The sequence below is a fragment of the Abrus precatorius genome, unplaced genomic scaffold, assembly GCF_003935025.1.
Source record: "Abrus precatorius isolate BTA unplaced genomic scaffold, Abrus_2018 Scaffold3, whole genome shotgun sequence".
NCBI classification, from domain to species: Eukaryota; Viridiplantae; Streptophyta; class Magnoliopsida; order Fabales; family Fabaceae; genus Abrus; species Abrus precatorius.
Genome location: NW_020874373.1, coordinates 19342319 through 19414407, shown reverse-complemented (window position 1 = coordinate 19414407; position 72089 = coordinate 19342319). Strand labels below are relative to the sequence as shown.

At 30.8% G+C, this 72089-nt stretch overlaps 2 protein-coding genes and 1 non-coding gene across 5 annotated transcripts; 2 read left to right on the top strand and 1 right to left on the bottom strand.

Moving 5' to 3' along the window:
- The first annotated feature begins 14909 nt into the window (after positions 1–14909).
- Positions 14910–29617, top strand: LOC113862808 (protoporphyrinogen oxidase 2). Of its 3 annotated transcripts, none has more exons than XM_027496020.1 (18): positions 14910–15037; positions 15300–15339; positions 15951–16086; positions 19854–19919; positions 20182–20232; positions 20380–20436; positions 21281–21357; positions 21473–21509; positions 21672–21737; positions 25409–25449; positions 26421–26550; positions 26689–26856; positions 27781–27855; positions 28153–28276; positions 28363–28471; positions 28760–28834; positions 28902–29008; positions 29348–29617. In XM_027496020.1, the coding sequence occupies exons 1-18, from the start codon at positions 15007–15009 to the stop codon at positions 29461–29463; spliced, it is 1506 nt and encodes a 501-aa protein (XP_027351821.1). In that variant the 5' UTR covers positions 14910–15006; the 3' UTR covers positions 29464–29617. The 3 variants fall into 3 exon arrangements, with proteins under 3 accessions (XP_027351821.1, XP_027351822.1, XP_027351823.1); XM_027496021.1 differs by having other exon boundaries at positions 29372–29560; XM_027496022.1 differs by lacking the exon at positions 15300–15339 and having other exon boundaries at positions 14957–15037.
- A 16745-nt stretch (positions 29618–46362) lies between these two features.
- LOC113863552 (ribosomal RNA-processing protein 7 homolog A-like) lies at positions 46363–50843 on the top strand. The gene is made up of 7 exons (XM_027497181.1): positions 46363–46510; positions 47307–47435; positions 47836–47928; positions 48032–48181; positions 48450–48547; positions 49740–49950; positions 50723–50843. The coding sequence occupies exons 2-7, from the start codon at positions 47324–47326 to the stop codon at positions 50806–50808; spliced, it is 750 nt and encodes a 249-aa protein (XP_027352982.1). The 5' UTR covers positions 46363–46510; positions 47307–47323; the 3' UTR covers positions 50809–50843.
- Positions 50844–65137: 14294 nt separating this feature from the next.
- Positions 65138–65244, bottom strand: LOC113864012. Its single transcript, XR_003504621.1, has one exon. It is a non-coding gene; the product is annotated as a small nucleolar RNA R71 (small nucleolar RNA).
- Positions 65245–72089: the final 6845 nt, after the last annotated feature.

Genomic DNA, 72089 nt, shown 5'->3' with positions numbered 1-72089 from the left:
GGAGTGGATAGTCTTTGTTCCATGTGGCTTGATGATCAACATATGAATCATAGAGGAATAAGATGAGAAAGAATCAATGTCTCTTTCACTATTTGTCATGCTCGTGCTTTATTTCTTGATAAGTTGCTTTCTAACAAGGTTTTCATTCAAATATGTTTCAGGATGAATATGTAAGGGAAGAACGAGGAAGAAGGAAATAGAAAATAGAACTAAAGGAAATGAAAATTATTGGGTGCAAACCCATGGTGATAAAAAAGTGACATTAAACAGAGAGGAAATGGAAGTAAAATAAGAAAGAGTTATTGAGTATCCAATAATGAAGCTTGTATGTGCATTTATACAAGGCATAAAGGGTTAAGAGATTACTTGTTGTGAGCAATGGATTGTAAAGCTATTATGATAAATTGCTTTCGTTCTATTTTTTATAAAACCAATTGTTTATCGTAAAAGTTGCAAATTGTAAACAAATAAATTCAAGAGTAATTTATGACTGAATTTTAGGTTCTCTTTGAATTCTTTTAAGTGTGTTTTAACATGATAATGGAAAAAACAATGTGAGACAGAAAATTAAACAGAAGTAGAAGGATGATAGAGTAATGTTGAATTGAATTAAATGTAAAAGGATTACAAAAGCAAATAGTGCATGAATTAAATTGCTGAAAGTAAATTGTAGAAAGTAAATGGCTAAAATGTAATGTACGACTCTTCACAATGAACAACAAGAACTATGAATCTTCTTATCGCCGGTGTCTGACTAGGTGCAGAGCTTTCAGCGTGCATAGAATTTTAGGTGTTAGTGTTTAAGTGCAAAAATTTGTCCCCTTGGAACTGTGAAGCTTCGTATTATTTATAGATAGGTGGACTACAACTGCTCTCCTCTTTTTATGGGCACTTCTTGGTAACTGACTTTTGTGCATGTTTCTTCTCAATCGTTGTCGTCCATTATCTATAACCGCTCATGATCATGCCTTCTCCATAACTATTGTTGCCCACGATCATTTCTTCCTGTCTTTGACCTTCAACTGATGTTAGGCACTGGTAACCGTTCCTTTGATAGTTGCTTTAAACCTTATGATTTTTTTGTCATGCTTCCTCATCTTCCGAACTTCATCTTGCATCTAGGACTTAGAATAAATTTCTTGTCATTTTCTGTTTTAACAAATTTTGAGAAAATCTATCAAAGACTCTCGTAGACTTAGAATAATTTTCCTTGTCAATTCCTTTTTCGTCAAGTTTTAGGAAAAATCAATGAGCTCCATCTTGTCTCGTGGACTTGGAATAATTTATCTTATCAAGTTCCTTTTTTAACAAGTTTTAGGAAAAATTAATGAGCTCCACATTGTCTCGTGGATTTAGAATAATTTTCTTGTTAATTCCTATTTCAATGAGTTCTGGCTCTCCATCGTGGGTCTTGAAAATCTCCAAAACTCCTTGAAAGACTCTCTTTTTTTCGACAAAGAATGAGCCTATTCTTGACCCTTTAAAATTGCTCAGAATGTGGCCTTCCTTTTGACAAAGAATGAGGTGTTCTTCCTGTTGCTCCAAAACTCCTCGAACTGTAGCCTTCTTTTTGCAATGAATGAGACTCTTCTGCTAATCTTCAGAGAAACGTGTTGAAATGTGCTTCCTTCGACAAGTTTTGAACTTAGATTTTTCACAAGTCCTTGGCGCGTTAGGATGGAGGGACTGATGATTTATATTTTGTACTCACATTTATAGCCTTCTTGCATCTTATAAAATATCTTTCCTTCTTTATTTATTTCATTTAGCATGTTTTTGCATTTCATGCATTAAATCGGAGTTTTCATGCATACTTGTTATCTTTACTTTATATTTCATATTTTTGATATTTTGATCTTTGTCCATTACTTCGGCCATAACTTTTCTGTAGATCTCCTTTTTGGCTGATTCTTTTTGTAATGGATTCTTCACTTCTTGGACTTTAATTTGGACATATGGATCGTGCTATTTGGCGTTCAGAGCTATTTTCTATTAATTTTTGAAGTTGAAACTTAAAACATACCTTTTATATTTAGAGTTTTTATTATAATTACTTGCAGAGGCCTTAGTCCATTTATTTCCGTTTTCATTTAAGACTAGTATATATAGGGGTCAAAAGGTTGATGTTGGACATATCTCCTTTTTACCCTCTCTTCTTTCCCTTTGATAATTTCATTTTCTTATAGACTTTTTTTCCTGCTTTGAGAGAAAACCTTATTCGTTTCATTCACTTGCTTTAGATTCTGCTACGTTCTCAATTATTATTTTCTCGCAAATCATCTCGTCACAAGCATGAGTTGCAAGATCGATTGATCACTCCGAGTTTGTCTTTTTACTTTTTCATAATTCTTGATTAAGATTGGTGCATGCATTATTCGATTGAATTTGGTTTTATCCTTAAGTGTAATATTGATCAATTAAATGCTTTTACATTTGAGATTTAGGCAAATTCGGTATAGTAATCCTAGTTTGTGTCTGTAATTCGTGATTTTAATTTGTGGTTTTAATTCTCATTTTTGTTTTTCAATTTGTTTTGCATTTTGTTTTTGTTTTCATTTTCATTTTCGTTTTTATTTTCCAATTCATTTTTTTTTCATTTTATGTTTGTTTTTGTTTTTCTGGGTTAAACTAAATTTGGTTTTATTTTTAGATTCATTTTCAATTTGTAGATTCGTTTTCAAATTTTATATTCGTTTTTCAGTTTTAGATCCGTTTTCAAATTTCAAATTCATTTTTCAGCTTTAGATTCATTTTCATTTAAATTCATCTAAATTGCTTTCATTTTAAATTACTTTCATTTTAAATTCATCTTTAAATAAAAAAACTCCCAAATTAACCACCGTTGCATGTTTAAAATTGAAAACAGAATGAATTTGTGTCCGTGTGAGATGACTTAGGTTTGCTCTCTATATTACAAACTTAATTGAAAAATCTAGTTTTATTTGACACCATTACGACGTGGTTGTTAGGGACCTAGGATTCTCTTTGATTTTAGTCAAAAAATGTGTCTATGCAACTTATCTTTAAGGTGTGTTTCTCTTTGGAAAGACATAGTCTATTTCCTACCACGAAAGTTTGATAAGGGCATTTGTAACTTAAATTTTTTTTCTTTTTTCAAACACTAATAGTTTTAAATCATCAAAAAGCAAAGATCAATTTTGTACAAGCCATAAAAGAGATGAAATAATTGGGCACCTCTAGTTATGAAGGTGACAAGTTGTTTTTAGCTATATTAGGTGAGACAATAGATATGGCAGTTTGTTGTAGCTCGAATTCTTGTAATCAAGGACGTTTTTAGTTCTTGAGCACCATTGATCGTATATTTTATTCTTCGTTCTATAAATACTATGATGTCTCCTATTTCAAGACTTAATATGTCTCATGTCTTAGAAGTGTTTCCTATCCAAAGTCACTAAACTACTTATCAAGTTAGAGTTCTTAGGCTTGGACAATATTTATCAATCATGGACAAAGGTCATCCCAGTTCCTCAACTTAGTTGATTTAAGACAACCATAATTATTTTGTTACTTTTAGCTGTATAAATATTTAATTAAATTTTAAAATAATAAAATCTTAAATTAAATACTCTAATTCTTTTCGTTAGAGTTGAAGAAGGTCTACATAACCTCTAAGAGAGAAAACCTTACTTGCTGAAGTCTTTTACATATTCTATACACATAACATTGATTTACATTGCATTGTTTCGATTACGTCTATGTGATTTGAAAATGATAAATAGGAATATGTAATTTTATCATACATATTCAAGGTGTTGAATAATTTTTTTTAATAGTTTATTTAGATATAAACCTTATGACTTTTAAAAAGATATACTTATTTAGATGGTTTACTAGCCTATTTACAAGGAAGCTTAAATGACCTGTTGAATGTCTCAATACAAAGTAGGCCGTTAAAAAGGCTAATAGGCTAAATCATACTTTTAAAAACGTTAGACTTGACTTAATAAAAAGCCCATGACAGGTAATAGGATGGGCTCAGGCTTCGAAATTATTAAACAGGTCAGGCCTATTTATGCAAAGCCTAGCCTAACCTAGCCTATTTCCATCCTTAGTAAGGAGTTCAAAAATTGTGAAAGAAGGAAATAAGATATTTTTAAGAGAGTTTTTAACTATTTTTTACAAGGATGTAAGCAACTCCCTTTCATCCAATGATGATAAAAACAACAATTCATGGACTAATGAGGAAAATACTAATAGCGAGGGAGAAGATGAGAATGAGAAAAGTATGTTTTTAATGATTAAGAACTTGTTGGGACAATATGAATGTCCCTTCTAGAGAAAGTATCAATAAAGTAGCAGTATGGGTTAAATTCTCAAACTTCTTGATTGAGTACCATAATCTAGATGTGCTACATTCTAGTGGTAATAAGATTAGCAAAACTATTAGAGTTGATAAACAAACTACTCATAAGAATCATGCAAATATACAAAGCTTTGCATAGAAGATTTGAGTGGTACAAGGAAGGATAAAGTTGAGGTCCAAAAAATAAAATGAAGTGGAATAGAAGTAGTTGATGATGAGTTATTAGGTTTTGGGCCTTGTGTTCATCTATATCCGGTAATGCAATATTTGAATTATGATAATTTCCTTTGCAACATTAAAATTTGTTGGCTTGCTGTTTGAATTTTTATTTTTAGAAATCTATCAAGCTATTTTGAATCTTTGGTACTGCTTAGTAGCAAAACCCCTTTGCTACTTGACCCAAGTACCGAATTTTCATAGAAGAAATAAAAATGACAACTTGTAAGTATAACATCATACTTTCTAAATTTTGGAAAATAAATAATAATTTATAACAAATCAACTCATTTTGTTTATTTATTAGTTAAAACTAATAAATTAAATCTTTTCTAATTTCAAATCAAATTAATAAATTAGTTCTTGTTTAAATCGAGTATTCTCAAATATGAGAAATCCAAAATTTTCTCTTTCAAATATATTTAGATTAATTTAAGTAATAAATGAGTCAAAATCTAATTGTAATTGGATAATATTACCAAATTAAAATAACATAAAGTGTATAGATACTAAATTTAAATTATATATTTATATATATGAAAACATCCTCTTCACAAATTATTAACCAATATATATATATATAATGTAAAATACTTAATTACAAAATCATCATGAACATTTTCTAGGAGCAATTCCGATCTATACCCAAACGCTAAGAGTTTGTTCCTAACCGTCATTCCTGTTACCTGAAACATTTTATAAGGATGAGTTCATTTCTTATCATTAAAACATAACAACAAGTATGATTTATATATTAGAAAATATATTTTGCAATCCATATGCAAAATGAACACATTAATTCCTATAAAATTGTCATATCATATTTACATAAAATTAATAAAATACCCTATTATTAATCATATTCTAATCACCTTATCACTCTTACATATACCAATAACATATTCAATCCATTTCATTTTCAACTCAACAATTTGTCATACAAAGTGATCACATCCCATAGTTGCCTCCAGCTTTTCATGACCTGTTGGTTAACCCATGCATACGAATACAACCTATACACTTATAGAGCCCTTAGTAAAAGTACAGTCAGGAGTGTTAGTCAGGAAATGCGTGTGTGGCCATATGATGCACTTGCAACTTTATAAATTGTGCACATTTAGCGAATGTCATCCATCACCTGCATTTTCCCTAGACTTCCATAATCGGCTTCCTATTCCATACTGCAAGTGTATTGCTGTGACTATTTACATTAATTCCTTCTCATCAGTTCATATATTATTTGGAGATCAACATGTTATAATACACGTATTGTGGCCATATAATTCAATGTATTACAATACATATATTGTGAATACACCTGTCAATGTGTCACAATACCTGTATCATAATCACATCAATTCACAGGCTACAATTCTTGCATTATAAACACATCTCATAACTCCACAATGTCATCAAATTTCATATTTTTCAAATTTAGTTCCATTCAAATATTTTCACAACAGTACATATACTTTCCATGCAAATTTTTCATCATTTGACTCATTTTCACATATACTCAACTTTCAATCAAATTCAACAACCACATCATCAAACGATTTGCACATATAATCCGACCATCAATCAACAATTTTGCCAAAGATCAGATATCTCTGGACTTAACCCAAATCGAATAACATAATCGATTATATTTCATAGTATCTCAAAATAATTAGTTATCATTCATTGAACCTCCTAAATTCAGAGAAATATACATAATCAACCTATTATAATACTTAAAATTTTCATCTATATCTATATAATTTCAAAATAGAAACAAACATTACTGGGGTTTCAAGAGTATAAATATTTCTATATTCTAATGATAGAACTAAACTCTCCTTACCTCGATATGAAGATTTAGAAGGAGTTTGATGAAATGAATCACTTAGAATAAAGGTTCTTCCTACACAACATGAGATAACCTTTAAGAATAGAATTTGGACAGAAACGTTCGGTAACTCGAGATATAAACTCAAGAAAACTTACTAGGGATTACTTAGATTATGCGTCCAAGCTTGGATTCAGCTAATAATCACAGTTTTGAGGGGATTTTTAGAAGAAAAGGGAGTGAGAACTCAGAGAGAATGAAAGGAACCGAGACAGAGATTGAGAGAAATGAAAATTTTATGTTTAAGATTCCTTACATAATCTTGACCTCGTGTGCTCTCGCTTAAGCGAGAGATTCTCACTTGAGTGATGAATACCTTGCTTGGGCGAGACACATCTCACATGGGCGAGTTATACAGACAATGGTTCCTTGCGCATTTTCTGATATTCTCATTTGAGTGAGCTGGGTGTCCAGAGAGTTCTAGATTCTCCAGCAATTCCTCGCTTGGGCGAGCTCTATCTTACCTGAGCGAGGTTGCAATTGGGGCGACCTAATCTAGTCTCCTTTGAGCGAGAATGCTCCAGAAAGGGATAATCCTAGGCGTGCAATCTCGCTTGAGCGAGGCATATCTTGCTTGAGTGAGATTCTCTTGCACCAAAACTCTAGTAAACACTTAAAATTCTCCTTAATACTTTCCAACATCATCTAGCATCAATTAATAATCCATTTCTAATACCATTTTGAAATGAGGAAGTTACAGTGAGATCTAATGTGTATATCTTTTTTTATAACACATACTAACTAATAGTAGGATATGATATTATTTGAAAAATTAAAAGTGAAAATTTTAAAAATATTATTAATATAATTTTTCTGTGTTATTTATTGTATTTTTATATTTTCTTTATTGAATTTGTTTTAGTATATTCATCACCTAAAGAGTGTGTGTAATATTATTTGAAAAATTAAAAATAAAAATTTTAATTCAAAAACATTATTAAGAAAGTGAAAATTTTGATTTAAAAGTATTATTAATATGTGTGTGAAAAATAAGACAGTTAATTGTAATAACGAAGGACTGAGATTAGATAAGTGGAGCTTGATAATCAAGTCTCAAAACATTTTTATCATATTGTTATATTATTTAAAAATATTCAATCTTTTCTCCTAAGAAACAATGCATATTACATTTGAATTTATTTCAATACAAATGAAGTTTTTTTAAAATAAATTCTCAAGACAATTCTCAATATATAGTCAATATTTTTCCTTATACATATATTGTTAAATAACCTTTCTAATAAAAATTAAAAAAATATTTTTAATCATTTTAAAAATTAAATATTTTAATTATTAAAAATTCATATTATATTATATTAAACAAAACTGAATAAAGAAGATAGAATTTTTAAAATAAAAAATAGGTTAAAAAATTAGAATATAAAATTTAAATTGAGATTAAATAAAAAATAGATGTTCAATGAATAAAAGATCATATAATATAAGAAAAAAAGCTAATATACTTTTATTTAAAATATAATATGTTAAAATAGATTATGTTTAAAACTAAAACTAAAACTCTTATTGAAGACTTTTACAGTCTTTTCTAAACTTTCATAAGTAAGGAATTTTTTTTAAAAAAGTTGTATTATATTAAGATGCATTGTGAATCATTTGATTGAAAAATTATTTAATCAAATGGTTAATAATGCTTTGAATAAAATAGTAATACAAAAGGATAGTTTTGTAATTTTACTATTTTATTGTCATTTTTTTTATTGTTCTACTCCACTCGCTCAACTACACCCTTGCATATGTCTTTTTATTTTTTCATTATTCTGCAAATTCAAGTTACCAAAAGACTAAAGATAAATCAAAACGAACAAAGATCAAATAAGTGTCTTGTTGAATCTACTCATGTGCGTTATTAGCTATCATTCTCTAAAGAAACAAGAAAATGTTTGAATCTACTCATGTGAAAGGGGCGATCTCGTAGTTCTTGGTCTGTGAAGATAAGTTGTTACGTGTTCCGTTTTTCTTTTTCCATTGAGGCCGAACCTAAACTTGTGCTTTATTAACAATCATTCTCTAAAGAAACAAGAAAATATTCTTTTCTAATCCGAATCAATTTTTTTTAAGCTTTGTTTTCATTCAATCACTTCAACACCTTCATAAAGATTCATCACCTCCGTCAGGTTTTGTGCATTTTTATACATATAAAAAAAAATTCCTCTTTTTTTTTTTATCTTGATTTTAATTTTTCTTACAACATCATTGATCTTTTGTTTTTCTTTAATTTGAGAAGGTTTCTGGAATCCTGGTTCAAAGAAAGTTCTATTTTGGGTTATTGGTATTTTGGTTTTTATTAGAAGGTAAATATGAACAAGAAGAAGAGAAATTTTTTTGATAGAAGAGTTCCTCAAGTTTGTGAACATGGTCCTAGATACTGGAGAAGGCAGAGTAGGGAAATAACAGAAGGTTCACCAAGATTTTCCTGTGAGTTTTGCAGCCATGGAGCTGGGTGGTGGAGACATATTGATTGGGGGTAAGAACAATGGAAGATCTATAGTGAGAATTTGAGGTACTACTTTACATTTTTATCTTTTATTTATTGTGAAGTTCTTATTATTTATGAAAGTTTAGGAAGGACCGTAGAATCACCCACTTTAGACATCCCTTTAACTTTGAAAAGTAATAAGAGCTTTACAATAGTAAAGAGTAAAAAGTAAACATGCAATCAAATTTTCACAATCTTAGGGGGATCTCTACGCTCTTGAAGAAGATGTGCAACACTTTTGGAATTTTACGTTTGTTCATTGCACTTTGTTCACAACAAATTTTCATATAAGCAAAACAAAACTCTTAGAAGTGCCCTTTGTTTTTTTATCTCAAGCAAGACACAAAATTTTCTCAAGGTCACAAACTTTAAATTTGTAGCCTTCCATTGTGGCATCAAGCTCTAACTTGGTGCTAGAAGGATCGTCCTAGTTTGAAGGCTATCCTTTTTATGATTCATAATAACAAATGAAAAGGGATTGTTTATAATTATCTTGATGCTTTTGGTGAAATACTTAGCCTCTAAATGACCCAAATCACTTGTATCTATAAGATACAATTCGAAAAGTATATTCTGTGCAAGACAAAAGATTGGATATCAAAATCCTCCTTTGAAATTTGGGAAACACAAAAATAAGATCTTTTGTGGATGATTCACCCTGAGTCTTGTCATACCAAAGATTGTATCCCTTAATGGCTTTCAAACATCTATTTAACATTTTAATTAAAATGATTTTCATTGAGGAAGTTAGTACCTCTTAAAAAACAAACTTTCAAGCAGCAAGAAGTGAATCCTCTGTGAGATTGAGTTGAAAAGAAGGAAGGAATTAATTGCTCTCTCCACACCCCATGCCCCTACACACACTTAAAAATTACCAAGAAGATTGAGTAGTAGGTAAAGCTGAGCAAAAGAGGATAATGTAATAAGAAAATTACAAAACTATTTTTTGGCATTGTTATTTTCTTTGTAGCATTATTGACCATTTGATTAAAAAACTCCTCAATCAAATAGTCTACAATGCATGTCAATATTATGCAACTTTTTCAGAAGATAAAATTCCCTTATTTATCAAAGTTTGTGGGAGGATGGAAAAATCACTTATTTTGAAAACTTTTCATCGATGAATTTTAACATCCTTCTTATCACTTCAATAAGCAATTGGAAAATGTCTTTTCTAAAAGCTTACATCCCTTCTCCAAATTCTAGAGTGAATTATGAATAATTGATTGAGGGAGTTTTTTTAATTGGTTGGTTAATAATGAATGATGGAAAATCAACAATATAGGTTGTATAAGTTATTCTTGTAAATGAAAAGTAATACAATGACATCCAGACTAACATGGTGAAAGAGTCGCTTAAAGTTTCACATTGATGACAACACTGCCGCCACACTTTGGCTTCTACCTCTTTCTTTCTCTGCCTATAGTCCAATAGTCATAGGTGGCAAATAGCATCCATCATCGACATTGTGCTTACACTACCACATAAAGTCAAACATTTTTCTTATTATTACGTTACAAAATATAAAACTACTCATTCTTTAACTCTTGGAAGGCCTTAAAAGCACAATTTTGGCATCTACCTGAAGCTTTTTGTTCAAAACTTTTTGGCCAAAATCTTTTGTTTTTTTAAGAACTCATTGATTTTATGCTATTAGCTCACTTCCTCTTCCTTTACAACACCATGCTTAGGTGTGATCTTCTCCTGCGGCATGTGGAAGATAATATCTCTTCCACTAGAGGCTGACGATATGTAAAAGGCCTTACTATGAATAAATAAGTGATGGAAGTTTAGTGATTTTGGGGGAGAAATTGGGATGATATAGCCTGTACGTGACATTTGTTCCTAAAATATCGTCTCTCAAAGATTGCTTTCAATTATGAAGAATATTGTGATTTAATTGTTTGAACTTAAATAGTGCGTAATTAACTAAAATAAAAGTATGAAATAGTTTAAACGAGAAGATAACTAAAAGATCAAGAAAATAGCACAACTTTTAATATGAAAACTATTCAAGATGAATCTAGGGCTTTTAGTTTTACCTTCACACATCTTTATATTCAATTTTAGTTTAATTTTAATCCTAATTTTTTTATGATCGCCAATCACTCATACTAAAACTACTAACACCCAATAATCAAACAATATTAGTATTCTTTTTCCTAAATTATAACCCTAATTGTCATGTAAGACAAAAAGATAGAGAAAACATAAAGAACATGAGTTTGTTAATTTAATAACTGAGTGAAAGAGAAAAATTAAGTTTGATCCACTTAATTTTTAATCTCGTTTTACTTTATAGTTTCATTAATTACATGTAGTATAACTGCTTATAATACAATTAATTATGATATGTTAAGAGTGATCAATTCTAAACATATAGATATAAACACATTAGAGCAAAACTAATCTAGAAAAAAAACTACAATTGTCATTAAACAAAAAAATCACATAAAGTGTGCAAAGGATCTATCATAATCTTAACTATAAATTTTGCTACACATAATGAAATAAACAAAGAAAATAATTATAAAAAAATTCATATTCATTTGAAATAGAAATGCAAACTAGAGAAATTCCACTGAAAAAAAGATAAAAGGAGTTATTGTCTCCAAAAAGCGTTCTTGATCACTTGTTCAGATTCAAGAAAGATACCTTACGTCTTCACCAATGATTTTCACTCTCAAACGACTCCAAAATTTGTTAAAAGTCAATTAGACAAAAGTTGTTGTCGCAGGCTTCATAAGTTCCTTTAAATAAGGTTTTAAAACTCTAAAATATTTCTAAATTCAAATCATCAGGAGACAATCACGGTTGTGCACCGTGCACTATCAAGTTGACTATTAAGTAAGGTTATGTTTCTTGCTGCGCATGACCTTGCTTTCCATACCCAATTATAACTAAAATGCTTCTTTAATTCATTGGTGATCTTTTGATACTAAATTATAACAAATAATATAAAAAACATAGTAAAATCCTCATCAAGTAAGAGACTAAGTATATAAAAATAAATTATAAAAATATTATACAATGTAGACTTCTTTCTTATTTGTGACTATTGATGTAATAAAATACATGAATGACTAGGATTTAACCTCTAGAAAGTAGATGTGTATAAGTAATTGATATTAGGTGTTAGTAATAAAGGGTGAACGTGTAAATACACATCTTTTTTCCTTCTTAACACCACTTGCAAGAGAATGAACTACCACTCCCATCAATCATCACTGCAAGATAATCACAAGGATAACACGTCTCTTCCCGGAGTATAGCAAGCCTTGCCATTATTGTAATTGTGTCTTCGACTTCTTGATTAAAAATCCAGCAACAATATCTATAAAATGGTTTGCATGTACGGATAAATTGAGTTGAATATAATTATATGAATTTAAAATATCAATTGTGAAGCAGTGGTAAAGTCACTTGTTATAGATATTGTGAATTGTATCGTAAACGATGTAAGTGAAGTGAAAATCCTTTTATAAGTGAAAAACCAAGATCTTCTTTTACCTAATCACACTCTCTTAATCCTAAGTTCTCAATGGAACAAATTTAGAGAACAGTGAAATGTGTTTTTGTGATGGTAAAGAGAACTTAGCCATCATATTTATTAAACTTAGGCACTTTCCATTATGGATTTAGAAGTTAGACTTATACTATATCCCACATAGATCAGTATTAAGTGTGCAAAGCCCATGAGTAATTGATCATATTATTAATAGACTTAAACATCATCAAATGGATCATAATATTAGTCTTTTTTTAACAAAATAAAAATAACCAAAATTGATTGTAACCCATAATAAATTTTATAGAAAATTCTAACATCCCAACCCATCGTCTTGTTGCATCGTGATATAAATTGTATAAAAAATGCAGAACCATGCTCAATTTTCTGTTCATCATTCACTTGAAAGTAAAAAACAACACAAGTTTTGTCGGTGAGTGTGTTCAATTTTTGTGTTAAACAAATCAGAGAACTGACCTTAATAAATTTAACATGTAATGCTCGTTTTCCTGTGCTGCATTATTAACTATCAGATTAAAAAACTTTTCAATCAACGACGAAGAATGCATGACAACATTTAGAAAAGACATGAACAAGATATGCAAGCTTTTTAAAAAGACATTTTTCATTGCTTATTAAAACGATAGGGAATGCTTGAATCTGCCTTGGATCATACTACTTTTAAATTAGTGATTCTAACGTGCTTCTATTTGTTTTTATGAGTAGGTGAAAGATCCAAATTTGAAAAAAATATTGAGAGCCGATGATTTTTTTACTAAAAATATAAGATGAATGAGATTGAAACTTTGCGAAAGATAAATAGTATTTTGAAAATCAGATAGAAATAATAGGCTTCCGAATAAAAAATAGTTAATAATAAATTTAAAAAATAAAAGGGATAATACAAGTTTTGGGATTTTGGGCATGAATCAGGTTTATGTTAAACGAGATAACACAAAAAATTATATATGGAAGGTGTGAAGTTAGGACAATGAATGTGTGTCTTTATTGTGGCTACATTGTATGATTTTAGGTGATTGAGTTATTAGAAGATTGGATGAAGTCATTTTTGTAGATAAAAGATTGAGAAAATAGTTACTGAATTTGCTAAAATTTTCTGACGAAGATGGATGATCATGAAAACGTAACCCAATACGGGCCTGGTAACGTTGATCTTCAGTTTTCATGCATCAAAAAATAAACATAAAAAGAATGCAAAACTTGCATGTTAAACCAGCACCCTCTGCCACACCTATTCCACTTTCATTGTTCAATCTCATGTACTACAATACTGCATATGTTATGATTTTCCTTTAAGTTTACCAAATTGTCCTTTTCATTTTAGATAATCTTTTACCTTCAATTTCGGTTAACCAATAAATTATCCTAATTAGTAAAATAAAATATCATTAAATCAACGATCGAAAGTAAGATAGCGCCGTCCTCCACCTATCTCAAAAAATAAAAGGGAGATGCTAGAATTTCCCCATGTTAACATCAATTTTTCTATACTATTTTTAAAATATCAATAAATAAAGTTTTCAACGAATTAAAATTCTTATAAGTGTTGCTTAGCAAAATTTTAGCTGAATACATATTTTCATATAGTAATTAAGCAACATTAAATATGTTTTTTTTTTTTTTTATCATTATCTAATCTATGAGTGCTAGTTTTAAAATTAGAATTAAAGAAATATAATAAAATTAGAATTAAAGAAAAAATATTTTAATGTTAAAATACAGTGCCCATTTAATTTTTATATATGATATATATATATATATATATTTTAAAATTTTACCTATAAAATTAATTTTTTAAATTTTATATTTATATATTTAATTACTCTTTATTTAGTGTTCACCGTCTGATAATATTGCAAAACCGTCAACAAGAATTATATTAGAATAAAAATAAAAATAAAAATATTTATTTTTATTTTTATCTTTATATCTAAACCTAGATGATGATTAGACATGCATACAACGAAATTAAAAGTGCATTGCATGATTAATTTTGAATTTAACAGATTTAAGAAAATAAATACTTTTATTATTAATAGTATAAATTTTATTTTAAATAAGATTAAATTAATGATAAAAAAATTTAACTAATAAATAAATTATAAAATATTTAAATTTAAACCAAATATTCAATGTAGAAGAAGTTATGTAAAATAAGGAAGGAGAGAATCACATTGAATATATAAAAATAGATTGAGGTAGAATTTACATTAATGAACTAAGTTAATTTCCTGCTTAAATGAAAATAAAAAAAGAAAAAGAAAAATGTTTATTTAAGCCAAATGTGAACTTATTTATATATGCATAAGCTATAAAAGAAAATATTCTTGAATTTGAATTTTTTTATTTGAAAAAAAGATTGTGTTAAGTGTGAGTGAACTAAATTTACTATTTTACTAATGTTAACCCATAGTTTTTAAAAAAATGGAAACGAGTAAAAACGGGGGCGAGGGGCACGACATCGTTTTGAAGACATTTTTTTCTCAGCTCTCCTTAATTAGTGTCCCCGCATCCAACAACCCCTGCGCGAGGAACCTGAAGCTAAGTCAGAGATGGCTTCCTCTGCAGCAGATGATAAACCAAGTAAGCTATCTCCTTCTCTAAAACACTCACATTTTTGTAATTTATTTATCACCATTATCATAATAATCATTACTTTAAATATAAATTTAAAATAATTGTCTTTAGGTTCATATTCAGTTGAGTAGTATGTCAATTCTCAAACTAGGCAGTACACAACTTAGAGAATGTGTGATAGTTTTGTACAAAATTCATGCTTACTAATATGTGTGTCTAAAATTTCATAATTTTTCAAACCTTTGGCTTGGTGCTTTTGGGTCTGCAGGATCTGTGAAAAGAGTGGCTGTGGTTGGTGCTGGGGTAAGGTAAGGTGGCTGTGGCTTACTTCTTGATTAGTATCAATTTTTAGAAATGCTAACAACACCCTCTTTTTTAACGTACTGTTTATTACTGTGTAAAATTCATGTGCAACATAGGCAGTGAGACCCAAACGAATTGTTGCCAGCAATTTTCTATGTCTCTATATATATAGTTTGCTGCTGATTCTTGAGTATATTTGCTGTTGATATAGTCTGACTGACAGTATGGATTGTTATTGCTGGCTTGGCTGGATTTCCAATTGATGTCATTGAAAGCATGAAAACCTTGTGCTTCATGTTCTGGGAATTTTGGCAATGTCACTGACATTGGTTATAATGAATTACAACATTACATGAGTGAGGGAACTGATAGTGTTTTGCTGCAGATTGTGCATGGAAATGAATTTAAAAGAAGCAGTGAAATTTCATTTAATGTTGTTTCATTATTGCTATTCTGCTGAAACATGATAATTGGTTGTATGATCTGTTATATTTCACAAAGGGCATTGGGTGTCTGCATCCTTTTGTAAAATTTCTGAACCATTTATATATCTGAGATTTTCAATATTCATGAATCATGACCATTTTTCTGCCTAAATTTGTATGGTGTTGTCAAGTGGGCTTGCTGCAGCCTACAAATTGAAATCACATGGTCTGGATGTCACTGTATTTGAATCTGAAGGAAGAGCTGGAGGGAGGTTAAGAAGTGTTTCTCAGGATGGACTCGTTTGGGATGAGGGAGCTAATACAATGGTAAGATTCTAAGTGATTAGTATTCAATTAGATTCCAAAGTCTAAACCATTGATTTTTTCATCAATAAAGTATTCACATGTTCAATGAGAAGTTAACAACAACAACAACTAAGTCTTATCTCACTAGGTGAGGTTGACTACATAAATCACATGACACTATTGAGCTTGGTCAAAAACCAAACTTTCAGAAATTTGTTTAATCAAAAGGTCTCTTTTCATAACTTCGTCAAAAGGTTTTTTGGGTCTCCTTCGACCCTTCTTTACTGGACCAAGAGTCATGCAATTTATTCTTCTTACTAACACCTCCAAAGGTCTTCTCAACATATGACCAAACCACCTTAGATTTTCAGTCATCTTTTCCACTATAGGTACTACTCCAATATTCTTTCGTTTACTATCATTTTATATTATGTTCTTTTTCGTGTGTCCACTCATCTACCATATAGGATAGTTGGTCATATTGCAGTATAGTAGAATTTTTTGTTTCCCGCCTGATAGGTATTTCACGGTCACATATAACTCTTGATATCTTTCTCTACTTTAACCATCCATCTTGTATTCTGTGAGTAATATCTTCGTTAATTTCCCTATCATCCTGTATAATCAATCTCAAGTACTTGGAACTAGAAACTTGTGGTATAATATCATCTCTGTAGAGATTAAGAGAGAAAGAGCATAGAGAGAGAGAGACAAATTAGTGTACTGGAATTGGATACTCTACAATGTGTAGAGACCCTTATATTTATAAGGATACATATGTAACCCTACTGGGCCAAGCCCCGTTATTATAATATTAAAATAAACCCTAATCCTAATACGTCTATTCTAGCTATTTATAATACTCTCCCTCAAGCTGAAGCATAGATATTAATTATGCCCAGCTTGTTACAAATATAATTGCTACGTGTCCCATTTAGAGCTTTTGTAAACACATCTGCTAGTTGGTCGCCTGTCCTAACATGAGAGATGGATATAAGCTTTTGCTGAACTTTTTTTCGAATAAAGTGATAGTCTATCTTAATATGTTTCGTTCGTTCATGAAAAACTAGATTTGAGGCAATGTGTATCGCTGCTTGGTTGTCACACCAATGTTGCATAGGCCTAGTGCTACAAAATCCTATCTCTTCCAGCATATATTTCAACCACATTAACTTACAAATAGTCTGAGCCATCGCCTTATATTATGATTCCGCACTTGATCTTGAAACAATGTTCTGCTTCTTACTTTTTCACGAAATTAAATTACCTCCTAAAAACACACAGTATCCGGTAGTAGATTTTCTGTCCATAGATCCTGCCTAATCGGCATCAGAAAATGCTTCTATCTGTGCATGTCCATGATCTTTGTATACAATTCCTTTTCCTGGTGCTTTCTTCAAATACTTCACAATGCGAATTAATGCTTCCCAATGAGTATTCGTCGGAGATGACATAAATTGGCTAACAACACTCACTGGAAAAACAATATCCGGCCTTGTGACAGTCAAGTAATTTAGCTTACCTACTAATCTTCTGTACTTCTGTGGATCTGCAAAAGGAACTCCATCTGCTGTCAGTTTCACTTTTGGCTCCATAGGTGTCTCACATGGTTTAGCTCTTTTTAGTCCGGTCTCAATTAGTAAGTCTAAGACATATTTTCTTTGTGAAAGGAAGATTCTTTGCTTGGAGTACATGACTTCAATACCGAAGAAGTATTTTAGAATTCCTAAGTTTTTTGTCTGAAACTTGGTTTGAAGAAATTTCCTTAGGTTGCTGATTCCTTCTTTGTTGTTACCTATAATAACAATATCATCAACATAAACAAGAAGTAAAATACAACTGTGGTTAGTCTGTTTGTAAGACACTGTATGATCACTCTCACTCCTCACTAATCCAAATTTCAGAATCACGTCACTGAATCTCTCAAACCATGCTCTAGATGATTGTTTCAAGCCATATAATGACTTTTTTAAATGATATACTCTTCCACACTCTCCCTGAGCAACAAAGCCAGGTGGTTGCTCGATGTACACCTCCTCCTGTAAGTCTCCATGTAAGAATGCATTCTTGACATCTAGCTGGAATAATGGCCAATGATGTATAGCCACAAGAGAGATGAAGATGCGAACAGATGATCGTTTAGTAACTGGAGAGAACGTATCAATGTAGTCAACGCCGTAAGTTTGGGCATACCCTTTTGCAACAAGGTGTGCCTTTAAACGAGCCACAGAACCATTTGGATTAACTTTCACAGTGTAAACCCACTCACAACCAATAGCCTGTTTGTTCTTGGGAAGAGGAACCAAATCCCAAGTATCATTCGTCTCAAGAGCTAACATTTCTTCCTCCATAGCATGTCTCCAACCATCATGACTGAGGGCATCTGCAAGGGTCTTAGGAACAGAGAGAGAGTCTACACCAGCCATGAAGGATTTAGATGTAAAGGATAAATGAGCAGACGTCACATAAGATGAAATAGGATATATGAAAGATCTCTTACCTTTTCGGATAATAATAGAAAGGTCAAGGTCAGACATAGGATCTGTTGACACGTGAAGAGATTGTATCTCCTCAGTATGCTTCTTAAACTCAAAAAAATAGTCCATTAGCTTCTGTTTATTTTGTTTGGGTTGATAAACTTCCTGCAAGAGAGCATATAACCGATTCAAATTATCAGATTTTCTAAAAATATATTGCAAAAAATCCCCCAACTCCTTCACTGTTTTGCAATGGGTAATAATCACTTGTATTCACCTATCAACAGAGTTTACTAGCAACGCAAGGATCTTTTTGTCGCGTATCTTCCATATGTCAACATCTTTAGAATTGATAGGTGTTGTTTCAGTCAAATAATTATCCTTTCCCATTTCACCTAAGTTAATCTCAACCAAATACTTCTACTCCATATAGTTCATACCATCTCCATCCAGCTTAACTTTGGTAAGTTTGGATAGAGATACAATCTCCGTAATAGCTCCCTTGTGCTGTGCATCCTGCACATCCTGGCTATCATGTTCAGACATTGTAACGCCGCACTCAAATTGTAAACGATGAATTACTGCATATTCTGGTCACCGAAAAATTTTTTCATCCCCATAGTAGCCATGGTTGGCCTTTTTTGAAGCTGTTGTTTTTTTTTTTTTTTTTTCTTTTCTTTTCTTTCTTCCGGCAGCGGCAGCGGCAGCAGCAGTGCGGGGGTGGTAGTGGCGGCAGCAGCGGTGGCGACCAAGGAGAGAACCTAGAAGGCTCTGATACCATGTAGAGATTCAGAGAGAAAGAGCATAGAGAGAGAGAAAGATTAGTGTGCTGGAATTGGATACTCTACAATGTGTAGAGACCTTTATATTTATAAGGATACATATGTAACTCTACTGGGCCAAGCCCGTTATTATAATATTAAAATAAACCCTAATCCTAATACGTCTATTCTAGCTATTCATGACAATCTCCAATTTTAACTTTAATGCATGATCCTTATCTTGTTTTTTGCTAAACCTACAATGCATAGACTTTGTCTTATTATTACTTAAGGGAAAACCCTCAGATTCTAAAGTCTCCCTCCATAACTTCTATGAAAATTTAAAACTAGTAAAATTAATTCTTTTCAATCTAACCGACTAACACATTATTCCGTAGGTTATGTGTTACAAAATAAACTTCATATATGAAATTGAAAATGATTAAATTAGTTAAATATTGGGGCAGTTATTTGTAATTTACCCCTTATTTTATATATGCTTATTACAGAAGTTCTTACTTTGACGAAAAGTTTTGTTCACATTCTGCAGACTGAAAGTGAAGTGGAGGTTAAAGGTTTGATTGATGCTCTTGGACTTCAAGACAAGCAACAATATGTAAGGATTTTTTAGCTTAGAAAAAATCATGTTAAAAGACAAAGACTATGTTTTTCCAATCATAGAAAACAAATTTTCTTTCATTTATCTTCCAATGCTGACCTCTCTATTATTTTAAGCTGCTAGAACCTTAGTTCTTTAAATTATAATTTGGATTTTATTGTTGGTATTGGAAGTTGAAGATTATCGGTGATTGATATATTCAGGGATTAAATATTTGTTTTAGTTATGAGTAAGATTGAGATTTTGTTTACTGTTGCAGCCAATTTCACAGCATAAGCGCTATATTGTGAAAAATGGGACACCACTTCTGGTATAGCTTACTTATAACTTTTGTCTTTTTCTAAAATGTTGATTCTCTTTTTCTTCTTTGAATTATTTGGACATTTTAAATGAGTTATCAGGTTTGCAACTATCTTTGTCTCATAATAATGTAAAATGTGGTAACTTTTTAAACCAGGTACCCACAAATCCTGCTGCACTCCTGAAGAGCAAACTCCTTTCTGCACGATCAAAGGTTTCTATCTTACAACATATCTAAGGATTTTTCAACGTTTTTAGCTTTCGAAAATTTTCATTTCATTATCGCTCAATGTTATCTATTTGATTAATGTTACTTACAAATGCTTACACTCACACACTCCTCAAATACTCCTCTGCAATCCATTAATAACATTTTAAGCCTTACTATAACTTTTTCTGAAGGTCTCAGATTCTAGACAAATGCTCACATAGCTTGTGTCAACATCTTTTTTCTCTTTAGATTTCTTTGGTGATTATAAGAAACACATTTCTTTGGGTAAATCTAATTTGAAGTCTGAAAACTCTGAACTAAACTAAAAATCATGCATTTGCTAAAATGAAATCTATTTTCAAGTATTAAATTCTGAATTTTCCATGGTGCCTAAAATGACATATAGTCTGTAACCATTTTCTGACATATTAGTAACATATAATGTAAATGTCCTAATATCATTGCTTTATTAAGAGGTTGATCACTCTGATTTGCACAAATTTGTATGTCTTTTTTTATTCATGTCAAGGTTTGAAATATTAAAGGCTACTTGCGCATGAAATAAATCTTCTACTAAGTATAACAAACATGGGAATCTGGCATGAGATGCACTCAAGGAAGTTGATGCCAAACTTCAAAATCAGTAAAAGTTTTGGATATAATTTAGATTAGTGAATGATTTACATGGAAGGCAAATGAGAGCATGTTTTTTCATGCTGTTTGTTCCTGTTCTTTATTCTTTTTTAGTTCTGTTAGTGCTATTTTTTTTCTCTTCTAAAAATATAAACCTATTCATTTATCCAGCTTAAAGAAGATAGCTTGCTCACATAACTTTCTAAATTTGCAGATCCAGATCATTTTTGAACCATTTATGTGGAAAAGAAGGGACCCCTCAAATTTGTGTGATGAAAATTCTGAGGAAAGGTTCAAAAAACCTCAATTAATTTCATCAAGTTCTACAGCACCTTGCTCTCTGTCTATTTTATATTTTACTACAAAAAAAAGTGATATTCTTCGCATTCCATTTTCTTTCTTGCAGTGTTGGTGGGTTCTTTGAACGTCATTTTGGGAAAGAGGTACAAGTCATGCTACAATTCCATCACTCATTTGATATTTTTCTTGTTGTGACTAACATGTTGCATGCTTGCAGTGTACATACAGTACATATGTCTTTGAGCATAGTATTTATTATTTGGATTGGAGTGCTTTATGCCATCTTCTAACTAAATTATTTGAAGGTTGTGGACTATCTGATTAATCCTTTTGTTGGAGGCACTAGTGCATCAGATCCTGAATCTCTTTCAGTGAGTTGATTCTCAAATTTTGATTTATTTCTACAATATTTTGTATTTTATGCTTTTAAATATGAGTTTTGGTTTTATTTGGATTGCTTAATAATATAAGATGTTAATCATGATCTAAATCAATACACTATATTGATGTAATAGGTTAAAGAGAGAAAGGCTTTTTCAGATTTGATTGATTTTGGATAGTTAACTTTGATTTTAGAGTACTGTAACTTGTCATCATAGTAGCTTATCTATCAAGCTTTTAGTTTCTACAATTTAGGACAATAAAATTAATGATTTGTTTGGATGAGAGGAAAAAAATTAAAGACAAAAAAAAAAACTGCATATGACAATACATTTTCTTTTGTTTGGTTGAAGAAAATGAAAAGAAAAAGGAGAGAGAAGTTGAGTTTTAGAAACATAATTTCAGTTTATTACTCTTTGATTTTCTTTTCAATTCAAATTTCAATATTTTCTCTTCTTTAATTTTCTTTCCTCTGAACCAAACAGAGGGTAAAAGTTCATTACATCTTAGCCCATGCTTTCCAAACTTCAAAAACGACATAAGTAGATTTGATACATACATGTGTGTGTGTGTTTGTGTCAGCACTAGTGATGTAGTTGCTTTATGGATGTTTCTTTTTTCGAATGGTTATGAACATAATTTTTATTTGAGTCAAGAATGGTTCCAAAAATGTTATGCTCTAACCCAAATTTACATATTTAGTTTTCAAAGCATTCTAATTAAAAAGTCTTGATAAATAGATTTCCAGTTATGGAAAAATCCATTGTTTAAGGTCAATCTAAGTAGTTTATGGCTAGCCATTATCCATTCATTGAACACAGGTTCATGATTAGTTCCAACTTTTTTTTTTTTAATTAGCAATAAGATTTCTCTAATCATTCATGTCGTTTAGTTTTTAAATCTTTACTTCTTGTTTCTTTGCCCCCTTTAAACCTTTTTGTCACATCATTCTAGTCATGTACTTGATTTTCATCTTTTAAGTGGTCCTCATTATGTTGTCTCTGTTCCTTTAGCAATGTTTGGGATATTCCACTTTTGTTGGTTGTCTTTCTTGTAGGGTTCTATTATTAAGGGTGGATTTTACCATTTTACACTATATGGTGTATGGCATATTATGTAGAGGTCTTTTCTTTTGTTTACTTTTAGTATGGTTCAGATTAAGGGAGACCTTTAAAATTTTAGAACTCTTACTGTTTTAAGAGTCTCATTCAGAGTAGTCAATAGTAACATATAGCATTTTTGCATTTGGGCAAGCGAATCTGTTGACAAATAATATAGGAGTACAAAGGACCCCAAAATATCGTCCCATATGATTTTGGCAAGTATTAGGCCTAATCAAATTGTTGATTACTATGGCAAATGATTAGAATGTGATTGGTGAAAAAATGAATCAAGGAAGAATGAATAACAACCAAGCCTTATTCTACTAGGTGAGGTCGGCTATATGGATCACATGACACCGTAACCTTGGTCAAAAAATCAAATTTTCAGAAATCAGGTTAATCAAAAAGTCTTTTTTAATAACTTTGCCTAAGGTTCTTTTTGGTTTCCCTTAACCTCGTTTTACCAGATTAAGAGTCATGCAATCTACTCTCCTTACTGGTGTTTCCAAAGGTCTTCTATTCTTATAAGGAATATTATGACTCTAGTTTTAGCATATGTAGGACATCTTAAGACACACTTCACTTTTAAGGCTGGATATTTGGTGCATGAAATTTGTAGATTTAGATATCTGTAGGCGGCCCAACAAGATAAGCTCTGATACCATATTAGAAAATCATGCTTAACTTACTCTCAAAAGTTAGTTTATAAGAAGAGGTTTGCTCAAGACATATGAGGAGTATTTTGTTTTTATTTCTAGTAGATGTAGGACATCTTAACAATAAGAAGGTCATGAATCTAAATTGCTTAGGCTGTTTGGATTTCATGTTTAGGAGAGGAGGGAAAGAGAAGGGAGGAGTTAGTGGGGTTTAACCCTTGGAAGTTAATTAATTATAAGGGGAAGGGTTAGGGAGTTTTTGCTAAACCTCTCAAAACCCTCTTGATGTTAGTTTTTTGAGTTCTCCCATTCTAAAGTTCTTTAAAATAAAATTTTAAAATGACTAATTTATCCCTTCTTTTTCTTAAAAAAGTGTGATGTTAATTCTAAAAGAAGAATAATAAGAATTTTTTTTTCAAAATATGTTAGCTTTTAAAGTGAGAAATTTTTTTAAAAATTTATAAATATAAAAATATTAATTTTTAGAGAGAGAAAAATATTTAATTTTTTGTATTTTTTGAAAAAAATAAAAAAGATAAAAAAATATGAATAAAAGATACGAAGAACAATAATGTCATTTACATGATTAAATTCCTCGTCACCCTCCTATCTCAATATTAAATATCTAAACAAGGGAGGGGTTTAACCTTCCTTCTCACTTCAAACCCTTTCCTTCCCTCCTCCTCCAAATATCCAAACAAAGCATTAAGGAATTTTAGACAAATAAGTAACTCAAGCTTAAAGCCAATTAACACTTTCTCTCTTAATCTTATATTGGGCTCACATTCAAAATTCTTATATGTTATTAGAGGAGCCAATATCTAAAAAAAGTTAAAGGCCCAAAATAAATAAATAAAGGGTCAAGCTAAAATAAAAAAAACAAAAAATTAAACCTGTGGCATTAAAATCAAAATTCAAGGGGAAAAAAAAAAAGTTCAAGCAATAGAAAGAAAAAACAAGACTTGAGGTAGAGGCCTAAACTTGAAGTACAAGCCCAGACAACAAAAAAATGGTGAAAAGGCAAGTCACAATCAGCTCAAAGCTAATTGGACTTGAGGGGAAGTGTTAAGATAATAAAGTGCTATATTGATGGATTAAAAACAAATCAAAGGATATATAAGCAAGAGGGTCATAATTCTAAATAGCCTAAGGCATTTTAGATAAATAGGTCACTCAAGGTTAAACTCCACTTACTCTCTCCCCTAATCTTGGATCGGGTACCTATTCAAAATCTTAAAAGTTTCCCTTACATAATACTGGGAATATAACCAAGAAATTAAAGACAGAAAAGAAAAGTAACTAGGTTAATTCACTATGAATAACCAACTCCAATCCTATACCTAATTCTTCTTTCAATTTACCAGCATACTTTAATGTTCTACCCAGTTCTCTCCATTCCCTCCCCTTGCTTTCCTCCTACCCACTTGCCACTTGTGCAAGATGGTTTTAGCCTAAATCCCCATTCTGACTGTTATTAGCATCATCCTTGACATGTTGTACCTCCAATCATCTACTTTCCTCTCTGTTTCTCTTAATATGCACTCAGTTTCAAATGAGATCTAGCAATATGACCTGGGAAGAGGATATGGGGAATACAGGTCTCTTGAATACAGAGATAGAGAGAGAGAGAGAGAGAGGGAGAGAGAAATCACAAGGTTGGTTGGTCCTGGTGGCAATCAAACACATGAGCTGCATAATCACAAGCATTGCAGCATGCACTACTGGGGGAAAGACTCTATTTATACCAATATTTTAATTGTTTTTATCTTGATGTTTTAAACCAGTTTTGGAGTGAGTTGAATTCCTCAAAATTTTCAATTTTGACTTTGACCAGATACAGCCAACAAATATTTTTAGTTGTCCAAACTTCTGTCTTTAACTTCTTTCATATATTTCAAACAGATGTGCCATTTTTTTCCAGAGCTATGGGATTTGGAGAAAAGGTATTGCTAGTAACTTTCCTGTGGTACTCTTATATTATTTGATGTCTATTTCAAACTGATGTGCCATTTTTTCTGATGTTGTGTATTTTTTTTAAATCGTAATTTCTCTCCAGTTGATACTTTTACTTGATATATGTATATAATATGAACTACGGATATTCATCTACTGTTCACTGTTAGTGAATTTATTGGTGTATTGTCTGTTCTTAAAGAACAGAATAAGTAGTTATTGCAATTTGTTAGACATGAAAAATTGTATGATTATTTCCCACAGGATCTGGCGAACATGGCATATCTATGCCAAAATTGACCCTGTTCCCATGTAGCTATTTCTAGTGGATATTATTCTTTTCACGTATTGTGTAACATTAACTGTGGCACTTGGCCATATGCTGTAGAAATAATTTTGTCCTACTAATAGCTACAACTTTTATCCAAGTGGTAAGCATTTGATCCAAATTGTAATAACAGTACTATCCCATTGCAAGTTTAGACAGAAAGAATCGCCATTTAAACAATTGAGCATTCTGCTCAACTTAGCTTTACGATTAAAATGAGGGTGGGAGTTTGTTAGGAGTTAAGAGTGAGAGAAGAGAAAGTTGGTTAGGATAGTTATTGTAGCTAGTTAATGAAAGTAGTTAGTTAGTGAAAGAGTTTAGTTAGAAGGTGTCTGTGAGCTAAATAAATAGAACAAAGATGTAAAGGAAAGGGGATTCAGATTTGCTATCATTTGTAATTGAGCTTTTGCTCTTTGTGAAAGGAGAAATCCTTTGTGAAGGGGAAACCCTTGGAGGAGAGATCTCTCTCCTATTTTATGTTCTTTCCATTCTATTCAATAAATCTTTCTTTTCTTTTCCATTTCGATTCTTGGGTTTGTAACAGAGTTGTGGGGTAGTCTCCTTATAAGTGTAAGATATTGTTTCTTTTCATAGATTTTTGGTTAATATGTGGTGGATACTTGTATTTTTCAGGTTTGGCTCCATTATAGCTGGGGCTTTGCAATCCAAGTTTGCCAAAAAGGACAAAACTGGAGTGAATAGGAGTGCGCCAAGAAAAAACAAAAACAAGGGTGGTTCATTTTCTTTCAATGGTGGGATGCAGGTACTGAATCATTATGCAAATATGACTTGCAAGAAAAACCCTGTGCTGCCTTGATTAGAGCCTTTGACCATATGAGTTTTGTATTTGTCTCCTTGATACATATCTTTCATCTCATTTATATGATTTTATCCAGCGCAGACACTAACTGATACATTGTGCAAAGAGATTGGCAAAGATGACCTTAAACTAAGTGCAAAGGTTTTGACATTAGCTTACAGTCATGATGGAAGTTCCTCATCGCAAACCTGGTCTATAACTTGTACTTCTAACCAAAACACACAAGATATTGATGCAATAATTATGACGGTTAGTATGGTTTTCCTTCTTTGTCCCTTTTTGTTCTTTCCCGAAATCTTTAGACACAGGCACTATGCAAATTATGAACAAACATGTTAATATTATTAAAAGTGAACAGAAGTCAGGGAAAGACTTGGCTATGGTGTGTGATGATGCTGATGTGAAGGAAAGTTTGAATTTCAGATCAAAATAATTTAGAAGAAAAAGTAGGATACTAGGATAAACAAAATAGAAGAAAATTTTGTGCAGCAAAAAATAATTAAAATAAAAAAGCATTATCATTGCAATTGCACTTCTTCTGTTGAGGGTAATTAAAAAACCAATTCTGGCCGTTTCCTTGCCAGATAACCCTGAAAAGAATACACAAGTAGTAACTACTACCATCATCGTCCTGAGGATAGATTGCTTCAAGACACTCGAAAAAATAGAGAATTGTGTTCAATGGGAACCTTCAAGTTCTTGTATATTATTAATTGATGTTGCTATATATCTGAATGCATCTTTGTCTGTTACATACTCATTGATGAAGGCCAATGTTAACGTGACATGGTATTTCACATTGCTCAAAATAAATTATAATTGGTGTTCCTGGGAACTTCGGCTTAAATTGTGGTAGATCTTTTCTAGAACCTCTATTGATGGAGACCAGGGTCAAAGATTTATTCTTACAATTTGTAATCTACATAGGCTCTTAATGATATTCTCCCAACTTTTTAGCAGCACTATGCGAGAAAACAAACAGAGGTTGGATTGTTCTGCAACATTTATCTTTATTTTCTAAAGTTGTGTTGTGAACCTTTTGTCAAGTTAGTTTGTGAAGTTTTATTCCATGTTGACACTTTTTTTTTCAATGAAACATTATCGTCATTGTTAGTTACTACTGCTGATGACTTCCATTTCTGATGATTTTTTTTTTTACACTTTATAATATAGGCTCCCATGTGTAATGTCAAGGACATCAAGATCACAAAAAAAGGAACCCCATTTCCTCTTAATTTTCTTCCTGAGGTATACAACATTTCAGCTTGACTTAGAGTTTGATTAATATCCTCTGAAATTTATTTGTTTGCAAATATATAAGGCGGCATGTTATCTTCTTGCACCATTACTGCTTGGTCAGGGTCATCAAACAAAGCTATAGCCTTGTAAAATCAGTTTGTTTGGGAATGTGAAAGGTTATCATGCTTAAAATTTGAGATTGAGCAGCATCTATCTTTTAGAGGACATGTCTAATATATCCAACTAATTAAACGTGCTTCTATTAGTTCTTGTTTTTAAAACAGCACCTGGCAACCCCAATTGCAGGTGACCTATGTGCCACTCTCTGTCATGATTACTACCTTTAAAAAGGAGAATGTGAAGAGACCTCTGGAGGGATTTGGAGTTCTTGTTCCTTCAAAAGAGCGACAAAATGGTTTAAAAACCCTTGGTAATATTTCCACAAGTCTTTCTCATGATATCTAAAATAGGTTAAAATGTTTTCTGATGTAACTGCTGAATTGTCTTCCTCAACAGGTACCCTTTTTTCCTCTATGATGTTTCCAGATCGTGCACCTAGTGATTTATATCTCTATACCACCTTCATTGGGGGAACTCAAAACAGGGAATTGGCTCAAGCTTCAACGTAATTTTACTGTAGTTGTAATGTATTTTGCAAATCCATACGAATATATATTGTCACTCCCATATGCTTATTGCTGCTCTTATTCAACTAATTTTTATCTAACATCATTTTCTTTGTTAATCAAAATAATAATGTAGATAAATTATGTAAAAGTTAATTAAGTAGGAGTAACAATAGATACATTGGAATGACAGGTCACTCAAAAATCAAATATAATCTCCAGCTGACTTACCTTTTTCCTTTTTTTCTTTATATCCTTTTCATTACTAGATTGCTTGTTTACTGCAGTGAGGAGCTTAAGAAAATTGTTACTTCTGACCTGAGAAAGTTGTTGGGAGCAGAGGGGGAGCCTACATTTGTCAAGTATGTCATCAATTTGTTTTCAATGCTCACTCTAATTTTCTATTCTTCTAATCATACTCCATGGCAGCCATTTCTTTTGGAGTAAAGGCTTTCCTTTGTACGGACGTAACTATGGGTCAGTTCTTGAAGCAATTGATAAGATGGAAAGAGATCTTCCCGGGTTTTTCTATGCAGGTAACGTCTTGGTCCAATTTTTTTTAATTTCATTCTATTCTGTTATAAAATTTCCAAACCTAGAATGACAACTTTATTCTATTCCACTGCATTCCATTTCATCCTGTCTTATTCCGGTCTACTCAGCGTTAGATATCCAAACATCTAAAATTAAACATATTGTTTCCATTCACAAATCACAAGTATAAGGTGGCTCTATTTAAGTTAAATATGAAAAGTTCAAGTGAAGCTAAGTGCAGACCTCACCTAATTTTGGCAGAGAAAAGATTATACAGAATATGTGGCATGTACATTACATTAAATTCTAAACTCTTATGCTACTAATGATGAACTTGGAAGGTAACCACAAAGGTGGACTCTCAGTTGGCAAAGCAATTGCCTCAGGTTGCAAAGCAGCTGATCTTGTAATTTCTTACCTCAACTCTGCTTCAGACAACACAGTGCCTGGTAAGTGATATCATCGTATATGCTGGAAATGTATGTTTTCTATTTACCAAAATTGATGTTTATAAACAACTTATTTTAGTATCTCTAAACAATGTAATAATTGTTATCTTTATACAATGCAATAGTTCTGTAGAATAATAATGAGTTTTTAAATTGAGTTCTCGAAATATCATAAATTAATGCTTTATTAATAACTTATTTTAGTATTTATAAACAATGTAATAATTTTATCTTTATATGATGCAATAGTTCTATTGAATAATAATAAAAAGAGTTATTAAATTGAGTTATCGAAATATCGTTCCGCATAAATTATTTTTAATTATCAAGATTATCGTGATTTAAATCTTTAAACTTAAATAATGCGTAATAGAAATAAAGAGAAAGTAATCAAAAGGTAAAGAAATTAGTACAACTTCTAACAAGAAATTATTTGAGATAAACCTAGAGTTTGTGATTTTACTTTTACATTTCTTTATGTTTACTTTTAATTTAATTCAAATCTTGATTTTTCTAAGATCGCTAACCACTCATACTTATACTACTAACACCTAATGATTATGCAATGTTAATAATATTTTTCTTAAGTTATTAAACCCAATAGTTATGTACAGCAAAAAAATAGAAAAAACATAAAGAGTTTATGAATTTATTAATTTAATAACGATTAAAAGAGAAAAGACAAGTTTAGTCTACTTAATTTTTTATCTCATTTTATTTTATAGTTTCATTAATTAGATGTGGTATTATAGCCTACGATTTAATTAATCATAAGATGTTAAGAGTCATCAATTTCTAACATGCAAATATAATCAGGCTAGAGTAAACTAGTGTATAAACATGGTCATGCATGGTAACGAAGCACTATCAGATTGACTATTCAGTAAGGTTATTTTGCTTTACGTGGTTCTACTTTTTATCAAATTTCTTCCATTGCAGTCAAAATACTTCTATACTTCACTAGTGATTGGTTCATGTTAAACTACTATAATTAACAAATACATTAGTGTAAAATTCTCATCAAATAAATGTTAAACATATAAAATATTCTAAAATATAAACTTCTCATACATCAATGCCTGATAAGTGATATCTTTGTTTATGTTAAAAATGTTTGTTTTCTATTAACTAGAATTACCAAATCACAAACTACTAATACTTATATTACTAACACTTAATAATCATACAATATTAATGATATTTTTTTTAATTTATTATTCTCAATAGTTATGCAATAATAGTAATATTTTTCTTAAGTTATTATTTCTAATAGTTATGTAAGGTAAAAAAAATAAAGAAAATATAAAGAGTCTGGGAATTAGTTAATTTAATAACGATTAAAAGAAAAAAAAAAGTTTAGTCTCCATTTTGAATTGAGTAATGAAAGTTCATTAAAAATTTAAAATGTAGTCGTTAAAACTGAAATAATTGTTCTTTCGAAATACCAATCATACGAATGGATGGATGTGACAATAGGAGCCATTACAAGGGAACGGCAAATAAAAAACGGAAGGGAAGGAAAAGAGACAAAGGGGTTGAAACAAAAAAATTTAAATGAAAATAGTATGCTTAATTAGATCGATGTTCAGGAATCTAATCATGCATACTAAATATGTTAGTATTCCACAACATTTGTAAAAATGGATATAATTAATTGTGAAAAAAAAGTATTTTTTTTCTTAAAAGAATATAATTTTTGTTTTACGTAAAATGATATGGTTTATTTGCAATAGAAAATAATTGTAATATATTTTTGTATTTTTAGTATATTTTAAATTAAAAAGAAACGGAGGAAATTGAAAATATTTAGGCTAAACATTTTTATTCTCACTCTTATGTGTATTCCTTGATACAATGAGAAAATCAAAGTCACAAGAGAAAACCTTTCGAAAGGTGTAGGTTTGTTAGAAATATTTTGTTAATGGTGTTGAAGATAATTTAAAAGAAAAAAGATATTAAGTTTTTTTTAAGATAAAATTCACATATACAGAGCATGAGACTGTAATTAAATACACACTTTTACAATTTTATAATTTGAGTGATATATAAATTGCAATTACGAATCATTATATGAATTTTTTAAAAATATTTTATTTCTGAAATAAGAAAATGTAATGAAATATTTAGTTATTAATAATTTTGAAAATAAAATTAAAAATAGAAAAAAAATCACATGTATAAAGTACAAAATAGTGTAATTAAACAAGTACCCTTATAATTTCATAACATAACATTAAAATAATTTACACATTGTTATTATAAATTATTATGAGTTTAAAAAATATTTATTTATTTTCTTGATGCAATTTTAATAAAAGAAGCAACACATACTTGAGGAAACACACATCTACTAATAAATCACAATTTTGAAAAATATTATGTACAAGAAACGGATTGATTTTGTCATTCACCATAAAAATGAAAACATAAACGACTTTCATTTTTAATAATAATATTATTAATGCTTTTGTTTCTAGTTTTAGTTTTATTCTTTAACAAAAAGGGATCGATTGTATGACATATATAAATAAAATTAAAAATAAAGTTAACATCTAATAAGTTAATGTTTGAAAATGAAGGGAACTCATCGTAATAAAATGAAAATAATAAGGCCTATTTAATAGACATGATAGGATGAAATATCATAAAATAAAATTGTTGAATAAAAATAGATAAAATAACAGTATATAAGCTTTTGTCTTAGTAATCAAACTATGGATACTACCATTATTGTTACTGTTACTAATACCTCTTTTTGCAGCTAGTGCCGCTATTACTATTGCTATTGTTGTTGATGCGTTTCTATTATTACTATTGTATACCCCTAAACATGACCTAGTATAGTTAAATTTATAATATAAACTTAAAGGCAAGTATTGCTATTGCACTTTACTTTTTTGTACTAGTTGTTTTTGTTATTTACTAGGGATGACAATGGGTAGGGTACTATAGTACCCATTCCCATACCCGCATTTTAAAAAAAATACCCGTACCCAGCCCCATACCCGCGTGGATAGTACTTTTAGTCCCCGTCTCGGTACCTTCTGGGTACCCACATACCCATACCCGCCCCTATTACCTGCGCATGTCTAAGAAAAAAAAAGCAGTTATAAAAAAAAATATACTTATATAATATTACCGAACAAAGTTCAAGTATAAGTAAAAAATAAATATTCAAAGATCATAAGTGTTAAGTGTATCTTAATACATCAACTTTCTAAACTAAAGTACTTAAAAATCAAAAATAAAATTGCACACATAATCTGCAAGATCTTGTAAAACAACCAACTCCTAAACTTTATATTCTTGTACTGTCACTCTGCAAGACCTAAAAAAATAACATTAGTTAATTATTTATTGTAAAGTCAAAATGGTATAGTTAGGCTATTTTACCTCTTCATCAGAATCAGATTCTCCAAATGACTGTAAACGTTTATCTTTCAAGTTTACATATTGCTTTGGTCCAGTAATACCAATAGAAACTAAAACATACAAGTACATAATAAGAAAATCAATAATTAAGCTATCAAATTAAAATTAAAAAAAATATTTAATTAAATAAATATATTAATAGAGTATTCAATACCTTCATTTTCATGTTTCAGCCAACTTTGTGTGCACATGAGTGCTTCCAAAGTATCCTCATGAAGTCGAGAACTATGAGGACTCAATAATCTACCTCCTGTGCTAAAAGCAGACTCTGAAGCAACGGTTGAAATTGGGATGGCCAAAATATCCTTGGCAATTTTTTGCAATATTGGATATTTGATCCCATTTGATTTCCACCACCCAAGGATATCAAAACTAGCATTTCTAGGCAATACCTTCTCTTCCAAGTAGATATCCAACTCAGACTTTGAGTGCATATCATTTGTATCTTTAACAAATGAATCATAATCACTTAAAAAATTATTAACATTAAGTATATCCAAATTCATCTCCATCTCATTAGACTTTTCAGCTGAACTTTCTACTATTCCCATGGCTTTAGCTTGATAATCTTCAAACAACAAGTAGCATAATTTTTTGACATTGTTAATTTGAAAAGAAGATGAACTTCCATAGAGCTTGGGAAAGAAGTACTCTAACAACTTTAATTTATATCTTGGATCCAAAAAAATGGCAATTCCCATGATTCCATGTATAACAGACCAATATTTCTCAAATTTGGTTACCATTTTTGTAGCCATATTTCTAATAGCCTCAATTGAACAAATTTGCCATTGTTGCAGAGATAACTTTATTTCACAAACCAATGGGAATAAAATATTTGTTGTAGGATATTGTGTCCTAGAAAACATCTCAGTCACACGATTAAAGACTTCCAACCTACTACAAATTTCTTTAGCAATTTTCCAATCATTTGTTGTAGGGATACATGTATACATATGCTTTCTTGTTTTCAAATGAATAAAAACATCTTTATAAGCCAATGCAACAACAAGCATGTGATAAGTAGAATTCCATCTTGTTTTGCAATCAAGTACAAGTTTCTTTGTAATGGAAACTTTGATTTGACGTGCTGCTTCCTTAAAGGTTTGTTCTCTTTTAGGTGTAGCTGTCCAAAAAGCAACACTACTTCTAACCTTCTCTATGTCATCTCCAAGAATATTTAAACCATCTTGAGCAATTAAATTGAGAATATGTGCACAACACCTCATATGAAATAATTGACCATCAAGCATAAGAGAAGAACAATCAAGTTTGTTTAGTAACAAACCAACAAGAGAATCATTTGTACTACAATTATCCAAAGTGATGGTAGATAACTTTCTATCAATATTCCAATCTAGCATGCATTCAACTAACACTTTAGACAGAGCTTCTGCTGTATGTGGACATTCCACATATACAAACCTATTAATGTAAAAATAAATTATATACATATATAAAAAAATATTGAAATAATGCAAATAATTACTAAATGAATATATCATATAATGATCACAAAAATTATACCTTAATATGCGACTTTGCATATCCCAATCATCAGTAATGTAGTGAGCTATGATAGCCATAAACCCTTTCTTTTGATTGCTAGCTGTCCAATCATCTCTAAGAGTCCCATAGTCTTCAACTTTTCATTCTGATATATTTTGATAATGTCACCTTTTATTGTGTTTCGACTAGGAACCTTGAATAAAGGTTAGAGGCCTTCAGAATATGCTCTAAACCCCAAATGGTCTACTATAGAAAGCGAATACTCATGAATTATTATCATAGAAGCAAGATCTCTTCTAGATTGTTCTGGATCAAAGTGATAATTACTTAAATAAGTGGATGATCTGTCTACTTTCTTTTGTTCTCTCAATAAGATTGATTGTCTTATATCCTTATATGGCCTCCTCTTACAAGTTTGAAAGTGTTTATGCAAATGATTTGTTCCATCTGATCTTCTACCTGTCAGTTGCTTGTTACAATAATTGCATATAGCTTTTTCTTCCCCATTAATAATTTTTTTCTTAAAGTGATTCCATACAATCGACATCTTTCTTTTTTTTTCATCATGAGTTGCATCACAATCATCTCCATCCACCGAAATAGGAAGTGTATCAGACTGGGATTGAGATTGACCTCTAATATCAGAACTATCACTCGGTCCAGAATCATTAAGTATACTTTTAGGAACATTTTCAGGTTGTGTGGGAGTAATGGAAATAATTGGAGAAGAGTTACTTTCAGATTCCTTTGAAGGAGTTACTCCACATACATTTTTCATTTGTTATTACCTATATAAAAGCAAGAACTTAAATAAAAAATCTTATTTAACCCAAGTCAATATAATATCACATAATTTTAATCACTAAATTTCTAAACATTTTGTATGTGTCATATATAAATAATTTAAAAAAAAAAAAATCAATCTCATATCAACTATATAATAATTAAATTATATTAGTCTAGTTAAAAGATATAAAATAGCAAATAAATTTTTCTATTAAAAATATGAAAAAAAAAACTATTTTTATGGTTTACTTTATTGATAAATATATTTTTATGTTAATCTTATAAAATAAATTCGATTAGATAGATTTTTATATATTTAAATATGCATTCTTTTATTTGAGTAACATAAATATTTATATTAAATTTCTCAACCTTTTATTTTGCATAAATTTTTTTTAAAAAATATAGTAGTATAAAATAAAATAAATGACCTATAAAAGAAGTCTGAACTGAGTAAAAAATATAAGACATGAAATTACATAAAATAAATAGTAAAATCTTTATCTTGACCAAAATTTTACAAAAGCATCCACAAAAACTTTCTAAAAAATAAAAGTAAGTTAGATTCTTGTTTTTTTAAATTATTAGTTCCTCAATTATAAGTAAAAAATTATTCAAACTAGAATATATGAAATTAGAACAATAAAAATAATTAAAAATATCAATAATAATTATAATAGAGTTTTAGGCTTACTTGTTGAAGACTTGTATTTGTATAAAATTTGTTGTACTTGATCTCTGAATTCTATGAGAAGTGATAGGTTTGATCTTTATGTAAGTCACAATCCTAAAACACAACTCTCGATAGGCAAATTGTGGAGCAACTCATATGATTATATAATTGTCAATGATTATAAAAGAGACCTAGCCAAATATTTAAAGTATTAACCCTAATTCTCTCTCATTATGGGCTTTTGGCTTAAGGCTTTCCTCACATAAGTAGCATAATAATAATAATAATAATAATAATAATAATAATAGTATATGCGGGTATGGGGCGGGTACCCATACCCGCCCCCATCCCCATGGAAAATTGTGGGTATTTTCCCATACCCATATTCGTACCCGTTTAGCGGGTAAATACCCTACCCGTTGAGGGTAAATTTTGCAGGTACCTATCGGGTACTTTACCCATTGCCATCCCTATTATTCACATCGCTTAACTTTTTTTTGCTTTTTTTTTTCAAAAATATCCTTGTACTATTTTTCTAAAAAATACTCTTAGTCTTCTGCAACTGCATATTTCTCTTTGTCATCTCTATTTCCTTGTCTTTACCATTGTCAATCATAATTTGCCTGTTATAATCCCATTTTATAAAGGATCAATGATATCACATATCACTATTCCTAATATAAAAATTTCACTATCAAGATTGTACTGATATATTATAAATAACATAATTTTTTAAGGAAATTTTGACTTTAACATCCAAATCAACAGATTAATAAAGTCTCAAAGATAATTTATTTTTATTTTTACATAATGCAAAGATGATATAAGTGTATATACATAATTACAACAATTGCTCCAAATGGAGCTCAAAATACAAAGTCGTTGCATAATAGTTACATCAAAACATTAAATCTATAGTTAAGTGACTTAAGTTCATACTAAAACCTAGACTATTAAAAACTAAGCTACATATTTCAAAGTTTTCAGTCTGGACTGCTCCTCAACTGGACTCTCTAGCATGGAAAGTGGACATTTCACCTATCACTCCTGCTCGCATATTACCATACAATCATCGCAGTACACACACGACAATACAACAAGTGCAAGGGTGAGCTTATATAAATAGGAATCATAGTTATAGAGTATAAAGATATTAAAATCATTGGTACAATTCATATAATTCATAGCAATCAACACAACACTTCAATCAATCTATGTAGCATGTTCAGCCTATTCCCAGCCCATCTAATGCAAATGTAGCGATTCATTTTCCATCTAGTTTCACAGCCTAAGTGATCCAGAGGAACTGTTCCAGTCTAGGAGCGATCCATCCTAATATTTGGATCCAGATAAATACAGTTCAATGTCCTAGGCAGCTCTAGGATGATAAAGATGAATGTGATGCAGCACAGCTACATCAACATATTACAGTATAACAAGTTTTTATTTTCAATCTCAACAATACAGTAATGCATACACATTCATCCAGCCTCAATAACATAACCATACATATATTCACACCAAAACCAAGCATTTCGTAGTATTAATTAAACATTCTAATATATTTTACATAATGAAACTAAGCCGCTTAAAACATTATTTAAATATTTTCCATGTATTTTCAACATCTTCGGCATATATAACACAACATTGCAGGACACCATGTTCTACCACAGCTTTCCAAACAATTATCATACAACAAAGAAATACACTTAACCATATATATTTTGGGATTTTATCCTAAAGCTTGTTCATACAACAACTAATCTTCAGCTAAAACAAGATTATCTATTGTATGAACCAAATCAGCTTAGTTAAGCTTCCCTTACCTAGAATGAGTTTCAAGGTCTTGTTCCTAGTGTATCCCAAAGAGATAGAGCAAGCGTTTAAGTATGAAAGATGGCTTGAACGATTCAGATATACTCAGAACAACATGATATAAGTCTCGTGAGAAAGAGAGAGAAAGAATCAAAAGTAAAGACCGAAAAAATAAGCTCCGAAAACTCACATAGATCTTGATGAGATAGACAATCTCACTTTGATCGGGAAGGAATTCGAGTTCGAGAAGGTTTTCTCTAAGGAAAAGAAGTGAGATAACAGAGAGAGAGAAAATAAGAGAGGAAAGTTGTTTGGTGAGAAAATGAGTGTTTCTAGCGCTGAGGCTCCTTAAATACCCATCCAGATCCACGCACACTCACTTGAGCGAGCTAATTCTCACTTGAGCGAGCTCTTCTCTCGCCTGGGCGAGATAACCAGACAGTAGAACCTCTCAGATTTCTACTATTCTCACTTGAGCAAGGAACACCTCGCTTGAGCAAGATGCATCTGGCCTGAGTGAGATCGGGTCTAGAGAGCTACCTAGTTTCTTGTAACTCCTCGCTTGAGCGAGATTCTCTCACTTGAGCGAGGTCGCCTCTTGCCATAGTGAGATCTCTTCTCGCTTGAGCGAGGTGACAATTGGAGAAGCCTTATTTTGTCTCGCTTGAGCGAGAACACTCTAGAATGTTCCTTTCTACACGACTCAGTCTTGCTTAAGCGGGACACTCAGCATCCCGAACTCTTAATTTTTTCTAAAATAAAACAATATAAGTCATTGGCTATAATTCTTAAGTTGTCACACGCACAACATACTTAAAACTCAGTTCCTAATTCGCACTGTTAACCACTTTCAACAATACCATCATACATTATTACAAATACACTACTCCCTGTCTCGGAGTTATACAACTGTCTTGTAACGCCTTCATTTTCTTTATCTAAATAAACAATTTTTTATGGCAGATAAAAATAAATTCATTTCTATTCATGGATTTAATAATAGAATAAAAATAAAATTGTATATTTCCTTCTTATGAAAGTTTCATAAATTTCAAACAAAGAGTCAAACTTCCAAGGGTAAAACTTTGAAATTTTGAAATAATTAAATAAAACTTAATTTATTTCTAGCAAATCATTTAGTTCATTTTGAATACATATAACTTCAGATTTTCACCAAGAACATTTTCAAAATATTCTTTACAATCGAAATTTTGCTCAAGGATTTAAATTCTAAAATCTAACATTAAAGTCATTTACAAACTTTGGTCAACACAAATTATAATTAGATACAACAATACAATTTCTCAAATGACTTTAATCTCTATAGAGCAGTCTTTCTTTTAATACTCTTAAACTATGATCCTAGGACGGACCAAACATTTTTATCTCTTCACTTTCATTACCTAAAAATATTAATAAGGGTGAGTATATCTCGTCCCACTAAACCTCTAATTTAATATAAGCAAAATACTTACATGTATATACAGTACTAGGAGTATTACCTAACATGGGTTAATTTAATAATAGCACTCACATCATCCAAGTTGTCATCACAAAGGAGCACACATAGAACAAATAATCAATCATGTTCACCACTTCACATCGTACATTTTTTTACTAATCTGCATGTCATAATACATGTATTATACGACGTCAATCAATATGTCACAACATATGTGTCCTAATCGCACCCGTCGATATATTACAACACATATATCATAACAACATCAACCGACAAGTTACAATGCATATATTATAATCATACCACTGCTACACTACTTCATATACATCACACTTTCATATTCAATGCCCCTGGAATCCCTAGAGGACTTCACAGTTTAGATAACCGTCAGTTAGTCGCAGCAACACGGATACACGTATGTCGACTCAACCCCTTCTAGTAAAAGTATAGTCAGGAGATAAGTGTGTGGCCTGTGAATGCTTTTATTTTCAGCAAATCATTGTGCACTATTCACACTAGTATTCACCACCCTCATTTCTCCAAGATTTCTTAAATCTTCTCCGGACTCTATACCACCATTGTATCTTTGTAGCTATCCAAACTCACCACCAACATTTCTCATTCTTTTCCACACCCTTTCATAGTGTAACGTGTCATAATACGTGAGTCTTGACCAAATAACTTGGTGTATTACAATACATATACGATGAGTACACCCTTTGGGTCATACCACAATACTTGTATTACAATCACATCAATTCATCTATTCTGACTCTCATATTATAATCATTTTTTTCAACATTTCATTTAATTCATTTACATGTGCGTTCACTGCACATAGCCATGCTCACTATGGCACTATGATCATATCACACAGAAAATTCTTTCTTTATTTAAGAATTCAAGCACTTGTATCAATAACATGGTTTGACTTATTTAACATACCCAATTATCAAACAGCATAAATATATCATACTTCACAAATTATCATCAGTCAATCTCAACATGCCTCAATCATCACAACATTTAGCAAATCACAGAATTACCAACCATTTCACACGTCACACAATCAATACAATAAGCCCAAAGTTGGACACCCTTGGACTCAGCTTAAATCGTACATTCCATCACTCACATTTCTCAATAATAATAATAGAGTCGTCTATCTTAAGGTTTGACATCATTCCAACTAGCCCCAAACAATGTTTGCTTATTGAAATTATAGTGTTCCTTCAAAAATAATTTACTTACAGCCTTTATTACAAATTACATTTAGATAGTTATCAAAATAGTTACGGGTTTCCTATTTTAAACTACCCAAGAGAGGTTAGGGTTTGGGATTTACTCCCTTTTACCTTAGAATAGAGACCCACCACGAAATCAACGGTAGAAACACACCTCTAACACAGATTCTTTCCCTAAACACATGGAATAATCCATGATAAATCACGATAGATGAAGAAAAGGGTAAAAATTGAGAACCCTAACTCAATATACTTACCTCCAAACACGATTTCAATCTTCAATCTAGAGCACAAACGGTTTAAGGGGCGATTTAATCGGTGAAAAGGGCTAGGGGTTGAGAGAATTGACGAGAGAGAACAAAGAAAGAATGGGAAATGCGTTTTCCTTAACCTTAAACCCCTTAAATACACAAGGTGTTGCGACATTCTCGCTATAACTAGATATTCTTGCTGCAGTGAGGGGACACCCTTTCTCACTACAGCAAAAATCTCAGAGAAAACTACACTCTAGTTTCTGCAGAATCTTGCTATAGCGAGGCCCTTTCAAATGGCAAGTCTTTGCTCTTTTAACTGAAAAGCTGAGGCAATTCCAATGTTGGACATCACCATTGTTAGCCATTTTACAATGATCCTTCCATTAAGTCCTCTAATTTCGAATGATCCCGTAATTAAGGCGCGATGTTATATGATCTATGCGTAACTATATTCCATCTCAAGATCCACAGGTAAGTGGTGCATAAGCACCTAGAATCAAGAATTCATCGGTGCATCGAAAGGATATGATTGGACAAGACCAATCCATTCTTGGTAAAAAGGCAAGTAATTTAAATGAGTTGTAGAAATTTTTCGTCAAAGGGTTATAGATCAATCAACTTTGAGTTTAAGCAACAATCGATTCATTAATTATATATGATTACAACAATAGTGCATGGTCACCAGTTACACAGAAAACAAAAGTTCTTGTGCCATGATGAACCATACACAAAATTTAGAGTTACACAAAGATGATAAGACCCTACTAACATCGGTACATGGCACGATGACTAAACTACACACCCTTTGTCTCTTGAAGCAGTAAGACAACTTCAACTCCACACATCGCTTTACTAAAGGAGGTTATCCACAGATACATCACTTTCCTAATCTAAGAATCGTTGCCTCTTGGATGTTAGCTTGTTACTTCCACTTGAACTTTCTCTCACTTGTGGTGCAAACCGATAAACTTTTCTTGAATGTCCCTTCTTTTCACAAGGGTCACATGTTGAACGTGGTCGCGTACAATTTTTCACCTTATGAGGTCCTCCACACCGAAAACACTTTACCCAAGGAGTTCTTGTTATTGCTACTATGAGGTGTCTTCCTCCTTGTTTGTGATTGAGCTGTATTTGAGCATGACTCTTTCTGAGATCTGGTAGACTCCTTTTCCTATTCCACTACTCTTGTAACTCCATCATCCACTAGTTGCTCCTTCAGACTATCTTCCAAACTTATACACTTGCTCACCAATGTTGGTAAGTCCGTTAGTTGAAAAACATTAACTATAGTGTGAAGGTCACTTTCCAGTCCATTCCTAAATTGGGCACACCAATCTCTCTCATCGCCTTCTTGTTGAAAGTAAGATCAGTATTTCATCAACTCATAAAATAGTGGACCTGAGCGAGCAGCGTTCTCACATGAGCGAGATTAGGTCCAGAGAGCCACCTATTTTTTCCTGCTACTCCTCGCCTAAGAGAGCTTCTCTCGCTTGAGCGAGGTCGCTTCTCGCCTAAGTGAGATCCCTTCTCGCTTAGGCTAGGTGATAGTTGGGTAAGTCTCATCTTGTCTCGCTTGAGTGAAAACATTCCAGAATGTTCCTTTCTGCACGACTCAGTTTTGCTTGAGCGAGAACTACCTCGCTTGAGCAAGACACTCAGCATCCCAAACTCCTAATTTTTCCTAAAATGAAACAATATAAGTCATTGGCTATAATTCTTAAGTTATCACACATACAACATACTTAAAACTCAAATCCCTAACCCGCATTGTTAACCACTTTCAACAACACCATCATACATCACTATAACTACACTGCTCTATGTCCAACAATTATATAGCTCTCTCATAATCCAATCATATACAGTACCATTTAAAAGGAGTAATGTTTATATAAATGTTTGATATCCAATCGAAACTCTCGCTACTAGTCTTACTCAACGATCAACCAAACAACACTCTAACTCATAACTTCCATCCAGTAATTGCACAGCTTACCCATTCACATTTTAGCATATAAAATTTTATACTGTCCAAATATATGTAACATGATTTAATAGGAATAAGTCATTTATAAAAATGTTAGCCTGACACCGAGTCGCTATCAAAAGAATTAAGTTCCTCTAAGAAATTTGTAGTATAGAGCTCAACCTAGGTCAATTCACAGAGACACATTTTCTATTAAATTCATTTTTTTTTAAGAATAAAAGTAAGGTTTAGGGGTTTGAAAACTTTGAATTAATTAAATCAAGACTACAAATGAAATTAAATTGAGTAAAAAAAAATTAAGAAATATTAATCCACAAAACATCAAATGCATGTAATTTCAATTATCACAGTATTTAAGGATTTTAATCCAAGTTTGAACGATTACTCAATTCCATTATTAATTTCTAATTGAACTAGATTACACATTAAATCAAATTATCATTTAACCTAATCTGAATTAATTATAAAATTAGAATATCAATCGAATCCTAATTTGAATTCTAACTACATAAAAGTTAATCACAATCACAATACACAAATCTGATATTAGAGAAAAAAAAGAAATCAAAGCAATTTGACTCAAAACTCAAATTGAATTTACACCATCTAGATTTTGTGGATTAAACGGGAGGTTTAGCCTTCCATTGAAGCACTTAACCCAAGTGAGAATGAGAGAAGAAGGGGAGAATTTGAGAGAAGGTAAAAACAAGGATTCTTATTAACGGCCAAATCTCAATAACTCAAAGTATCTAGTCACACCACCTAATTCAGAACTTTATTAGTCTATTTATAGATTCTGATTAAGGTAAATTAAGTGGCTAAAATTTGGACTTCAATAATATCTAAAAGTCCAAATACAATTATTAAATAACAAGTGTCTAAATACAATCTCGCAACAATATTTATCAAATCTGCCTCAACTTGAAAAATCATAAAAAAATTGAAAACAACTCCAAATTCAGCGATCCATATATGCTGAATTTATTTGTCTATAATCATTAGGATTATGCCCAACCTTCCTTGCTTTCTTTGATTTTCTTTGTACGATTATCCTTCATGTCCATGTGTTTGTTTGCTAACATTTGCTTTGTAGGGAACAACAATAGTAACTAGACTTATGAAACGAGCTTTTACTAGCTATGAAAAAGTCATGTAATAGATTTATCTCTCCTATTTTTTCTTATAATGTGTAAGTTCTATTTGCATGTAATATTGGTTTTCATTTTAATGGAGGTAAGGTATTTACAATGTTTGCACTTGTGCTTTAATAATTTTTATAGTGTTTCTATGTATGCTTTATTTCCTTTAATTTTATATTTGTCTTGATTAAAGAGATTGTGGTCCAATATGTGTGCGTGCACACACACGCACAATCTTTTTGTATGTTTATACTTAGAAAAGTCATCACTTGTATCTATTATATATGTTGATTGTGGTCCAAAAAGGATTTTAGGTTTTTAAATTCTAATTGTCCCTCATAAGGTGAGTTATATATATTGTTGTGTTTTATATTTGTGTTTATGTATTTAATTAATTAAATTCAGTTTATTTATCATACATAATCAACTTTATTACAATTCACATCCAGCTTGGAGGTCAATTTGTGGAATAAAATGAAGAAAGCATGGTGTATGAAGATGAAGAAGTTAAAGTTTGGCTCAAAATTGATGATGAACTATTGGATGTCTTTAGTTTCAATAATATTTGTCATGTATTAGGATACATAGAATCGAATGTGTAGAATAGGTGGGAGGTGATGACACAAAACGACCAATTCTGAAAGACCACTTTCGTCTAAGGATGCCTAACCGCTGCACCAAAAATTCGGGGGAGGGGGAGACACTGCGAGGTGGGTAGTTTATCTGGGGCGGATGCCTCCTAAAGAGTAACGAAGAGTTGACAATGTTTTTTGGTTGAAAACTAATGAGAAATTACATACAAGATTAAGGAAAGGAAAGGGTGAAGGACTATAACATTCACTTAGGAAAAGAGATTGCATGGGAAAAGAATGAAATGATTAGGGGAAGGGCCAAATGCAAGCAAAAGACCTAGAAAATTTTTGTTCACATAAGAATAAAATTCATTACTTTTAGATAAAAACTTTCAAAGTTGAATACAATTGCAATAGAGTGTTAAAAAAATAAAGTAACGAGCCAGGTATATGTGATTGGCAAGCCAATGAAAAGGAAGTTGATGTTGATTTGTTCAATAGGCCTTTAATATTGAACTCGAATTATTGAAATTTGAGTTTTCAAAACTATTTTTTATTTGAACAAATTTATTAGAATTTGTTACTTTAGTAAAAGTTTAAAATCATTTTTTATTTAAACAAATTTATTAGTGTTTGGATTTATTTTAATATTTTAAAATCATTTTTGAAGCAAGTAATATATCCTTGGCTTTTTTGCAAATTCCTCCGTCAACCTCAACTTCATTGGCGCTGTCACCTTGAAGACCTTCGCCAGTGACGAGACCTCCCCGAATCCCATGGCCAAGTTCCCTTCGGCTTTCAGGAATTTGTCCCCAACATCATCCCTCTCTTCCTCCTTGTTTGTTCCAGTAAAGCCCTTGTTGTACTTGACGTTATTCGAGTTTCTATTTCAACTATTTTATTAACTATTGATTTTCTCTGATTTAAAGTACTTTAACTTTTCAACTATAATAGGTAATATTCTCTACTCTTATTGAAAAATTTGGACTAACACAAGACTATTATGAAAATTAAGCATATAGTTAATAAAAGTAATAAAATAAAAAAATGATAGGATGAAAAGATAGATAAAGATAAAACATGATAAAAAAAAGAATTTATTTTTTTATTTTAATTTTAATTTTAAAAACTATTTTTAAGAAAAAAAATAAAAATAAAACTTGTTAATTACTTTAACTTTTAAAAAGGTTTTTAAGATGAGAAAATAAAAAAATTTAAACCATTTTTTTAAAAACTAAAAATGAAAAAAAAAAACTTGACTCATCTCAATATAATAATAAAACTGATTTAATTTAAATTTTATTTTTATTTTTATTTTTTTTGTTGTAAGAAAATGTAAAAATAAAATAAAATTGGATAAAACAATACATATGGTGGTTAAACCTTATTTTCTGTTACAATGCATTAGATAAAAATTTTGAAAAAAGAATTCATTATATGAAATGATTCAAATTATTATATATTAAAACAATTTGTTTGAATCATTGATTTTGAGTGGTAAGTGACTCATTATTGTTTAAGGAAAATCTTTTGATTTAAGTATTTGTATATGTAAAAAATCTTTTGAAATAAACTTGTACACTTAAATAGGTGTGCGACTTGGATCAAATCTGAATTAAATTGAATGAAAAAAAAAATAATTTGTTTAAATTAAAGAATTTAAATTTTTAACAATTCAAGTAAAATAATTATAGAAAACTATTTTTTAAAATACAAGTCTTTATTATTTAAATTAAAATATTTTTAAAAATTATCTTAAAGGAAAAGTAGTTTTATAATTAAATCTTTAACTATGTTATGTGACAAATATTTAAATTTTAAATTTTATAGTTTATGTTTTAACTTTATTTTTTCTTTAAATTTGTTTAATATAAAAATATTTAAAATTAAACAATAAAATAAATTATGTTTAATTATAAAATATATTAATATAATATATTTTTAATATACTTATAAAAATATATTTAAATTTGATAATACCTACTTACCTCCTCTAGTCTTTAAAACTCCATCCTCAGTCTTGATTTCTGTAGGTCCTCATCGCCGCTTGTGTGCTCTTCTCCCTCTAACTTTTACATTGTTCTCTTCTTCCACCCTAGTCATCTTTTCTCTTTCAAGCTTCTCCTTTATCTCTCTTTCGGGTTCTCACTCTCTTCTATCTCTCTCTCTCATATATCGGGTAAGATTTTCGTGTTTTCTCTCGCTCTCTCTCTAAAGCGGTACCAAATTCACTATATTCGAATAATTTTCAATGTAAAGTTGTGCTTGCCAATGGTATCTATTAGGATTCGTGTATTATACTGTTATACATACAATTTTCCAGTAATTGAATCGTCAATTTTGCCAAATTATTTTTAGTTTAAGCATTCAATTTTATATTCATTATCCTGCGTTTTTGTAAATAGTTCTTCTGCTTCGGTCATTGATTTTCATGTCATGTCTCAATGTGACACATCAGCCCATTGCTCTTCAACGATTTTCTGGCCGCGTCATAGTTTTTCCCGGCCAGAACTTAGTGTGGTCTGGTTAACCCATGCTCTCTGTTCACTTATTCTGCATTTTCGTCATGTGCCCGGTTTTCCCATTTGTTCTCACTGTCCTGCTGGTTGCTGTTGTTCTCTTCTTTTCCTCTTTTTTTTTTTTTTTTTTTTTTTGCGAGGACTTTCTTTGTTCTAATTTTTTTGTTCTCTCAAGTTCGAGGGTTTTTTTTTTGTCATCTGTCTCCCATAGACCCAGACTCATTATTTTGTCTAAGTTCTCTCCTTGCTATTTACGTGAATGTTTTGTTTTAGACTTACGAGTTCGTATTGTCAATTATGAATATGTCAAGCATTTTGAGTATTTTTAGCTTTTTAAGCATTTATATGTATATAGTATAACTAATTTCATAATAGCGGCTGTCCTGCTATTCGCTATACTGCTATCTGAAATTGATTTTTGGTTTATTGAATGCTGGCCTCTTGTGTTGTTTCTAGATTGAGCTTTTGGAGTGATGAAAGGAAAAGGCAAAAGCAAAGCAGAAAAACTTATTGTGGAAAAGAAGAGAAAAAGGAAGAACCAAAAAAATGCTGATGCTGAGACGGACATTACTTTGAATATTCAAGGTAAAGTTGTTTCTGTAGCTCTCAACCTTTTAATTTGTTTATGGACAGGTTTGGTTGGTTTTCTATAAATTCTTTGTACAGGGAGTTTTGTGGGTTATCATATGGATTGAACACCTGACGAGTTCACCAGTTTTTTAGTCTGGTTTCTCTGTAGTGTGTTGTATATCTTGTTTTAAAGGATATTAGAGTGGGGAAAAATATAGTTGGAAGACAGTAACCAAAGCATGGAGTTGATTTAGAAAGCAAAAGTGGGCAGTTGTTGAGGATGGGATTGTGGCACCATATGAACAAGATATATTTCTGTCAATAAGCTTAGAACTGGATGTTTCCTTTATAATGTTTTTGGTAAAATATGCTGTATAGATGATGTTGATCTTAATTTTTTCTCCCATTCTATCAGATGGAGTAGTGAATGATCATCCTTTGGAAGTTAAAGAGATCCAAGACTTTAAGGAGCATGGAGTTGCTGATATTGTAGCTGCAATAAAACCCTGTATTGAAAACATTTTCTGGTTGATTATTTGTTGCATGATGAGATGACACTCCTGAAGTTATCCATTTATATTCCTGATGGAGTTTTCTTTCCTCTCTTGTAGGTAGGTCAAAGAAAACTAAGAAAAAGAGGATAAAGGATGAGAGTTTTGGGAAAGTGTTTCCAAAGTCACCAGAAAGGGAAGGGAGCCCTGATCACGAAGAGATTTATGTTATTTCTTCTGGAGATGAAGACTGCTCAAAAGGAATGAAAAGTATGAATTGTTAAATTGATGGGATTATTTTACATGCATACTAATCTTCAAATATTGTGCACATGAAATTTTTATTTGCATGATACATGGGATAATGGGCTTATATTTGCAATGTTTCAATTGGTGGAACTGGAAAAATTAATGCATGTTGGGCAATTTACATCCTCTACAAGTTGGATTGAGATGCATCTTTTTTATTTTTATGCTCTATGCTGTTAAATAATTCTCATATCTTGTATGTTTCTGACTGGGACTGCTTAAATTACAGAGTGGATCATGGAATACCATGAAAGTAGATTAGGGTTGAACGTATTGCAACATCAAATTGATGACTTTATAACTGCCCATGAAGAAAAATTGGAAGAGGTAAATGTTATAACCTTCTTGCATTTGTACCCGTGATTTGAATTGTGACTCAAGTGAGCATCCTTTATTTTCCTGTCTTACACTAATATTGCCTCTATCCTTGATAAGATTTTAATTAGTAAACATCATAAGGATCAGAAAAAGGATGGGATGCATCTTTGATTATGTTTAGTCATTGCTTTGAAATTTGGCTACATTCTGTAGTTTACTTGCTTAGTGAAAGTAGCACTGATGATTGAAATAGAGTTGTGTATGGGGATTATATCTTGGCATGGATTTGGGTTTTCTTAAATGTCGTATTTAATTGGAGATGTCAATTCAAATATCAGTTTCTAGGCTTTTTTGTTTTTAAATAACTAGTAGGAATTCTCATCATTACCTAAGGAGCACTTGAACACAGAAATTCATGATTCCAAGTTATACTGGTCTTAGTTTTACTGTTCCCTCTGCAGCGTGTGTGTCTTATTCTTGAAAAGGTCTTTTAGATATGTGGGATCATTCCAGTTTGTATTGTAGGGAATATATTGCTTGGGAGGAACTAATATGCTTATAGCTAGTGAAGCCAAATGTTTATATGATATCAAAGGTTGATTTTTGTATTGTTTATTCTTGTTTACTGTTTTGATCTTCTTTCTCTGTTGGGTTATGTTTTCAGTTAAGGTTTCTTTTTCTTGGCTAGGCGGTGTAAAACTGTATACTTCATTCATACTTGCATGTATTTGTTAGGAGACATTAGCAAAGGAGAGTAATCAACAAAATGAAATGATGCCATTAAAGAAGCTAGTCAATTAGCCATTTTTTCATGAGACCATTTTGAGCACTGCCAGCACTTTCACTGTTGGCTCCACTTATCATATCATTGTAGGACCATCTTCAGTTGACAATTTCAATTCAGTCTTTTTGTGTAGTCCAAAGTCCAAACATTTTTTGAATTCTGATGCCGTTATTCAGTTTTGATTATTTAACAAATGGAATTTTGGAATACAAATTCCATCTGTCCAAAAGTCAATATTTGGATTCCCCTTCCTTTGAATCTCTCTGATGCCTAAACTTGATTATATGTTGCTGAGTTATATATTTTATGTGGATCATGAAATGTTATTACTCCTTAGTCAAATTTAATAGCTCAATGATCCAACATTTATTTTGTCATTATTTTTGGTTAAAGATAAAAATGTTACGGTCAATGCAGGAAAGAAGAGAGAAAGAAGCTTGTGCTGCAGAAGGGGGTTGGACTGTTGTGGTACACCATAAGGGTAGGAAGAAAACTACTGACTCTGAAAGTGGAGTGGCTGTTGTTTCTGTTGCCCAAGCTGCTGTGGAGAATAAAATGGCTAAAAAGAAGCATAAAGGAGTAGGACTAGATTTTTACCGGTTTCAGAAAAAAGAAGCCCAAAGAAATGGTATGATCACCACTTTTTACATGATGTTCAGCTATTTTTTTTATCATGAAAATATGTAGTGTTAAAGCAATTATTCAATAATCAAATGTAGAATAAATGTTGGTGGAAATGGATTCTCTCATGGGAAGGCAGACAAAATTTTGTATGGCCTCAGTGAGGGTCTGTGTCGATCTATTTCCACATGACATTGTCATGTGAAAATTCTCATGAGAGGATCCATTCCAAATGTTGGTAAATGTAGAAGCCAATCTTTTATTTTTTTCATCTGTTTGTATCTTTAGCTCATTGACTTTCTCCAATAGTATTTCTTATTTGATATGTATGTGCATTTTTTTTTCCTTTATGACAAGTTTCTCTTTATTTCACAAAAAATGAAAATCATAAGGCTTTCCTCGTTCTAATGCACAAACAAATATCTTTTTGACTTTCCCTTCTATCAGCTCTCCAGGGTTAACAATTCTATTGACTGTTATTTTTGGTTGGTTGAATAATTCAAACCTATGCTGTTAGTAAGTGTAGATCTGACTGTTATTTTTGGTTGGTTGAATAATTCAAACCTATTATGTAAGTGTAGATCTTTTACCTGAACTCACTAGCAAGTTATGGTATGATTTTCTATTAAGTTCTCACTTCTCATGCTCGTTGGTTATGGTTTGTGCTAAATTCTGGCCACTGATTTTGTATTCCCTATCTTGTTTCTTATTGCAATCGTAATTTGTGAATCATTTGAATTTGTATGTTGTCAGTGATACCATTTATGCTTTGTTTGCAGAGATCATGACCCTGCAGAGTAAATTTGAGGAGGACAAAAAGCGCCTTCAGCAGTTGAGAGCTGCCAGGAAATTTCGACCATATTGAAACAGTTTCTAACATAGTGGGCCCAGATTTTTTTATTTTTTTTTTAAATTCGTATAATAGGATACATGGCCGGGAGATGACTTGTCCCAGAGACCACAAAACCAAAACAGATTGGTTAATTTTAACACTACGATTTTGTTTAATGTATTTCACAATTTAGTGTAGCCAATAGTTGTAGAAGTCCAAAAGAAAATTGAGTTATATGATTTTGTAAGGTTGATGAAGCTTCTCTCTTGGCCCCTTCCTGCTGCATATTAACCTCATTTATTGTAACATACTATCTTAGTTTATGCAGTGCAAGGAAATTTTGCTCACGCAGAATAATTTGCCGACTTAGTTATACTGTAGTTATTTTTCATGGATTACGTGCATGTTCTTTCAATATTAGTAGATAAAGGTGGGTTTTTTTTGTGTGTCAAGTTAAACTACTTTGCGAACGATTCCTTTTGGGCCGAAGCACTAACTGAAACGCTCCATGGCAATGTCCCTCATATTGGATAGTTCGCTATTTATTTGGATTATTTATATAGTGGATTTGGATCAATTTGCGACCCAATTCAAATTGACCCAAAATAGAATGCAATTTCTAGATGTTTGATCCATACCCTATTGAAATGTATTACTTATACATTAGGTAATATTGCAATCACAAATTCACGAGTTAATAAAAATGACAAATAAAAACTAAGGAAAGGAGGGGAGGGAAAGGAGGTTAAACCTCTCCTCAAGAAAGGATGATAGAAATTTTAATCATATAAATGATATTGTGGTTTTTTATACTTTTTATTCATATATTTTTTTATATTTTTATTTTTAAAAATAAAAAAATAATTATTTTTCTCTTTTTAAATTAATTTTTTATAATTTTTAAAAAATTATTTGAAAAATTAACATTTTAAAAAAATAGAATCTTATTCGTGAGAATAAGAGAGGAAGATAGAAAAACTCTTAAAATTCAGAGAATTTAGAATAACTTTTTAACTCCTCTCCTCATAGACATGATATCCAAATATAGTCTTGAGGACTTGAAGGAAAATATGAATATATATCAATTAATTATCATTAATCTCTTATCCAAATTATGATGTCAAAATACATAATTAATTGAAAAATAAGTGATTAAGCAAGAATTAGTAAATAAATAACTCCACTTCGAAGAAAATAGCTTGACAGCTCTCTATAGATCTTATTCTTAATTGATTGTCCCCAAATCAAATAGATTCTCCTTGATCTAGTCATAAAAAATTGACTATTACACCATGTTGGTTTTTTCTACTTAAATAATGACGAAATTGGATCTTGAGCTCAACATGAAAATTATAATTACGTCTTTATTTTCACTCATTGGTAGAATAATTCAATGTTAAATTCTATATAATAGTTACACTCATTTTACTGCAATAAAGTCAAAAACTGCATAAATCAACACTATATTTAATTAATAGTAAAAATTTAATTGAAATCTTCCATTGTATCTTAACTATCTACAACAGATTGTTCCACATCTTCTATTTATGACCTAAAAAAATAAAATTAATTAATTTTTTAATTACTAGTTATAATCTTATAATTTATCCTATATATGCATATCTTATTTTAGAAAAGTTGGATCCAAAAATAAATAATAACATACTTGGGTTTTATACAAAATCACAATGGAGTTAAACAAAATCAATTCTAAGATAATTTATAGTGTTTGGCAATGTTTTGGGACTTCCAATATCAATTTTGTGATAAGTATAATTGATTTTTATATAGAAGAAAAATATTTTAAAATTTTATTGAAAAAAATTAATCATGCATATGAGACCTTTAAATTTTATCTATTTTTATACTAAAAAGGTGATTTTAATTTATCATTTAAACAAAACTAATATTTCATTATTTCAAAAATTAATTCTATTAATCTTCTCAAAATTAATTCTTTTACAATATAAAGTAAATAAACCTTAACAAGAAATCTTCATCTATTAAAACCTCGTGGCATGTTAGGGTTAAGTAAAGTGTAAATAAACTACCTTTCAAGGATTTAAAAGAAAAGAAATCAAAAGATACATAAATTGTTTTTTATATACCTATTATTAAACATAAAAGTTTCACACGTGACACACCAATCACCACTAATCTTGAAATAAGCTAGCCATATTTTCATTTTATTGTACAAAAGAAAAAGAAAATAAGAATGGGAGAGGCCCAACATGTGCCTTTGGATATAAGTAACAAAATTAGAAATGTTATTCCAACACCCGGGTGTCGAGATATAGACACCGTATGTTTACCTCACTTAAGTAGCTAGTTGCACAAATCCAATACATATGAACACATGATAGTAAAGCTCGAAAGTTGAGCTACATATGAAAGCTTTCAGAGATATTGTTAATTTTGATACAACATACCTAGCAAACAAGTATGAAATGTCATTTACTACTTTGGTTGGTGTAAATCACAGTGGTCACTCAGTTTTACTTGGTTGTAGCTTAATATCAGCGAAAGATACTGAAACATTTGTCTACCTTTTCAAATGTTAGGTAAGACACATGTTCAGGAAGCTACCGAATGGGATTGTGACTAACTAATGCAAGGTTATGCATAATGTTATTACAATAGCTTTACCTGATACTTGCCATGGATGGTGTTTATGGCATATCATTAAAAAAAAATACATGAAAAACTTAAGAGATATGGTGTGTATAAACAATTAATATTTCAACACCAGTTTTAAGTTCACTTTTTTATAATGAACCAACTTTTAACACAATTAAGCATATAGACTATAATAGTTCAAAAATCATTAATTTCCAAAAAATTCGTAGTCAAGTGTTATAATCAAGGAAGTAGATGCAAACCTAGACAATCATCTCAAGGGGTATCGCAAATGTGAGTATTTTTGAAAGGTACTAACCCATGCATCTCTCTTTGTCAAGAAATTCAATTTTAAATTGAAAAACTTCTTTACCGTGGCAAGAATGGATGAATGTTCATTTTTAAAATATGATGTTCACTTATATTGTTCAAGAATCAGTATAAAAATAATACAATTTAAATTAAATCAATAGTCAACTTATGCTGAAAATGGTACTGTTAACAAGAGGCATTCAAACATGCACTAAAATTATTACAACTTAAAATGTGGGTAATTAAAATCACTATGAGAATGATAAATGATGTACAAAAGCAGCAACAACAACATCATAATGCAAATTAAAACTAATGAATCAAACTTTTAGAAACTAATTGACATTATCTATGGTCTCACATTCTATAAGATCATTGCCTAAATAACTAACTTTGCAAATACTTATATATGAGTTGACCACTAAAAAATATTTAATTATATAGCATATTTTTTGCAGGAGTAAAATAGTAAACAAGATTCAAAAGAGTGAACATGAAAATTTAAATCTTTATCTATTTTTAGAATTTTAAGATGTTGTAATTAAGTACAACATATCTCATCCTAATCACACACCATACACAATCCATGTGCATATATTGTTTCATTAGTCAATATAATAGTATACACAAACATAACCAAAACTAATTCTTAGTATGCTACACAATTGAATATTTAATACATCATTTGAATTCATGCAAAATTTTTCTAATAACAAGAAAACGATATACACATATAACTCCATCAAATGCAAAAAATACTACATTCACGTATATGTTACCAATATCCGCCAAAAGAACCATTAACTTTCAAGTTAATAGGATATAAATTACTTCAACAAAAGCATGTACAAATCCCACATAATATATCAAAAAAGTGTTGGATATTCAAAATCCCATGATCAACCGAATAAACCTAAACATTTGTACATCGTACCACATAAATATACTTCAACCAAGTCTAAAAGTACAACTACCGAACCAACATCAAATTTTGCAAAATAAACCAAAATAACACTTAAGTTACAAAGAAGACAATATCTCCTCGTTGAACCCAATAAAGCCAAAACATATTTAATAAACTCAATCCAAAAACTCGAAAGCAAAGAACAAAAAGGATTTTGCAAACTTGAGAATGGTGAAAGCAATGGTGAAACTGTGCAGATTTGGGATGAAAGGAAAAACTTTTGTCAAACTGCAAAATAAAAATTATTTCAACCAAAAATTCTCAAATCCATAAAAGAAAGAGGAAAACATAGTGTGTAATGGTTATAAACCTAGTACCTAATAGATGAAATGACAAGTTGGTTATCTCTGCTATTCAAATCGTACAATAGATGTCAAAATATAGATGTAAGGAAGGATTCTTGAATGGTGTTGGAAGAAATGGATTTATAGTGGACGATTTTTTATAGGAGTCCCTCAAAAATAGAGGCTAGAAGGAGGGAAAAGCAAAGAGGAGGGAGTGCCACAGTGAAGACATTGAATTTTCACCTTGGTGTTGAGAGAAATGGATTTATGGTGGTTCTCAGAATAGATGATAGAAGAAAGTAGGAAGAATAAGATGGTGCATTTGTAACAGAGAGAGTAATGCAAAGAAGAAGGAGTGGGCAGGAGAGAAGAGAGGTTTTTCTAAACTTTTCTATCCTGTGTTTATATGTATAGTTAGATTTGTGCAACTAGCTACTTAAGTAAGGTAAACATACGATGTGTGCAATTGGCTACTTAAGTAAAGTAAATATACGGTGTCTATACACTAATATCCTATTTAGGTGTTTGAATAACATTTATGTGACAGAACTATGTACAGTGCTATTTTGCTCCTCATATATTTCATCAATATCTAAGGATGCTATCTCTAAATTAGAGTGCAATTACTAATTTGTTACATGTGAATGAGCAAAATTACAAGCCCGAAAAACTAAACAAATCCAATTCTCACGTAGAAGGTGCATGTGTTCCACAAAACAAAACAAATGTAGAATTGTCAAAGTTATCCTATAAAATAAAGAATCTCATCTTAAATAAATTAATGAAGTTTAAATATTTATATTAATAATTATATCAATTTTTATTTAATTTATTAACAAAATTTCATTAATCTACTTAAAAAACCATTATTTATCTTATAGAATAATTTAAACAAATCCAAAAGAGAAAAGTAAGGGTATGAGCAATTTCACTTTGATTTTGATGAAATCCCAAGCACAGACACCACAACTTGTTCACTGCAAAATGATCCCCATCTATAGTCTTTTTAAAGTGCAAATGCATGTGGTTTCCTATTTTACCATAAATATTATATATATAAACTCAATTTTTCTATTATTTCTTAAATTTTAATTACTATTATTTTAATAGATTGTAACATGTATATATAAGTTATATAACATTGAGTTATAAGTCATTATATATGTGAGTTTTAAAAAGTTAAAAAAATATTTTTCTCTTATATAAGTCACATTTACTAAGTCATGTTAATTATATGTATTCCTCTTCTTCCTATTATTCTCTCTCATTTTTGTCATAACAAATGGTATCATAGTCAAAGGTTCGTCATGGTAATCAACTTAATATGATTATTGGAATTAGTGGTGGATCTATTTGAGGGAATCATTGTATTGAAAATCTTCCTAACAATATAGAGGTCAAGCAATAATGAGAGCTAATAAAGATACAAAATTGAAAAGAGCATTAGTGATAGCAGTCTGTTAATTACAACTAAGAATGGTTAGCAACAATAATTATAGAACTTTTATGTCACCATAAATACTCATAGCTAAAAAGATGTGATTAAATACAATTTAGAATTGAAGAGAAAGGTTTTTTATTCTAACGTAAATGATATAGGTCTAATAGTTAATGACATGAAGGACGGTAAGAACTGAAGAAGAGGGTCTTAGTTATAGTGTAGATAATGCAAGTATGATAGTTAATGACATCAAAGATAGCATGCAATCTAAATAATTAAAAATGATGCTCTCTTGTTCTAATATAGATGATTTCTGTTTGGCGATTAAAGACATCAATCAAGGAATATATGTAGTCTAAAGAACTAAACAAAAGGTTCTCTAGTTTTAACAGAGATAATGCAAGTCTGATAGTTAGCAGATGTAGAAAGCATGAAAAGTAACTATAGTAGTAAGGTGAAATAATTTTATTATAAGGAGAATTGTTCTTGGTTATTGATAATCTAGAATTCAAGTCAAGTTAAAGAATTATTGAGATGCCTTAAAATGTGTAAAACTTAATTTTTCTTTTGTCGCTTGAATTTCAAACATTTTTATTTTAATGGCTTTTGATGGAGGGTTACAGATTGTTATGATAAGTTATGAGTCATTAAGTTATGAGCTTTAAAAATTTGAAAAGACATATTTTTCTTGTGTAGAATATAGTATATTGTATTCACATATTATAGTAAATAGAAATCTCTCAATTTGTTGATGACGTAGGTCACATTGAATGAACCATGTTAATTATGTGTTTCTCTTCCTATTACTCTTTTTTGCTTGTCATAACATATGGTATTAGAACCGAAGGTTCGTCTTGGTAACCTGCTCAATACAGCTATTGGGAATAATTAGTGGTAGATCACATGAGAGGACCATTATATCGAAAGTCTTCGTAACAATGTGGAGGTTAGATTCTGTGTCTAATTTATAAGAGCTAACAATATTACAAAGTTAAATAGAGCATTGGCAGTAGTGACCTGTTGATAAGAGCTAATAGTGGTTGGCAGCAATGAGTGTAGTGCTCTTGTGTCACCATAAATATTTGTGATTAAAAAGATGTACAATAAGAAGATAATATGTAGTTTAGAGAACTAAGGAGAAGGGTATGTGATTCAAATGTAAATAATGCAAGTTGAATAATTAACGACATGAAGGACAGTATGCAGTTTAAGGAATTAAAGAGTAGGGTCTCCAGTTCCAATGTAGGTGATACAATTCTGATGATTAATGACGTCAAAGATGATATCTGGTCTAAAGAATTGAAGTGAAAGATCTCATTATTCTAATGTAAATTATGCAACCAGATGATTAATGACATGAAAGATAATATGCAGTCTAAATAACTGAAGTATAGCCCAACAAACTCTTTAGCATTGTCAATTGTCTTCCCCAACTCTAAAATCTAAAATTCACATAAGTTTGAGAAGAATTTAGTGATACATTTCAAATCTCTTATCAGTTTACTAGCGGGCAACAAATTATGGTTAAGTTTAGGAATATAAAGAATTGAATTTAGTGTAATATTTTGAGATAGTAATTGATCCTTTACCCATAACCTGAGAAAGAGTATTATCAACTATTCGAACTGTGAAATTATTTGTGATATGAAGAATAGTTATTAAACATAGTTGAGTCTCCAGTCATGTGACCTAAAGCTCACAAGTTAATGATCCATGTCTTTGGTTTTCCCTTGCTACTATTTAGGGCATACAGAAAATTACCTTTTTGCGTTATTGTGATTGTACCAATTGTTTGTGGAAGAATTTTTTTAGAGCTTCCATTTGCTTCTTGTTGAAGGGAGATGAGTCAGTATTTACCTCAATTGTGTTGCCTTTGTTGTTCTAATTTAGGGTTCGTTTTGGCTCTTAAGGTCTACCAAGATGTGCTAGCATGTGTCCTTAGTGTGACCTGTTTTCTTGCAGCGATTGCACCAAGAGCAATTTTTCTTATGAAAGAAACATAGTTGGTTCTCTTTTGCTGCCATTAATGACCCTTCAGTGGATGAGACTATGATGTTCCCCTTTGTTGCCATTGTTGATCCTTTAATAGATGGAGTTCTGATGGTTTTCCCAAGCATCACTTTTCTCCTATATTTTTCCTTTTTTACTTCTGAGAATACTTACTGAATTTTAAGAAAGGGTTTGATTCCAAGGGTTCTCTCCCTTGAACTTCATCAAGTTATGTGTCATGCCTAAAAGGAACTTATAAATTCTATCATTTTCTACAAGTTCCCTATACTTCTTATCTTTAGTATAATTCCTTTTAACTTCTTTATAAACATCTAGTTGTTGTCAATGTTGACTAAATGTATTAAAATACTTAGTGATTAAGAATTCATCTTATCACATTCATCTTATATCTCTATGATAGTATCATAGTACATGAAATTCTTCCCAATTTTATTAGTTATGGTGTTGAGTAGCCATGACATGACTAGGTTGTTTTCTAATTGCCATTTTTTTAGGTTGGGGTCTCCATTTATAGGACTCTTAGAGTCTCTTATGATGTAATCATCCTTCCTTTTTCCTTGAAAGAAGATCTTGACTGCTTATACACATTGAATGTAATTTTGGCCATTGAATTTATGACTAGTAATTGCAAGAGCAAGTCCTTTGACTAAGTTAGTGGTTGAACCTTCTGTCTACCATGATTGGCGATGTTAAGTTCAGAATCGTTTAGATCAAACTCTAATATCATGTGAAATATATTGTATAGTTTTCTATCTAAAATAAGAATACAATAGTGGTATTAATAGGATACAAGAGGAATAAATGTGAGTGTTAATCTAATCTTGAAAATCAAGAAATAATTCTCCTATAAATATTATACCTAAATAAGGAAAAGACAGCAAATAAATTGATTCTATTCATATTAAATCCTAAAAGATTGTAGAAGTGATTTTGATTGATATGTGCATGATATTGCTATAATCTTCAACAAGTTTCTTAAAGTATTATTATACTTCTACAAATGAAGTTCTAGAAAGTTGTAAATTATACTTCAAGAATTAATGTGATTCATCATATTTTGAGTGCACTAATTTTCTACATTCTATTCGTAATAGCAACTCTCTTGTCCCTCAAGTCAAGCATCTACCAAAGGAAAATAACGATAAAAACTTATGTTATTGTTAGATTAATTTCTTAACAAAATTCATGAATATATAGATCATATTACTGATGTGAAAGCAAATAAAAATTTATATTATTATATAGTTGCAATATTACTCAGTAAAGGTGAAGAGCCATGAGCTCATATTGTATAGAATTTATTAGAAAGATTCAAAATTGACATTTACATTGTAGGGATCTTTTTGGTAGCAATCAACAATTACATGAATTAATTAGTTCATTATATGTCAATAACTACAAGACCACATATGTTGATAAATGGATGATTATACTAAATATGAGTTATTTAATTGTCTTAAAATATAATATAGTCCTTGTCTATCATTTGATTTTTGGGTCTATGACATAGTTTTCTTTAGAAGTTGACTAACACTTTTTCGAGCAAGTCATCATATGATATTTATTGGATTTGTGCATAGTTGAAATGTATCAAGGGAGAGAGGTGATTGGTATTTAGCACCGAACGATTTTAGCATGAGGATGGTGAAGACTTTAGAAGGTGTTATGATTTCAAGGGGGAGTATTCCTACAACAAACAAATGACTAAGTTAGAAAATATGGTCAATATAATCGAAATTGATAAGTTTTTTAGTTTGGACACCTAGTCTAGTAACTATCTAGCATAGAGTTGTCTTTCTTGTTAATATAGAAGACTAAACTTTAAAACTTAGATCTTAAACCCTAAAAAACTATGACACAATTTTTTTTTTTATCAGATATGTCAGAACGTGGTTTGCACGCATAATAATTAGACTATTTCTTGATATAAAATTTATCTTATTCTAAATAGGCATGAGTGATTGTATGATTTTGATCACCGTTATGCATTTAATTTCATATCAACCTTAGATCAAATTTTAAAACTACTTTTCAGTTTTTATATTGAATCTTTTTATATTGATGTTTTTCCTTTAACACCTAACCCATATCTATTTAAATTGGCGTAAAAATACTTTTGTAATTGGCGACTCTTATTAATTTTTGAATGAGACTACACACACGAAGTATTGAGCACATAGATTATCTTAAGCAAAAAGTTATATATTTACCTAAACTTAATAATAATTTAATAACTCTAACAGACAAAGGAAATAAAATGAGAATAAAGAGAAAAGATTGATGTATATTTTGCAGTATATAGCAACAAGACAATGATTGCAACTTATATATATATATATATATATATAGAATGAATGACCTAAAAGGATAAGAAGGAATAATGAGAAAAAAAAAAGCATATTTCTGTACAATGACAACTCATGGTTTCTAGAATATGTGTGATGTACAATAAAAAAAATAGAAATGATAAGATTAGTACTAGTTGCTGTATTATGTTATGTTTAAGCTTGGATTATGTTCTTCTTCTTCTATTAGTCCCCCATAAGCTGGAGGTAGGAAGATGTCAACTAACTTTAGCTTGGATAAATTGACATTGAAGAAGCGAGGCGGGAGAGCTTTGGTGAAGATGTCTGCCAGTTGATTAGAAGAGGAAATCGAGAGTAGCTGCATGAGACCAGGAGGGATTGTGTTGAACTAGCAATCCGCAAATCCTTGAGAAGAAAAGTGAGCCACTATAATGCATATGTGGCAGATGTTAAAGCTTAATCTTCAACTTCAGAAAGGAACGAGAGACTATATTTTGCTTCTTTGTTTTCCATGAGACAAGAGAATTTCTAATAAAGAAGCGGTATCTATTGATGGAGTGGTGGAAGTCCACACAAGTTGCCCAATCTGCATCACTAAAACTGCACATTTGAGTGCTGCAAGTTCTGAGAAATACTAAGCCTTTTTCAAGACAACTTTTAAGATAACAAAGGACTTTGAGAGCAGCATTGTGATGTGCCTTTGTGGGTTTGGACATGAATTGACTTAACTATTGTGTGGCAAATGCTATATCAAGCTGAGTGCTAGTGAGATAGATTAAGCATTCAACCAACCTTTGTTATGGGAGAAGGAACCGGAGGAGTTAGCATAGAGGCAAAGAGAGCTATTCATGGGCATAGACGAGTCAAGCTTTGTACTGCTCAATGTTGTCATCAAGTAACCTTTTAATTTTGTAAACCCATTTGCATCTAATTAGACAAACATGAGGAGGATTTCGAACAATATCCCAAGTCTTATTCATCTTTAAGGCGTCAATTTCACAATTCATGACTTTTCTCCAACAATGGTGTTGGACAGCCTCCTGGAAACTCGTTGGTTCGAATTCAAATGACAAAGACATAAGGTAATAATGATGAGAGGGAGAAATTTGAGCATATGTTATGAAAGACTGAATTGGATAAGAGCACGTTGAGGATGATTATGTGGATTTAAGAGGAGGGAGATCACACTTGTAATCAGTAAAAAAAGAAAGTGGTTGGTTGGGTTGAGTTGAGCGATAAGGTGGAAGAGGATTGTCAAGTGGCGATGAGTTGAGTGAATGAGAAGAAGGAATTAGTGAGGAGGGATTTGGAGGAGTGTTAGAGGTTGAAAATTCTAGGTTTAGAGGTGAAAAGGATGAAGTGGTTGGAAAGGGTGTCGTGAGAAGGTTTGGTTCTAAGGAGATGGTAGATTCATCAAGAGGTGTTGGGGTGGTGCAGTTATGAAAAGTGTTTTGCGTCAAGCGTGGTTTATGGATATCAAGTGGTGTAGGTGGGCAATTTGTATTTGGGTTTATGGATGGAGTTTGTGGGCTGTTTGTATGAAAAGGGAATATTATTTCATGAAAGAGGACGTTTCTAGAAATAAAAATCTCTTTGTTACTTGTGTCAAGAACAACATGCCCCTTTGTCCCATTTTCATATCCAAAAAAGTCCGCTTACAAGATCTAGCATCAAACTTGTGTTGTGGGGTGTATTGTGTAGCAAAACATAAGCAACCAAAGACCTTAAGCATGGAAAAATCATGTTTTTGTTTGAGTACAAGCTCAAAGGGTGTTTGGTTTAAAATAACGGGAGAAAGAATAATAAATCCTCATTTTGCTAGTATTTTAGTTTAGTTTTTAGTTGTAAATAAGTAGTTAAATAATAAATAAAATAGAAAATACCATAAAAATTGCATTCATGTTTAAAGTTCTTTGAATAGCTTAGAATTTTATATTTTATTTCAATTCTGATATAAGTCTGCTAAAAAGGTAAATTTGTGCAGAAGTTTGAGATGGAAGTTTTGAAGTTGAGAATAAATGAAGTGGAAGAATTGGGCTAAAAACTGAAGAATCAGTTGATGTGTGCTGAAAGTTATCACTCTGAGCGCATAAAGTGACAACTATGGAGGTTCTCAAAAAATTTAGAATTCAAAGTGAACACTTTAAGTGTTCAAAGTCAACACTTTGGAGGTGAAAATCAAAGAGGAGCCTGCGCGTTACAACTTCAAGTGTTCAAAATGAATACTCTAGCAGCTAAAACTTATAAGAGCTTACGCGTTACAACTTCAAGTGTTCAAAGTGAACACACACAAAACAATTATACCAGAAAAAGGCTTGAGCGTTAATACTCTAAGCGTTTAAAGTGTTAACGCGTAGATTCAATTAAGCAGGAAGGCTTACGCGTTAACACTTCAAGTGTTCAAAGTGTTAACGCGCACAAACAAACTTGGAAAAACTACTTTTAAGTGATCACTTTGGACTTTTAAAGTACCCACTTCAACCTAGGAAGCTTCTAGAAGACCTTCTACGTTAACACTTCAAGTGTTTAAAGTGTCAATGTGGAGAGAGGCAGGAAAAATATTAAAAGTGGTTACAGTTCAGAATAGGAAATCTTTTGCCATTTTTTCTTTTCTATTCATTTTCACTTCTTAGGAGAGTTAGAGAGAGAGATTGGGGTGACTTTTAGACTTCAACTCTTAAGGAATCAGATTGGAGATTGAAATTAAAGATGTTCTTCTGCTCCTTTTTTCCTTCATCTCATTCTTTCCTTTCTCCATTTGTAATTTTGTTCTAAACTCTTCTTGTTAGGGATTTATGGATCCAGATTTGAGATTGTGATTTATTTATGGATCTGGACCTTGGAATTTTAATTGAATTGAGCATTTGATTATGTTTTTAATGCAATTGTTGGATTGATCATTCAATTGAATTGAACTTAGAGGAATTTTTATCAATGAAAATTGAGTTAGTTTCTTATATCTGAATCAATTGCCAAGGTTAATGATATTTTAGGGATAAACATTCATAATATTGTAATGATATAATTTCTAATGCTTAATGCAATATTGAATTAAATTACACCTAAGGAATTAGGGTAGTTAAGTTAAACATTAGGATCATTGAGTCAAAGAATTGTCCTTTGATTAAATAAGTAAAATTAATTATCAATCAATTAAAGTACTCAAGAGTCCAGAACATGATTAAATTGTAATTAAAAATCTGATGCGGTAATTCCTAACTCCATTCGACATGTCATCTCAATACAAATTTCATAACTCTGTTTTACAGATTTTACAGCTTTCTATATTTGTTATTTCTTATCTTTACAAAATACAAACTCTCCAATCAATTGTATTGCTCAACTAAGTGTTAATTTGTGAAGTGATAATTGATAACTGTGATCCTTGAAGACGATACTTGGGACACAACTTTGTTTTCAAAAATTTTATAACTTACTACAACTACATTAGTATACTTGCTAGTTAGATTATTTTAGTGCACACACAGCAAAGGTAACAAGTTTTTGACGCCGTTGCTGGGGATCTGCATATTTTCAATATTAGTAGTAAAAAAAATAATAGTTAGATTAAGCTTTTGTTTTCTGTTTCTTATAATTAAGATTTGTAATTTCATTTTGCTTTTTGTCGTACATGTTATTCTGAATTTAATTATGCGTAATGTTCACCCTTTTATATCAATTTTGCATACTTCTTTTTATGAATATTACACTATGTTTAGTGTAGATGTTCACATGTTAGTTTACTTTCTTAATTCTTTTAGAATATTTTGTTATTGAAATTTTTGCATTAAGTTGTTTCATATCTTGATTACTTTGCTTTTATTCTTGTTTAGTTTCTTTATGTTTTATGCGAGGTAAAAATAAAAATAAAGTTGCTCTTGTATTTTATCCAGACATTGACAGAACTTTAAGGAGATTTAGAAATGAAATAAGAGCAAAGAATTCAGCAAGTAAAGACTAAGAGTTGGAATCTACACCTTCTCTACGAAAATCGGTTGAACTTCAATTTACTTCTCCTACACAACAAAAACCTCAAGAATTCAGGATAGCTAACAAGAATAGAATGAAAACTTTGAGACATTATGTTGTACCAAACATGTAAGGATATAATTCTTCCATAGTCAGACCAACCATACATGCCAATCATTTTGAAATAAAACCTACCTTATTTCATCTAGTTCAGCAAGATCAATTTTCTGGTAGAATTTCTAATGATCATAACCTACATATGTCTAATTTTTTGCAGTTATATAATACAATCAGAATGAATGGAGTGAGTGAGGATGCTATGAGACTGAGGTTGTTCCCATATTCTTTAAGAGATAAAGCTAAATGTTGGCTGCAAGCTCAACCTCAAGGGAGCATCACTATATGGACAAACCTTATGAACAAGTTCCTAACTAAATATTTTCCTCCATCCAAATCTGCCAAGCTGAGAGGAGAGATCACATCCTTTATACAACAAGAAGGAGAATCACTATATGAGGCTTGTGAGAGATACAAGGAGCTCTAAAGGAGGTGTCCACATCATTGTATTCCTGAATGGATGCAGCTATAGACATTTTACAATGGAATGAATGCAGCAACAAGGACTATGGTAGATGCAACTGTAGAAGGCTTTTTAAATACTAAATCTCTAGAGGAATCTCAGAGAATTATTGAAATGATGGCTTCATCAATGTAACAGAATTTTAGTTCAAGACATGATTTGAGAAATAATGGATACGAAGCCAAGGCTCTAGAGACTTTCTTGTGCAGAATCAGCTGCAGAACCAATTATTTTCTGAACAGATTATTGCTTTAACTCAACAAATTAGCAACCTTCAAGATGGACCAGTTCAGAGTACTCAGTTGACATGTGATTTTTATTGTGGAAATCATGTCAATGTCCATGTGATGCACCTGCACCTGAACCACAAGAACAAATTATTTACATGGAAAATTTTTAGAGACAACAGTCAATGTTTCCACCTAGATTTCAATATTTGAACAACAGAACTCAACAGTTTTATAATTGGAATTATCAAAATTCTACAATGAAAAATTTTAACTCATCTATTCCTTTCTCAAATGAAGGACCAACATAACAACAACAATTCTTTCAAGGCAATTCATCTGCTCAACCTCAAAGAAATCAGAAATTTTTAAAGCCTATGACTGAGAGGATGAGTAGGATAGAAGAAACTATGCCATAATTCATGAAAGTCACCCAAACTAGTTTAAAAATCAAGAATCTTCAATGAAAAAGCTAGAAATTCATATTAAACAGCTAGCTGAACAATTGTCCAATAGAGATGAAGAAAGATTTCCTAGTAATAAAATGATTAATTCTAAAGAACAATGTCAAGCTGTAATTACTAGAAGTGGAGCTGTGGTAGGTAGTCCTAAACCTGTAGAAAAAAGAGTTAGCAATTCTACAGCAGATGAGAAATTAAAAATAGATTTGTATGAAGGAAATTTTACATTGTTGAAAAGAGAAAATTCAAATAAAGTGACTTTTCCTAAATCTGCAAGGAAGACACAAAGAAACAACTGTTTGAGGAGGCTTGTTAACCCATAGATGAAGAGAAATACAAGAGGCTTCCCTATTCTTAAAGGGTGCAAAATCCAAAGTAAGAGAAACAATTTGAAAGATTCCTCGATGTTCTCAAGAAGCTACAAATAAATATTCCCTTTGCTGAAGCCTTGAAGCAAAAGCCTTCATATGCTAAATTCATGAAGGATCTGTTATCAAAGAAAAGAAGATTGGAGAATGATAAAACAATACCTCTCACAGAAGAATGCAGTGCTATTCTGCAAAGGAAACTCCCTCAAAAACTAAAGGACCCTGGCTCCTTTAGTATTCCATGTTCAATTGAAAATTGTACTGTGGGAAAAACTTTGTGTGACCTAGGAGCAAGCATCAATCTTATGCTCCTTGTAATCATAAGAAAGCTTTGAATTGAAAAAGTCAAACCAACTACTATTACTCTACAACTTGTAGACAGATCATACACTTATCCTTATAGAGTTGTAGAAGACTTGTTAGTTAAGATTGACAAGTTGATTTTTCCTACAGATTTTGTCATTCCAGACATGGAAGTTGATGTTGATATCCTACTCATATTGGGCATACCCTTCTTAGCCACAGGGAGAGCTCTTGTTGATGTGCAAAAGGGGATAGCATATGTATGAGAGTTGATGTACTGGATTCTCTTAATTTCCCTCCTTATATTAATGATAATGATGAAGTTTCTATGTTAAGAGAAATCATAGCTGCAGGTGATCTCCATTCTGGTATAAAAAAAAAAAAGAATACTTCATGGAATATGTGCAACAGCTGGAGGCGTTGCCAATTTTCCCTTCCACAGAAAATCTAGCAAAGGAAGAATTAAAAAGTGAAGCAAAGGAAGAAAATGCTGAGAAGCTAGAGCTCAAATAGCTGCCCTTTCACTTAAGATACTCATTTTTGGACCATAATCATGAAAATTCGGCCATAATTAGTAATGATCTCAAGGGGGAGGAGGAAGAAAAATTACTTCAAATTCTGAGAGCCCACAAGTCAGCAATTGGTTGGAATATTTCAGACTTGGAAGGCATAAATTCAGCCTCTCACAAACACAGAATTCTATGTGAGAAGAATTATAAGCCTATTGTGCAGCTCTAAAGGAGGCTAAATCCTTCCATGAAGGAAGTAGTAAGGAAAGAAGTCATGAAACTTTTAGATGCTGGAATTGTCTATCCTATTTTGGACAACAATTGGGTAAGTCTAGTCCAAGTAGTTCCCAAGAAAGGGGGAATGACCATTGCACCAAATGAGAAGAATCAATTAATACCCACAAGAACAGTCATAGGGTGGAGAATGTGCATAGATTATAGGAAGTTAAATGAGGTGACCAAAAAAGACCACTTTTCATTACCTTTTGTAGACCAAATGTTGAAAAGGCTGGCTGGTCATTCCTTCTCTTGCTTCCTTGATGGTTATTCTAGTTATAACCAAATTGTTGTGGATCCGATTGATCAAAATGTTGCTTTTACATGTCTTTTTGGAATATTTGCATTTAGAAGAATGTCTTTTGAGCTTTGTAATGCTCCAGCCACTTTCCAAAGGTGTATATTTTCTTTTTTTTTATTTAGTTGCGAAAATCATTGAAGTGTTTATGGATGATTTTTCTGTATTTGAAAATTCCTTTGATGATTGCTTGACTAATTTGTCTACTATTTTGCAGAGGTGTTAAGATACCAATGTGGTTTTAAATTGGGAGAAATGTCATTTCATGGTAAAAGAAGGGATAGAATTGGGTCATAAGATTTTTGAAAAAGGGATGGAGGTTGATTAAGCTAAAATTGAAGTCATTAGTAAATTGCTTTCACCTGTGAATATGAAAGGAATTAGAAGTTTCTTAGGCCATGTAGGGTTCTATAGGAGGTTTATTAAGGATATTTCTAAAATTTTCAAACCTCTTAGTGACTTAGTTGTGAAAGATGCAAAATTTGTATTTGATGAATCATGTTTGCATGCTTTTTCTACTTTAAAAGAAAAACTCATTTCTGCCTCTATACTTCTAAAACATGATTGGAACCTACCTTTTAAATTATTGTGTGATACAAGTGATAGTCCAGTAGGTGCTGTGTTGGGACAGGAAAAAGAGAAAAAGATGCATGAAATTTATTATGCTAGTAAAGTTTTGAATTCTGCGCAAATTAATTACACAACAACTAGAAAAGAACTTCTAGCTATTGTGTTTGCTTTTGACAAGTTAAAATCTTATTTGATAGGTTCAAAAGTTATAGTTTACACTGATCATTTTGCTCTAAAATGTTTACTTTCCAAATAGGATGTTAAACCAAGACTCTTAATGTGGATCTTGCTACTTCAAGAGTTTGAATTGGAGATTAGAAACAAGAAAGGGAAAGATAATGGTGTGGCTGATCAATTATCTAGAATTCTATTGGAAAGTCTAACCTCAAATTCCCTGGATATAAATGAAGAATTTTCTGAAGAAACGCTGTTAAGTGTGGAAGAAATACCTTGGTTTGCTGCTATAACAAACTTCAAGACTACTCAACACCTCCCAAAAAGGATAAGCTGGCAGCAGAGAAAAAAATTTCTTCATGATAATAAATTCTATGTTTGGGAAAATCCTTATTTATTCAAAATTGGAGTAGATGGTTTGCTGATAAGATGCATTCCATGACATGAGCAAGCTAATATTTTGTGGCACTGCCATAAATTAATTTGGTCATAACAATAGGTTTTTTTTTTTTAAATTAATTATTGACATAAGCGATTTCAACGCAATTTTTTATAATTAATCAGAATACTCACCTCCCTCCATATATATAGTAATGATTAATTTAAAACAATATTTGAAAAAAAAATCTCTTAACGCATTTTTAATAGCGTTTTTTAGCACAATAAAATTTAGTTTAGCCAGTATAATTTATTTGGCGTGGTCCTGAAGAAGACAGATTTTGGATTTGAAGATCTTCTTCTCCAGCTTGTTCACATAATGTTTTGGGGGGCATTATGATGAAATAATATAAGGTTTATTTGAATACACATGTCGTTGTTATTTTGCTTAATTACATTTCTTCTTAGATTGTGGCAACACACAATAGCTTTGTTAAATATAACTTGGATTGTGAGGAACACAAAGAGTGTTCTTTTACGAGGGAATTGGAGGGGACATGATGTTTTGTTTTCTTAGAATTTCTTTCACGCCAATGAAATTTTTGAGTTTCTTCTACTTCATACTAAGGTTTTTCAGGCTTCATTGGTTTTTTATTTTTTTTTCTAGAAGTTTAAATTGGAGATGTTTCGTATTGATCATTCATACCCTTTAAATGGTTGTTTGGTTAAGAAAATATTTTGTATTTTTATTTTCTGTTTTTAATTTTAATCATAAAATTGTCACCTTTTTATTTTATTTTCTATTTTTAAATGTTTGTAAAGAAAAGAGCGAAAATCATTTTTAAAAAAAATCCATTCATGACTTGCTTTTGTTGTTATTCTTCCGAAAATGGTCAATATCGATCATCTTATAGTTTGAATTCGTCACTCTCTGAATGGAATGGCGATTCCATCAAAAGGTGCAAAAGGAGAAAAACATCACATTCGTAAGTGTTGTGTTTTATTCTTATATTTGTGAATTTGTAGCATTTTACATACAATTTTATCAATGTATTGCTTAAAAAGGGGAAAAATCAATTTTTTTTAGTTTATTTAGAAGAGAAAAAGAAAGAGAAGAGGGAATAAACTTTTTCCCCTTAAATTTAGTGTGTGAGAAAAAGAAAGAAATAAAAATAATTTATTACAACAACCAGCAGTAGTTACACCAAAATGTATTACATAGAATACATCTCTAATGGGTGAATTAGCATTAAAACTTCAACGAATCTGTAAATATGATTTCACCGTAAAATTTATACGCAGTAGTATTAAAATAAGCATGAATTTACATATATTTACATGAATTCAAACATGCTATCAATATCCTAAAGATAATAAAATAAAATTATTTTTGAAGGAATAATACCATTTCAATAATAATTTTCTTTTTTATTATTTTTTCAATGTGTCATTAATATTATCTCACTAAGTAAAGTAGGCTATATGAATCATATAATGTTATTAATTTCAGTTTAATATTAAATTTTAAAAATTTAATTAATCAAAAGATTTTTTTATAATCTTATCTAAGATTCTTTTAGATATTTTTTCAATCTTTTTTATCATACTTTTTAAACATTATTATGTTTCAATATTTTTTTCACTTGGAATAACATTTATCGTAATATTCCTTAAATCTTTGTATTAAAGTATAATAAGTAATGTTTAGTAATGATGTTCGGTTAATGAGATAAATATTATATTTCTTTGTATATAAGTTAAAATCATTGTTGAAAACAAATAGAACACAATTTTTAAGTCACAAGTTCTCTTTTATGACAAGTTTTCTTTATGATTTTGATTTAGTATGTGTATAACAATGAATTTTCTTAAGTTCTACAAGTATTTCAAGTCCCTTTATTGCTAAATGTCTCATTATTTTTTTAAAAAAATCCGTACATTAAATTTGAGAGAAAAAAGAATTACATTGAAAAACAAAGGAACTTACTCTACCTATAAAACATGTACAAATTTATTATATTACATAACAAATATAAGTGTAGACATTGAGAAAACTTAACAATAATAGTACTCATTACTCAAAATGTTTTTTCTTGCATCTCTTTTTCTGGACAACTTTTCTCTTGCCTCTAAAAGTTGTATGTTGAAGTAGCATGTCAAAATAAACATCTTAAAAGTTACAGTCAATAAGCATTAGTTAGTTGAAAAAATTATGCTGAGGAAGAGTGTGTAAGTAGTGATTAATTGATTTAATTTTAGGTATATATAAAACTAAATGATTTTTTAGTATAAATTCTCAAGTCTTCTTTAAGCTTATTTTAATTAATTTTATTATAAAATTTTACGTCACAATGCCTAAATAAGATTTTTCTAAATAAATACTTTAATGTTTACTCATGACTATAACTCTTCCTTTTAAAAAATTCAAATTATAAAATGAGGCATTTTGAATAATTTTAAATTAATTTTAAGAAATTAATATTATTATCAAACAATTGTCAATTTTTAAAAATATATTATTGATAAATAAACGTATATTAGAAAGCAAAGGCTTCAGTGACTTAAGGGAATGATAAGAAAAACGGAAAGATTAGCCGAAAAGAAAGAAGGGAAAAAAATATAAGGTGATTAAAATATACGCAACTAAGACAATTGGCATAGATTTGTATGTTTCATTTCGCTTAAAATTTTATATTCACAAATGGCTATTTTAAAGAATGAATGATCGATAGTTAATATCAGTATTTTTTTAAAAGTCTTTAAAACTCAATGGTAATACTACACATTAATATTAATCGACAATTTTTGCATATTATTCATACTACAGAATTTTGTCATTTACACTTAAAAAAATTATCTTCATCTTCTTATTCTATTGATAATATTAATTTATTTTTAAAATAAAAAATCGATAAAAGTGTCAACAAAATAAATAAAACACCAATATAACTAATGAATTATTTTAAAATATTATATTTGTTTTCTCAACATTGTTTGATATATAGTTAATCTCAACTATATTTTAAGCAATTTTAATTTAAAAAAACCTCTTTTTACCATAAAAATTATTGTACACAATGCTATTTGTTAAAAATAAAATTTTAGAATTATCTAATTATAAAAGTTATATTAAATGATTTCAATGTTTATTTATATATATATTACACTAAAAATAAATTTCTTTAATAAATTTACAAATTTAGATTTGCTCTTGTTTAAGTGGGAGGGAGAGAATGAGAAAGACACTAAGCTAAGGAAAGGAAAGAGT

Excerpts from the sequence above, each read along its gene's own strand:
- LOC113862808 (XM_027496020.1), top strand. The coding sequence starts at position 15,007 with ATGGCTTCCTCTGCAGCAGATGATAAACCAA. Across the intron at positions 26,857-27,780 it reads TTGATGCAATAATTATGACG|GCTCCCATGTGTAATGTCAA; the intron begins GTTAGTATGGTT and ends TTTATAATATAG. Across the intron at positions 28,835-28,901 it reads GGGGAGCCTACATTTGTCAA|CCATTTCTTTTGGAGTAAAG; the intron begins GTATGTCATCAA and ends ACTCCATGGCAG.
- LOC113863552 (XM_027497181.1), top strand. The coding sequence starts at position 47,324 with ATGAAAGGAAAAGGCAAAAGCAAAGCAGAAAAACTTATTGTGGAAAAG. Across the intron at positions 47,436-47,835 it reads CATTACTTTGAATATTCAAG|ATGGAGTAGTGAATGATCAT; the intron begins GTAAAGTTGTTT and ends CCATTCTATCAG. Across the intron at positions 49,951-50,722 it reads AAAAGAAGCCCAAAGAAATG|AGATCATGACCCTGCAGAGT; the intron begins GTATGATCACCA and ends CTTTGTTTGCAG.